Below are 72,089 nucleotides of genomic sequence, written 5' to 3' on the forward strand. Positions count from 1 at the left end.
TTCATCTTGATTCGTTATCTAAATTAGTAGATTCGTCATAATTTTCAAGTGATTCGCTAGTCAGTTCGTGTCATTTGATTCGTTAATTGGATTAACTGATTCGTGTGACACGCGCCCACTTTGGGATTTGTGTCATAACAACCTTTTCCACGTGGCATAAGGTGTCGGAGTTTGTTACAAACGGTTGTAACAACCTGATTCGTTATAGTTGATTCGCTAATCAACTGTAGCTGGTTCGGTATCTATTTCGCTAAGTCTTTCTTAGTGATTCGCTACTGAAGACTCTCTAATTCGTTAAGTTTTTCTTATCAGTTTGATTGCTAATTCGTTAGCCAGTTCGTTAGTCAATTTGTTAGTGTGACTTTCTGATTCGTTAACCTTTTGATTCGTTGGTTGATTCGTTAAACTCAATTGTGATTCGTTGTCTGATCAATCTTAACTACGTTAAGATTTGATTCGTTATTCTACTGTTCACAGTTCGCTACAACTGTTTACAGTTCGTTAACCTTATTCGCTTGTTAATTCGTTACACTTACATCCTTGAAAATTTTGAAACTTGTCAAAAACGGCTGGTATGTATGCATTAGCTTCTCAAAATATGAAATGCAAAAAATGTTGCAACTTGATACCGAGATAGGTTCACATTCGAAATGTCCAAGGTTGATGAAGTTCAGTGACTTTGCCAAGTGGGAACCTAGGTTTCGTGCTCATTTAGGATCAGTTCATCCTGATTGTTCATACTGTTTAGATGAAGTCTATACCATTCCTATGATTGGAGATGAGACTATTGGTTTTACACAAAAAGCTATCTCACAGTATTCTGTTGAAGAAAAGAAAGCATTAGAGATAGAAACAAAAGCTTATTCTACTCTAACCATGGCTTTGCCTGAGAATATCTTTCACCAAGTAGGTAGTATAAAAATATGTGCTTCTTTGTTTCAACATATTCGAATGAGAAGTATGGGTAATACAGCTGAAAGCAAAAAGGTGATGCTTAAGTTTCAATTCAGAAACTTTAATTTATTGAAAGGTGAGACGGTTGAAGAATTGACAACAAGATTCAATCACTTGATTGCTGAGATGGACAGGATGAAATTAGATGTCTCTGAGAGGGATAAAATTGACACTATTAAGAGTGTACTTCCAAGTTCTTATTCCACATTCTTAATGGTTCTCAAGGAAAACAATTATTTCTTGAATGAAGATTTGACTGCAATTGAATTCTTACAGAAGATTGAAGCCAGAGAATATGATCTTAAGTGTCAGAAATCTTCAAAAGAAAGTCAAGATCCTTCTTTCTATGGTGGTAGTATGCCTCTTAGTTCAACCATCTCTCCACTGACTGCTTTTCTTACTCAAGCTGCAAGTGAGAATGCAACTACATTGTATAGTGATCCACGAGCCTGTTTTTATACAGCTGGAAGTACTGGATCTTCTGGTATTTCTGGATCAACTGGAGTTTCGGGAAGTTCACCCAATAAAACTCACTACTCAGCATCTTCAAATGTCAACATGAAAGAAGCTGAACAAAACTTTGCTTTTCTATCTGCTTTCATGACTTCGTATGAAAATCTGGTTAGTAGCAAAATTGCCACTAGTGATTTAACTGATGAAGACTATGATCAGATTGATCCAGATGACTTGGAAATCATGGATTTAAAGTGGAACATGGCAATGATTGTTAGAAAGGTGAAAAGATTCATGCAAAGAACCGGAAAAGATCTCCCCGCTCTAAACAAAAAGTTGGGATTTGACAAGTTGAAAGTGAAATGTTACAATTGTCAAGAATTCGGTCATTTTGCAAAAGAGTGTGACAAACCGAAAAAGGAGTATACTGGTCCTCGTGGTCAAAGTTCAAACTCTTCAACACCACGAGGTAATGATGCTGAAAAGAAACCATCAAGTTCCGGGTCACAAGCAATGTTAGCTAATGGAGATGATTGGTTACAACGACTACTGTGTAATGATACTCAAGCAAATCTTGCAATGATTGGACTTACTGAAAATGTTCAAGAGGATAGTGGAAGTGAGATGTCTTTTGATAATGATTCTGGATCTGAATCTGATGAGTCAATTAAAGATCTTTCAATCAATTTTGCTTGTATGGCGAAAATCAGTGATTCTTCCACATATGCTTGTACGGCCAAGCAAAATGAGGTTAGTAAATCTACTTCTAAGGTGTCATGTGTTGATTGTGATTATAATAAATCTAAAATTGATTCATTAAATCTACAAAATGATAATTTGCTAAAAGAGATTGTGTCCTTAAAAGATACTTATAGGGAATCATTGACTTCTCAAATGAATTCAAGAGAGACAATTGAGGCTTTAACTATAAGTAATCATGATCTTAAAGCTGAGTTATCTGTGAAAATGATAATTAAAGATCAAAAGTTTCAAGAAATTTTGAAACACTGTTCAAAGATAACCGCGCTTGAAAATGAGGTTCTTGAGTTAAAGAACAAATTGGGTAAATTTAGAAATTCATCTTTTCTGTTGAATGAAATTATCGAAGTTTCTGGAAAACAAAAGGATTCAAAGAAGGGTATAGGTTTTGTTGAAATTCCACCACCATTTCACAATGACTATAAAATTAATCCTTTTGCTCCAACTGAAGCAGATTTTATTCTTAAAGAGCCTGTGATTTCAGAAAATTCTAAACCAAGTAAGTCTGAAACTGTTAAAACCCAATATGTTTCTCAGAAACCTCATGTTCAAAGCAACAAAGTTTTTGTTGAAAATGTTGACAAAGTTATCATTGAGGATGTGTTTGAACCTGAAATTATACACAAGAACAAGAACATTCCAAGTTCTAATCACATACTGTGTGAACCTCATGAATTTGAGGAGGCTGTGTATGGTTCGCATACAACTACGATGAAACAAGATGTGTTTGTCAAACCAGTGAAGGCTAAGAGACCAGAAAAACCCAAAATTTCTGATGAGGATTTGTTGCGTTTTATAAATTCTAATGCACTTAAGCCGTCATCTTCTCATGTGTTTAAGTTAAAGGGGATGGACACAATTTTCACTGAAAAAGACATTCCAATAAGTATCATTAATCTTGAACTAATTGAGAGTGTGTTTTACAATGAAACCTCCAAAGTTCGTGAACTCGAACGTCAATATGCTCAAGCGAAAACATCAGTTCCATCTGACACATTGACTAAAGCAAAACAGGTTTTAAAACATGCTAAGAAAATTAATTTTGTGAAGTCAACTGGGACAGATACATTGAAATGTTTTTTGAACTGTTCTAATTTAGATTTTTACTTGAAAAAGAAATCTGAGTTATCTGATGATTTTGCTAAGAGCATGACTAAAAATGTGAGTCATCAGTCATCATCTGTGTCACATGCTCCAATAAATTCTCAACATCATCATGTTGATATGCGAAGTTGTTTTCTTTGCGGTCAACAAGGTCATGTAGTAAGAAACTGTGGCCAGAAGAACTATCAGAATCTTCATCCTTTTATCAAGGACCATTCCAAACCGGTTCCAGTGGTAAAGGAGATTCTGAAACGACCAGTGTCGTGTGCTGATGATACTGATTTTATGTTTTCGAATATACATCCTCGAAAAGTTGTTCATGTGAATGAAACTCATGGTTCAGTTAAACCTAAGTTTATTCCTACTGAACCACTATGCAAAAATGTTAATTCAAATGTGGTTCAAGCTGCGTATCTAAGATGAAAGTCGAAGAAACCTGTAACTTATTCTCAAGTTGCTGAACAACAATTGAATGCAACTAAGGTTAACTTTTCTCAAGAAAACCAAAAGGTGCCCAAGACTGAGGCCTGGGCTGCCTTTGTGAACTAATTATTATCTTTTGTGTGTAGGGTTCATCCAAGACCATTTCTGGTGAAAACTGGATCATGGACAGTGGATGTTCTCGTCATATTACTGGAAATCTCAATCTCTTATCAAACGTGAGAAATATTCAAGGGGGTTACGTGGCGTTTGCTGGGAATTCTGGGGGCATAATTACACAGGAAGGTGATGTTTCGAATGGGAAGATTACATTTGAGAAATTTAACTATTGTGATAAAGTGGATCATAATTTATTGAGTGTATCGCAAATCTGTGATAAGCAATACACTACAGTATTTACAGATAAAGAGTGTCTGATTCTGAAACCGGGTTATGTGATTCCCGAGGACATGGTTGTCATGCGATCACCTTGATCAAATGATATTTATGTCTTGAATATGAATTCTAAAGTATCTACATCGATCGAAACGTGTTTTGTCTCGAAAGCAACCGAGAAAGACTCCGTACTTTGGCATCGAAGAATGGGTCACATACATGTTCAAAAGATGAATTATTTAATGGCAATCGATTTGGTAGAGGGGGTGTCGTTGAAAAATTTTAAGTTATCTGATCACTGTGTTGCTTGCAAAAAAGGCAAACAGAAGAAGAAATCGCACCCATCTAAATTGTTGAATTCCACTGATACTCCACTTGAACGACTTCATATGGATTTGTTTGGTCCAGTGAATCCTGCGAGTATTTCTGGAGACTGGTATTGCCTAGTTGTGACTGATGATTATTCGAGATATTCATGGGTGTTATTTTTGAGTTCTAAAGATCAAACGCCTGTTTTGGTACAAAACCTTATCACTAAACTCGAATCACTGTACAAGCAAAAGGTGAGGAGAATTAGGAGTGATAATGGAACTGAATTCAAAAACACTATATTGGATTTCTTTTGTATTCAAAAGGGAATTCACTGTGAATATAGTGCACCATATGTACCTCAACAAAATGGCGTTGCTGAACGAAAGAATAGAACCTTGATTGAAGCTGCAAGAACTATGCTTGCTGATTCTAAGCTTCCAGTCCAGTTTTGGAATGAGGCGGTGAATACGGCTTGTTATACACTCAATCGTGTTCTATCTGTTAAGCGACTCAAGAAGACCAGTTATGAATTATTGAATAATCGTAAGCCTTACTTAAAGTACCTAGAACCTTTTGGGTGTCCATGTACTATGATGAAAAAGGATGTGGGTAAGTTTGAAGAAAAAGCCATTGAAGAGTATTTCTTGGGGTATGAGTCACCTAAGAAACGTGTTTTTAATTTTACATCTGGTTGTGTTGAAGAGTGGTACCATGTTGATTGTCAAAAGTACACTACTCCTCTCAAGGGAAAGGTCCCGACTGGATGTTTGACTATGATAGCTTGTTTAATTCATTCATTCCATCAACCGATCATCCAGATGAAGATTTAGTTCGTGCTTATTTTGAAGAACATTTGGAAATTCCAAGGTTCGCAAGTTCAAATGATGTTGAAGCTCTAATTGCTGCTCTAATTGAAGAACCTGATAATGAATCTCTTGTTCATGATGATAATGCATCTACTTCATCTGATGATAATACTGTTGTGGATCAAGTTATTGAACTTGATAGTGATGTTTCATCTCCTGAATTGGGTGAACATTACACTAATTTATTTGAAAATGTTGCTGTTTCTAAAAATCCTACTCTCAGGATTCATAATTACCATCCACAAGAAAACATTATTGGAGACCTTGATGTAGGGGTTCAGACACGACATCAAGTTGCCTCTTCAAGTGACAATAATTCTCTATGTGCTCATGCTGACTTACACGCATCTGAAATTGCAATTGTTGCTAAATTTACTTGTTTTCTATCTCAAGTTGAGCCTACAACTTCTCGTGTAGCTCTTCAAGATCCTTCTTGGGTAGAAGCTATGCAAGAAGAATTACAACAATTTGCACGTTTAGGTGTTTGGGATCTTATTGACAAACCTGCTAGAGTCAAGAAGACAATTCCGACTAAGTGGGTATATAAGTGTAAGAAAGATGATCGTGGAGTAATTGTGAGAAACAAAGCACGTCTAGTGGTGCAAGGTTTTCATCAGCAAGAGGGTATTGATTACACTGAGGTGTATGCTCCAGTTGCAAGATTAGAGTCGATTCGAATCTTCCTGGCATATGCTGCTTACAAGTATATCAAAGTGTATCAAATGGATGTTAAGAGTGCTTTTCTCAATGGTGAACTTCACGAGGAAGTGTTTGTTTTACAGCCTCCAGGATTTGATGATCCTGATTATCCTGACCGTGTTTACCGATTAAACAAGGCATTATATGGTCTACATCAAGCCCCGAGAGCTTGGTATGGCACGCTCGCCGACCATTTGACAGATAATGGCTTTAAACGTGGAACTGTTGACTGCACTTTATTTTATAAGAATATTGGTGATGATCTTCTGCTCGTTCAGATTTATGTTGATGACATAATCTTTGGGTCTACGAACGACATGTTATGTAAGGAGTTCGAGAAGTCTATGCAAACCAAGTTCGAGATGAGTTCGATGGGAGAGATGAATTTCTTTTTAGGGTTGCAGGTTCATCAGTTTGCGAAGGAAATCTTCATTCATCAGACAAAATATGTGAACGATGTCTTGGGCCGATTCAAGATTACTGCCGGAAAAATCCCTTCTACTCCTCTTCCCATGGGTCACAATTTATCACCGGATGAATTGGAGGATACCGTTGATCCGACCCTCTATCGTGCCATGCTTGGTTCTTTAATGTATTTAACTGCTTCTCGACCCGACATAATGTTTGTTGTTTGTTTATGTGCTAGGTACCAAGCTAGTCCACGAGTGACTCACCTGGCAGCGGTCAAGCGTATTCTGCAATATCTACGGGGAAATCCTGACATCGGGTTATGGTACCCCAAAGATGATACTTTCGATCTCATCGCTTACTCAGACTCAGATTATGAAGGATGCAAGATCAATTTCAAGTCTACTATAGCGGGATGTCAATTCTTAGGAAGCCGGCTTGTTTCCTGGCAGTGTAAGAAGCAGATAACGGTCTCCACTTCAACCGCCGAAGCTGAGTATGTTACAACCTCGAGTTGCTGTTCCCAGGTTTTGTGGATACAACAACATCTTTGCGAATACGGTTTGAAGTTTCTTACTACTCCCATCTTGATTGATAATTCTGCTGCTATTAGTATCACCAAGAATCCTGTACAACATTCTAAAACGAAACATGTCAAAATTCGATATCATTTTATACAGGATTGTTATGAAAAGAAATTAATTGATCTTTAGAAAGTGCACACTATTTTTAAAAAGGCCGATCTATTTACCAAAGCGTTTGATAAAACACGTTTTAATTTTTTGCTTGGTTTAAATGGATTGAAGACCCTTGCTGAGATCCAAAAATTAGGATAATTATCTTTACTTGTTTTATTGTTCTAGTTTAATTTTCTTCTGTTTTTAGGTTTTAGGGGGTGAATTCTAGAAAATACAAAAAATATTGTGCTTTTTGTTTGTATAGATAAAACCCAAAAACATTAGAAAACATAGAAAAATCAAAAAGATTGTGTTCTTTCTTATTTTTCTCTCTTGTTTTTCTAATATTTGAAAACCCAAAAACATGTTAAAGTTAGAAAATACCAAAAAGATTGTGATTTCTATTTGTACAGAAAAATTCTGAAAAAGTCAAAAAGAATGTGAATTTTTCTTGTTTTGTAAAGAAAAATCCGAAAAGACAAAAAGATTGTGTTTTAGTTTGTAAAGAGAAAAACCAAAAAGAGTTTTGCTTATGCTCGCTGAAAATTATGTCGTTTGCTTCTATTTTGAAGGACATATTCTTGTATATGTTTGGTCCTGATAATTTCTTGTAAATCTTCGGGTTAGCCATTTACCTGACAAATGGATAGTACTTGGGGCGTTTGTTAAGCTTTCTATTTTAGTTTTAGCTGAAAATTTAGTCAGTTATTTAAGTTTGTGAAGCGTGCTTGCATGTTTTGGTCGTGTTCTCTACTTGTAGATGGATAGGATAGCCATTAATTTATAAACTTAAATTAACTGGGGCAATTCAAATTATTTTGTTTTATGCTCCTCAAAATTTTGAGTTTTTGAAGCAAAAAGAGAAAATGATAGTACGTTGATTATTTGACTCCAAATCCAGAAAGAAATAAGCTTAAAAGACTGAGGGCTTAACCATTGGTGCATTGATAGGTCTTAAACAAGCTGATAGAGTAAAGTAAGTGATATAAACTTAAAGAAAAGCCAAATTGAAAGAGGTGTTAATCTCTAGCAAAAGTCTCGGTGAAGATGGCAGAAATGTAATAACCAGTCATACTCAAGCCTTATAGTTGTTGTTCATCCAAAAATATAATAAAGCAAATAACAAACGTTAGGATTCTGGACACTGTGAGTCTTTATGCGGCTTAATCATTTGTGTATTCATAAGCATGAATATTTCACTCGCTTTCTAGAGCAATACCAAAGTCATTAAACTCGATTACTGCTGTACTCCATACAATCTAAATTATTGACTTGATCAAAATCCGCTGTTAGTCATACAATTGTTCCTCCCTTGCGTGCGTCTCAATACCAATAAGAAACGGACCCCAGGGGATACAATGTATGTAAGCCGACAGATGGACTCGTGCATACTCACTCACAGTAAAGGAAACTTGATACATTGCTCAAAATTTCACAATTGGTATCAAAACTTTTGATCAACACTATAATGGTTTAAGTCAAATTGGGGTGATTTGGCAAAAATCAAATTAAGCTTGAACCGCGATTAGGGGCTGATAGTTTCTGATATTATGTGCGCTAATTGAACCATAAATCATATCACATAAATGCTCTAAGGTTTGTTATAAGATTTAAGTGGACAACAATATCAATGACCGACTTAACGCCAGTTGTAATATCGCTAAAATATAAAACTGTGATGGAAGGGCATTTTAGTCAATATGATTCTCTGCTCAAACTCAAAAAATAAATCGTTATGTTTCGTAAAAGTGAAACGTATTTTAAGGTATTCAATTATCGAGATAAAAACAAAGTTCTCGGTAATGCTTTTAAGTTAAAATTTGATTTATTCACTATTTAATTCATTTAATTATTTAATTTAAAATTAAATAAAGTTTTAATTCGTTAAAAAAAACTACTTCGTTAATTATAGATAACGAACTAGGTGATTCGTTAGCTAACTGGTTTCTAGTTCGCTCACCTAATTCTCTTCCGCACTCTGTAACGAATCATCCCTTCTTCGTTATACATATTTAACGAATCAAGACACGAGTCATGTCTTGTTCGCTACTCTAAGGTAACGAACTGTAATAGCGAATTACCTAATTCGTTTTTAATAATTCAAACGAATCGCTTGATTCGTACAAAGAGTACCTTGGGTGGCGTGTTAGGCTATATAAGACAAGAAACACGAACAGTCCTTCACTGTTCGTCTTCTTCCTTCACCCTAAAGTAATCTTTTTCAAATTTTTCTTTGAAATTCGACTTCCAAATTTCAATATTTCAAGGCTATCATTTCTTGTCTAAGGTATAGAGGATCACTGCGATGTGATTTTCGTCAAAAATGACTGAGCTTTGATAGACTATTTATGGATTTTTGTGATTCAAGGGTTTTCCGAGTTTTTAAACCCTAATTTGTTTATGAAACATTGTGTTAATGTAACTTATTTATGATTCAATGTGATCGGAATGCAATTCCGATACCCTGGGTAGACTTTAATTAATGTTTGATTATTGTTTGCCGGGTCGATTGAATGATAATATGTTTGACTGTTTGGACTCTGTTTAATGGACTGATCATTCTTATTTAGGGCACAGTATTAAGCCTTAATCTTAACCTCATGAGTTTAGTTTTGCGATTCCGAGTCAAATAGACCTGCTACTTTGATTGTTCGACGATAAGCATGAGCTAATTATAGCTGGGCTTGTGTTGTTGACTATCTGTGTTCATCGCAATTTTGACTTTGACTTTGAAGGTCAAAGATCAAGTCTAATTTTATTGACCATTCGTTATTCTTAGCGAATTGGAACTACTTCGTGTCCAATTCGTTAAGGAAATACACGAACTAGCTCAGCGAATAATTTATTTCACGAATCAGATGTGGATTCGTTAAAAGTATAATGAACTAGTTCCATAGTTCGTCATTTTGAATAGTAATTCGCTAAGTCTACTTCGTTTGCTTATTTACCTCATAGCGACTCGCTTGATTCGTTACTGAATGGTAATGAATCAGAGTGATATTTAACGAATGACATTCATTTTAATTATTTAATTAAATTTACAATTAACATTTAAATTGATTAACGTATTTCAACCTTCTAAACGCGTATATATATTAATTGCACTTATCATATGACATTGAATACACCAATTTTTTTATATATAATAACTAAACATACATTTGTGCTAAATGCATATTACGTCTTCAAAATCCTTATATCTGTTTCTATTTATTCAGTATAAATGGCTGACCAAGTAAATCAAGATCCACCGATTGCCGATCAAGGGCAACACGAGCAACCACCACCAGAACAACCTCCACAAGATCAACCACCACAACAAGAACAACAAGATGACGTAATTTTACTACCATTTGACAAGAAACATAATATCTGTGCTTACGTGAATCAAGATGTTTCAGATTTGGATGTGTTTGGGGATATGCTAACTTTCTTAAGACGCTCAGTTATACACTATGCTATAACTGCTAGACCTAAAGTGTATCTGAATATTATCAGGCAATTTTGGGACACAGATGAGTATGTTAAGGAAGAAAACCACATTCGTGCTACAATCAATCAAAATCCGATTACAATTGATGTTGAGGTTATTCGCCGGTACTTCACTTTGCTGATAATATTGACAACCCTAGTGAATTCGACAGGACGCTGGTCAAGGGTTTATTCACACGCGTGCGTTATGGTGGCGACATTGATAAATCCATGTTGAATAAGAATGGATTATGTCCACCAAACAAGTATCTTCTACATGTTCTAATTCACTGTATGAGTGGTCGTCGTGGTGGGTTTGATGAATGTAGACTCAGTTTGCAATAAGCCTTTGTAGCTTTGATCCTGAACAAGCCATTTAACTCTCGGAACTAGTCTTTGATCATTTGAAAGAACAAGTTCAGCAAACTGTTCAGTCCAAGAAGTTCTTAATGTATCCTCGCTTCCTACAGCTGATTATTCAAGACTTAATTCCCAATTTAGCCATTGATCCAACTCAGGTGAATGATGTGCTTCCTATGGAACACATGAAAGCTGATACAGTGCATCGAATGTTAACTTATCGTAAAGAGAAGCCTCGGGATAAACGAATGATTGGCCATATAATTAATCCGAATTATGAATGTCCTTCTTATGAACGCTGGATCCATGACGACTCGGATTCCGAGCGTGAAGGGGGAGAAGGTGGGAACAATGATGATGGGAACGATGATGATGGAAATGATGGTGATGGTGGAGCTGGTGATGCTGCCTTTCAAGAGCAGCAAGAGGCAGTAAATGCTGCTTTAGCTGCCACCATTGCAGCTCAACAAGAAAGGTAAAGGAAAGGGAAAGCGGTGGCAACTGGTGAGCCATCAAAGAAAAGACATGTCTCAGCGGGGGCTGGGGTAATTATTGGTGTTCCACCACCACGTCAATCAATGCCTCAACGCTCGGCAGTGCCGCCAACTACTAGCACTCCGATGCTTACATTGACAAGGACGATGGTGTCACATGAAAGGCTTGGTTTAATCCCTCAAATGGCGTTATCTGAGATTCCAAGGCCTGCTGCTACACTATCTACTGTCCCTTCAACACCCTCAATGAGGCCTCCTCCTCCTCCTCGTCCTCCTACTCCACCTCCTCCAAGTGATGTTTCGTTTATGCGAATCACTCGGCCTCAGGGACCGATTCAACCTATTCATCCATCACTATACAACTTGCCACCAAAACATCAGACTGAGATGCTGTTGAATCTTCTCCACCTTTATGAAAACCAAATGGCAGCTGACCGTCAAAATCAAGAACGCCTCATGGAGAATCAAAGACGGATGATGAGCTATATCTCTTTTTGTCAGAAGGAGACTAAAGCGCTGCGGGCGATTGTTGAGTCTCAGGGGGTGAAAATGAAGGAACAAGAAGAATTGATCTTGCAATTGACTTGCAAAGAAGATTCCCTTAAGAAACTCAAAGATGATGACCAAGATCCTGACGAGTCTGGTGCAGGAGGTGAGCCTAAACAATCGCACGGTTCATCTTCTGGTGCTGGCACAAGTGGCGGTGAAGAGTCGGGTAAACAGATTATTATATATCTTGATCCAACTGCTGCTAAGCCTATTGAGATGATTGCAGCTAACACTGTGATATTTGTGGATGGATCGGGGATGGTTAGGAGTGTGGTGAACAGAGATGAGATAGAGGTTGGTGAGTTTGTGGATAGGTCTCTAAAACGGGAGCAGATTTCTATATTGCTTGGGCTGAATGACGATCAGTTGACTGCTTTAGAGACTGAGCCTGATGTCGAGGTGGTGAATGAGGAAGGTATATCGGAGGATCCGTCAATTCAGATGAATAAGGACTTTATTTATGAAGATGAGGATGTTGAGATGGAAGATGTAACTGCTGAGGAGTATCCGGACTTGTTTCAACACACTAATGTTGATCAAGGTGCTCCGGTATTTGATGAACAGACAGTTAAAGTGACAGAAGACGAATTGGAAAAGGTGTTGAAGTGTAAGCGGACAGTTCAGTCACTTTAAGTCATAACTGATGATGATATTGCAAGATGGTTCAAACGTCAGAAAGTGGGCAAGATCATCAGTGCGTATCGATAGGTTGATCAAGAACGTAAAGACACTGCTGCTGCATGGGTTAAAGAAAACAAAGTGACCTCCTTCAAGACTGTTTCCAAGGTACATGGTGATATTGTCTCATGGCTCTATGATTCTGAGCTTAAAGTATGTATAGTTAAGTGGGAGAAGGGGGTCCAATACTACGAGACGATAATAGATGTTCTTACTTTGCCGCGGTGGGATGTTCGGATACCTCGCGAAACGTCCATTTATCAATCGTGGGGATTACCGAACAGCTGAGTGGTTTCACCAACACTTACTGTTCGAGGTCAATCATGGCTTCAAGTTCTTCAAGCCTCAGGTCCCTAGGCGTAAACGCATTGACGAGATTGATCCTAGGACTGGCTGGAGGAAACTTGTCCTAAAAGTGAAGCCGCCAAAGACGATGAAGCAGGTTCCTGTGAAGACGATGCCTCAAAATATGTATCTATCGTTCAACCGCTGGTACTATGACAATCGTACTTGCGAGGCCGTCATTGTTCTTGGTAGAGGTCTGAAGACTGAGCTCATCAAGATAATCGACCCGATGTGGTTGGTTAATTTATCAGAGACAGACAATGACGTGCTCCACAGGACGCAGATTTTGTTCGAGCGCCATGAAGACTACGACCTGGCTATGCAATTCCAACGAGTTGTTCGTGTATGTCATGAGCATGGAATTCATAGTTGCAGAGACTGGCAGTCCAAGCACTTCAAGTAATTTAAAGACAAAGAGCTCAAAACGAGGGGGTGTCTGTTAGTGCACGGTTTTGCGTCTTGAGTCTTTGTAATTATCGTTAATGGTTTTTGTTTTATATTTAATGTAATAATTAGTTTAATTATTGTATAGTTCGTTAAATGTAATGTCTAGTTTGCTAGGGGATATTAGCGAACAAAGACTTAAGCTTATTCCCTCCTGATTCGTTAGGGGATGTTAACGAATCACCGGATGTTTCTTTATTTAAGTGTATGTAACGAAGCGAACTCTAGTTCGTTAGAGGATGTTAACGAACTAGGTTCGTCTTCTATTTATACGTGAACACTGTTCACGCTTAACGTAAGTTTTTGAGAGTTAATTAACGAAACCCTGTCCAAATCCTCTCTCGATCTTCATCCTAACATTATAACATCACTATTATATACATACTGATAATATATACACACATATAACACTGAATCAAAGTTAATTATGAGCTAGATCTATAGTTAATGTATTAATCGGTTAACACAGATCCGAGATCTGTTAATTGTTATTAGATTGATAACTTTCCGGGTTCCAACAAGATGATTTGGGTCCTTACAATGATAGAAAGCACGGGTATTAGGAACATCAGGTTGGGCATGAGGGTTAGGTTATTGCGGAACAACTTGTGCAGTAGGTGGGACACGACAGGTGTTAGTAAGATGGCCATAACGGATACATCGAGTGCAGTGACGACATAGGGATTTAACCGAGTGATGACGGTTACAACTGGATCATGAGGAAAAAGGGCCGAGGTAAGGTTTCTTGTTTGAGGAGGATTGTGTGTGGGTAGGATTTGTTGCAGCAAAGTTCTTACGTTTCTTGTTGTGAGGATGAGTGGAGGTAGCTGGTTTGTAGTCACCAGCAAAGGAATTTGTGGGAAAAGTTGAATTGGTTGCATTGAGGTTCCGAATTTTAGTTACTATCCTAGGGATCGCAGCAATTTACTCTTTGGCGATACAGGCAGCCATACGGTGGTCGTGAGAATCAAACGATTGATGTCGAGGATGACGATGGTTTCTTAGATGAGTCATTCTACGATGATCAAAAATAAAGATTTATAAGATGAAAGATAAGTTGAGGAAAACAAAAATGTCTAAGTATATAGATAACTTATAATAACGTTGCCTTGAGAAGTAAAGGGAATTGCGTCAGAAGGACCAAAAGTAAAAGTTTATAAGATGAGTGGGGCTACATTGCATAAATAGTTGTTAAGTGATGTAGTCAATAAGATTATTGTGTGATGACTACACAAGAAGTTAAGTCAGTTTAAAATTTAGATTATTAAGTTAACAATAAACTAATGAAATATAAATTGTTGTGTTGGCCTCCCATGAGCTTTCCATGGCAATTTGAATGGCCCAACGAACTAACGAAAAACAACTGAGTTGGACAGCCCATGAGCGTTACAAGGCAATTTGATTGTCCCAACTAATTAACGAATTAACAATGCAATGAAGTTTGTCGGCCCAATGAGCGTTACAGGGTGTTTTAACCGACCAAACTAAATAACGAACTATCGAAATAAATATGGGTAGTCGGAGTATCTTGTGAACCACCACGTTTGATTACTCCAACAAAAATACGAAAACAAGTTAAGAAATGGATAGTAGGAGTACTGTGGTCAGGTTATCACCCAGGTAAGGAATAACGTCTTACCTTTGGTTCTTAGAACCGTTTTGCCAGTGCCCAACTCACAGTTTCTCTTCCCCTTTCATTTATCATAGGGACATGCCACATAACCTAGCCTTAAGGTGTACGAGTGAAAACAACAGGTGGGAATTCCTAAGGAATTTCCCAAAAATAAAAGCAATCTACTTTTCGAAAAGTTTTCTTTGAATGTTGAGGCATAGCCTCGGAGTTTGTGTGTGTGTGTGTGTGTGCATAACAATACAACAGATAATAAATGTTAATTATCTAAGAAAGCTGTAAACAATTTAATTTGAACACATAAGGTAAACAGATAGGCACGTATAGAGGTCCTAAACATGTGTCTAAGGCAATTTCTAACTACCTATCTTAAACCATCGGCTCTAATACCAATCTGTCACATCACAACTTACGGCGGAAATTACGCGTGTTGACGATAAGGCCTAGTAAGGAAAAAAATAGAACGTGGATACGCTAAGTTAACGAACTAGATCGGATAAGTGAGTTCGATAATTATAAAGATATTAAGTCATTTTTATTTATAATTAATATTTTATTTCATATAAAGATATTACATGAAAAATTACTAGTTTGTTAAATTATAAACAGAGTACATTATAATACTTTATTATGTATATAAAAATATTATATAAGTAAAACACATCTTTGATAATATAATTTATTCATTAAATTCGTTTAAAAGTGTATTATAATATTTTATTATATGAAAATATTATTTAACTAAAATAAATCTGTAAAAATATTTATTAGTTTGTTAAAACATTTAATATTGTATAACCAAAACATTAGTTTACGTGGTATTATATATACGTATATATACATATGTGTATATCTAAATACACGTATACATACATACACGGACAAAAGACGTGAGAAACAAGTATTATAGGGTTAGTTTTTTTAATGAAATAGTTTTATTTAATCATTAGTATACTAGTAAAAGTGTTAAAATAAATATAAAAAATAATAGAAAAATCGGGGTGGAAGGGGGTCGAACCCGCGACCTGCCCCCCTGAATCCATTAGAACTAACCATCTGGGCTTCACCAGTACGTGCAGCATAAACCAGTTTCTCTTATTTATAAATACAGATTAAACAGTTTTAACCATAAACCCTAGTTAGATTGATTCAATCAATCCGATACTATTGATCAAATCAGTCATAGGGCTTTTGTTAAGCTTCATCTCGCGATTCTAACCATATGATTAATTACCTTAATCGATGAAGATTGATCCTTGAATTGTTAAACAACCTGACGGCTCAAATACGATTACGAACCAGCATAAGCAGACATTGATAACAAAATTAACCAATGGGATATTGACGACGAGGGTTAGAGGATTGTATCTGAGTGATCAATTGATATATTACAACTGTTTTCGTGTTTAACAAGGTTATACGGTGTCGGTTTAGATAATAAGGAAGAACGAATCAGTTTGATCCTATTAACATAATTGGATTGTCGGTTTAGGCCGAATATACCATAACCAAAAGATATGCAAGATCAATTTCTACAAATAAACGAAAATTGTTGACCAAGTATTTGTTAATTGGATTCGGGTTCAAGAAAACCTAATGTGGGTCGGATTTGGTAAACGGATATCTAGTTTATCATATGGGTTATTCTTGTCAAAGTAAGATAGTTATAGTTATATAATTAAACAATATATAAATAATTAATCTTTTCAATAAACACGATATTTTTATAAAATGACCCGAACACCGAAACGGGTTGAGTTTATAGGTTCTGAAAAGTCCGAGTTGTTACAATATGCGTATAAAATAGAAAGGTTTGTCAACAACATATGCAGAGTGAGTAAAACACCAGTTAAGTGAGATATAAATATAATATATAATATATAAAGAAACATGCAAACTGTGTCAAGTGAGATAATTAATTTAACCAATGAGCAAGTAAATAATGATGTCGGTAAGTACGATGTTAGATGAACTGAACGATGGCTAACACGACGGACGTATGATCATACTAGACTGAGAATATGTTGGACCTCTTTGACATGTATTCAAGCAAATCATATAGCATATACAACGTTAGGTATAAATCGTTAAACACACAAGACAGACAATTGCAAATTGAGTATTAAATAAGAGGTAAATAGATAAAGTACACATATGTCCTCAAAACGGTTAAAAATAAGTAAAATGGGGAGTGATTACTCACCTGATTAAATGAATGAAAATACAAATGATGATGTGAGAAAGATAAACCATTCAGAATTTACCATCAAGGATTCATAGTTTAATAATATAATATTAAAGTAATTATAAGGGATTCAACATGATTTGATTAATTAAGATTTCGATGTGATTTGAGTTATGTTGTGATTAGAATGGTTATTGATTGATCGATTGAACTCTACCATTATTGTTATTGTGAAATCATTATTATTAGTTTTGAATATAATACCATTATACAATTATATAAATAATATTTAGTTAAATATAAATCAATTATAAATGTGTGCATATAAAAATATAACTTGTAATACATTAAATAATTCAATACCAACGTTAAAATATATATTTGTTATACAATATGTATCTTGGAATATTTAACGAGATATCTAATTTTATAAATATAATTAATACGTTTAAAATATGATTGTTACAATTTTAAAAGAATAATATATATATATATATATATATATATATATATATATATATATATATATATATATATATATATATAATGGGGAGGGTTATTTTGAGAACCATGGTGAGTTTTAAGAACTTTAAGAACTCAATTTTGAACCACACATTTAATTAAATGATATGAAATATGTGGCTGAGATTAAATTTAATTAAAAAATGAAGTAGGTGAGAGAATAAGTATTTTTGATAATTACACAAGTTTAAACGTTAGTTACACATGTGTAAAAAGTCGATTCGGTGTGTAAAAAAATACCGTAATTTTTTATACATCACTTACACTTACGTATTACACATGTGTAAAAAAAATTCAAAAAAAAAAATTTGTTACATTGAGTTCTTTCGAGTTCTTAAAACTCAAAATGGTTCTCAAACGAAATCAATCCTATATATAATTAATATAAGCAAATTTATAAAGACGATTAACGACGAGAAACGTCAATAATGATATTCGGGTTTTAATAAAATAATGTGCGTTTTATTATTAATATATTTTCATAATACATGCATATATATAATTATATAGATATACTTATATATAATACATATATATACACGAAACTTTAACGAGGTTAATGACAAAAACGTAAACTTTAGTATGTCGGTTTAATAAAAATATAATTTATTTTATATTTAATATTAGTTATTATATATTTGTGAAACTTTGACCATTAACAAAACAACAAAAAATAATAATAAAGGAAAAGCTGGGTTGGGGTGAGGCTCGAACCCGCGCCCTGGCCGGCTTGAACGATTAGAAATCACACACCAGCCATGTGGGCTGGTGTCAGTTGTGTAAAGAATGAAAACACAATGATATATGCAGACGCAGATTTACCCAAATACAATTCAAATGTCACACCTCAACCTACGAACACAAGGAGAAGCAGTTTCGTCATAGAAGTATTCCTTTGGTGAAAGTGATATGGAAGCAACGTAAGGGATCAGATGGTGCTTGGGAAGTTGAATAAGAGATGCTCAAGTTTTACTCGGGATTGTTTAAGTAATAGTTAGGTTTCGGGGACGAAACCTCTTTGGGGAGGGGGGACTTGTAACATCCCATTTTCCGTTCGGTTAATAAAATAATAATATTAAATTGTTATGACTTAAGAGTTGGGCTTGTGTTGGGGTAAGTAATATGGGTAATGGGCTTGGGTTAATAAGGAAAGGAGAAAGACCATGGGCTTAAGCCCATGACCCATGATATATAAATTTTAATTAACCCATAATCCATTCATTTCCACTCATTCCATACACCATCAAAAACACACACTTAAGCTCTCTCTCATATATCTCTTTCTCTAACTGAAACCAAGAAGAAGAATCTATTCCCGGCCCGAGGTAATGATAGTATGATATTGTATGGATCCAAACCCGCTATATCTAGTCGCGAAACGACGAGCCCCACCTTAAACCGTTAAAGTCACGAGATCCGGATGGAATCGGGTATAAATCGATCAAAAGATGAGCTTAGGGATCACCCTAGCTCAGATATGGATCGAACGGGATGAAAAACGGTGGTGAAACAAGCGAGATCTTGCTTTTCCGGCGGGATCCCATTTTTCCGGTAATAGCGGCGCCGGAACAGTAGGGAATGTCAGAGAATGTTCCTGACATTTTGACCTAACCCTAATTCATTAACGGAACAATAACAAATTAACAACAATTCGTTATGCACATTCGTTAAGGAATAATAATGAATTAACAGCAATTCGTTATGCCCATTCGTTAAGAAGAAATAATGAATTAGCAGCAGTTCGTTATGATCATTCGTTAATGCCAGTTCATTAAAAAGGCCAGTTTGTTGTAAAGGACATTTCGTTATAAAGACCAATTCGTTATGAGAGTCCATTCGCTACGAAGGTTCATTCGTTATAATGGTTCATGCGTTATAGAAGTCCATTCGTTAATAGATAACGAATCAGTCCAATCGTTATGAAAGAACACATTCGTTATGAAGTAACAAATGAGTCCATTCGTTATGAGCCCCATTCGTTAAAGAGCAGAATAACGAATTAAACTTTGAAATAATGACAGAAAGGTCTCTGGACTTATAATAAAATGGATGAATTACAAAGAAGCCCTCAAACTTTATGAATTAGCAAATAAAATAATAATTTTTTTTATTTTTAATATAATTTTTAATTCAAATAAAAGGATCCAATTACAATAATTTTTTCCAATCTGACCTGGCAGCTCGACCCCAACCAGGGGCTTTGCCCCTTGGACCCCGCTAGGGGCTGCCGCCCCAAGAACCCTACTGCCAGGGGCGCTGCCCCCGGAACCCCGTTCATTGAGGGTTATAATTAAACTAGAATCACGATATGGATAGTGATAGTTAATTCATACGTGTAGTTGTTATAAAGTTAGTCGCGCACCGCTAAATAAAGGAATAACCATTAACGGTGAACGTAACCGAGTTCAGGTGAGTTTCTAGCCCCATTTCCTTGTTATGTTTTCGGAGCTGTGTGCATACTCAATGAGATTAGTTAATACACTTACCTTAAGTGGTAAGTGTATGCATGGATGATATATGTGATTGATATTATATTGTGAATATGAATGAAAGCTTGTCGGTACGTGAACGAACTTCGGATATTGCATGTATCACCAAGGAAAGCAAGTGTTAGAATATATAACTGAGTATGTATGAATGATAAAGCGGGGTATGTGCGAAATTGTACGAATGTTAGTATGAAAGTATGGTAGAGTGAATGTAGGGAACATACCCTAATAATATGTGCGAATGTAGGGAACAAACCCTAATAATATCTGCGAATGAAGGGAACATACCATAATAATATATGCGAATGTAGGGAACAGACCCTAATAATATATGCGAATGTAGGGGACAGACCCTAATAATATCTGCGAAGGTTATAGGACGAAATGTATGTATATATGTATGTATTAAAGAAAGAATAAAAGTATGAAGAAAGGTAAAAAGCTAAGTATGTGATATGTATATTCGGATGCGTATATAAGTAAGTATATCGATGTATTGTATGTTACATGTACTAACTAGAACTCACTCAATGTAGCTGACTTTTAGTATGCACGCAGGTGAATATATTGAAGCAGTTGACTTCAGAGAAGGACACATGGCAGGATTAAAGGGACTGGCATCCAAAGACGTTTTGTCATGATATTTTAAATAAGCTATTTATGTTCTGTTTTTAAGACAAGTATCAAATAATGTTTGAAGTTTTATTTATTTCACGAAAGTTTTAATTAACTATGATATTTAGAACTGTGTTATGAGTAAATCCAACGCTAATGTAGGGCACCGGGGCCGGGGCCTTACAGTATAACACCAAATTTGAGACACTATAATAATAATAATAAGTAAAAGTGCATACTGTTCCTGTGAGGTATAAAGTTAAGCCATAGCACATAACAATCATACGAACCATAAAGAAAGGGTTCAACCAATTCCATATAAATGTACTTGGTTTCCAAGCAAGGACTAAACCATGCCATAAAAATGGACATCGGTTGCCGAAGTAAGCAAATAGCGTTCAAATAAAGCAAGTAAGAAAATAGCAAGTTTGGAAAACTAATAAACACACAAGGATAGGCAGTTGTGGTTGAATACTATATATAATAAAAAATACTACGAACGCATATGCCCCCAAAACAGTTAAAAATAAGTAAAAGAATGGGAGTGAAATACTCACCTTAGCAATAAGCAAACGAATAAATGCGTTAAGAATGACAAGAGAATAAATGTCACACTCGAGATTATTCAACAGAAAGTCCTAAATAATAATAATTGAAGGAAAACTACAGATAAAAATAATGGACAATATATTAATAATGACTCGAGATTGAGAGTTTTTAATATAATTGTCTTAAAAACTATTTTTATAAAGATTAATAAAGTATATAATCACCTAAAAAATCATTTTTAATTATAAACATTATTTATTTTATTTGTTTTATGGTTGTACTAAACAATATAAAGATATAATTATTTGTTTATAACAATATATTGACCACATAATTATCATGTAAAAAATAATATAATATAAAATTTAATTATGTATTTTATATTTAAAAGAAAACCTTTTAAAATTTTTAAAAGTTCTAATAACTAATATATATATATATATAGGATGAATATCATTACAGAACTCTTAAATTATTTAAGAACTTGAAGGAACTCTTAATAACTAACATTTTTTATAAAACATTTTGTATATTCATGTTATTTGAGTGTAGTTTTATCAGTTTTTATATCTATCTTTACGATTACAATTATAAATATTAGTTTTTACACATATCTAAATTTTTGTTTACACATATGTAAGTTTGTTATTACATAAATTTTACACATATGTAAACTTGTGATTTACATATGTAATAAAAACTTTATTTTAGAAATATGATAAAACTACTCTCTAACAATTGTAATATATAAAAAAATTTAAAAAAATAGTTGGTTGTTATGAGTTCTCAAAGTTCTAAAGTTTTTTGGAGTTCTGTAATGAAACTAACCCTATATATATATATATACGGTTTTAAATCAAGTTTCGGGAATGCCATGAGTTTATATGTCGGTTTTCATGAAAATACATTTTATTTATCATTTGTTGTTATTATTATTAGCTAAAAAAGGATTAAAGTACAAAATAATAAAAAAAATCAAAAATTACGGCCATCGGAACTCGAACCTGCGTCGGTAGCCAGTAAATGCCTTAACACCAACCACCCTAGCCATCTGGGCTAGGGTGTTAGATGGTTATAACCAGAACAAAAACAGTAATAATCTGCACACCCAAAAATTTCCCTAAATCAAGAACAAAACCCTAGAAATCAAATTCGTTAATCTGTTAGATGTTGATTGAATAAATTTTAGGGTTAATGTTAAACAGATGATGACGAACACAATACAATAAACAGTTACCTCAATTAACGATCGAACAGTGGTTAATTATGGCAGAATAGGGCGGCTTTAACGAGTTCCCGAACAACTAGATGCAGATGATTATAATCAAATTAACAAAGGGGGTATCGTTTGCGCTGGTATGATGATACTAACTGCGGGTTTAATTGAATTTATGTAAACAATTACATGTATAACGAGCTCGTGATATGGTCAACTAGAATAATTTGGTAAAACGAATCAAATTGATCTAGTTAACACAAATAAAATTGTCAGTTAGGCCGATAAAGGCATGCATTACATATGGTTTGATTCAATTTCCAACTTAGATACAAAGATTAATATCCAAGTTAAAGGATACATATTACATACGAAGATATGCAATATGTAATTATATATTACATATGTAACTATTTTAAACTTTTAAAAACGGTGTACAAGTAACCGCTATATTTACTGCTTGTTTTAATACAAAATACAACGATTTAAAACAAATCAATGTTTTTTATACTTTAAATAGGAAACACAACGGTAAAATATAAAAAAGCGGTGTAAAATGTTGAACTTAAAGCACAGTTTACATGTAACCGGTATAAATAACACAGCTTAAATAGTCTCGAGGTAAAATACATTTTATAGCATTTAGTTCACTCAAAATAGTTAACCGTCAAAAATCATCCAGGCAATTATAGTATCTATTAAATTTTCAAATCAAAGATTTTTGTAATTAATTTTGGTAACTCAAAAGATTTAAGAGTAGTAGGCTAATCGATTGTCTAACATGAATTAAATAACGCGTCTATATATAAAATATATCTCATGAATAAAATAACGCGTTTATATATAAAATATAACACGTCTACCCACAAAACCATAATATTAGAAAACGGTTTATTTGTAAATATGATCGTTTCATTATGTTGAAACTGTTAACCGCTTTGAAATACTCATTAAAAACCGGTGTATAAATTTTTTTTTTCATTTACAACGCTTATTGTTTTGTAATTTACAACGGGTTTAGAGAATTCTTCATTTTTAATGGTTCTTCACATTTTATTCCAACGGTTAAACTTCTCCCGTTTGAAATAATCGTTAAAAACTTATGTGTAAACTTTTGTTCAACAAACAACACTAGCTTCCTTTTAATTTATAACGGGTTTGGAAAATTCTTCATTTTATAACGGTCTATAATGAGGGGTATGACAGATCTACTAAAGGAAAGTAGCTTGATATTGGTTCGAATCCACTTCGTGAGATGGCCATCTTGGTCATATAGATGTCTTGACACCCTTCTTTTCTTTTCTTTGCTGATTCCTCTCAATGAAATTTTCCATGTTGCACTAAGTTACTTATGGATGTATAACATGTTTTTTAACGGTTGGCCTTCAAACTGTTGTAAGTTTTCTTTTTGACCGATGATAATAGGCGGTTCTATAGTAGTGTTCCATGTTGAACTATTTTCGAGATGTATTTTGGTTGGTTATAATGAAAATTTGTTTAAAGACGTGTTTTGGTTGGTTATAATGAAAATTTGTTTTAAGATATATTTTGGTTGGTTATAATGAAAGTTTGGTCATTTAGTACAGTTATTAAGAGCCCCGACTAAACGAATATATATCAGCATTAGAGGAGTAAAATTGTCTTTTTGCACTATAATTTAGAGGTCTAAACAAAAAACACTTATTTGTTCAGCATCTACTTGCGTATATTCTCTTACACATTCGGATCTTTTATTGGTTCAACACTTAATGTCTCGGTACCGAACAACCCCTAAGAGTGTTAAGTTATTGAATGAAAATGGAAGAATAATGGAAACTAAATGATTAAGAAAGGTTAAAATACTTTTTGAATTGAAAATAAAATTTTGAATAATCATAATGACTAATATGGTATTAACTCATTTAATATTATAAAAAAGGACATAAACTAATGTATGTATATTTACTACACATATAGGCAAAAGGTTTAAAGTGAAACTAGTCTAATAACATTTTATTTATATAACATAACATTTGTATTTTAGAAGTAAAACTTTTATTTTAAAAATTCTAACTATTGTTTAAACAAAAAATAAATAATTTTGTTATGAATGATCCATAATGTGGTGACTTTCCACATACATAACTTACATAATTATTTATGTTGTATTAATGTTCTAGTCCTATAAATAGTGGCTCTTGTATTTGGTATTAGAGATACTCAATGAAAAGACTCCTCCCATCCATCATTCTATATTACCTCTCTCTATATTATGTTCTTATGTTTATCTACTATGAATGTTGGTTGCTAATAGGCTGTTGTTTCACAACACGTTATCAGCACGAATTGCTTTTTGATTTGGATCATATTACAAATAAGTTGGATCATATCCTACAAGTAAGTCTTACTTCGTTGATTTCTTATTTGTTGATCTTGTATTACTATATTGGCATATTGTTATCTGGAATGGCTAGTTTAATCTTCTTTTATTGATATCATCCAACAACCATCTGCGTCACCTTTTCCCTTAAATAAACTTTAGAACTTATCACTAAAAGTTATGGACTATGATTAAGTTTTATCAGATAAGAAAATGTTGGAAAATCAAAATTAGTATGAATTTTAAACATGACATGACTTGATATTTTTATAGAATTATTAATTTGTAATCCATTTTTTAATCATCGCGATTTGCTTTTGAATCGATCATATTCTCATAAGTTTTATATTAATTTGGGTTTTTATTATATCTTTGAATCACTAGTTCAAATCTATATTTATTGTTATCATCCAAAAACACTTTATATATCACCACTAAAGAAATTTCCAGGTAATATACGGTAATTTTTTTTATCAAATATAAAGTTTGGAATTTATAATATTTTAGTTAATCATGCTAATTAATGTAGTTTTCATGGAAGAAACACAATGATGCCTGGAACAGTTTTGGTTGCAACACTAAGAATTGACTTTGAGATAAATATTATTTTGGATTTTATTACAACCTATACTCCAATTAATTTTAAAAAATTAGATTTATCACAACCACAATATATACTAGGTGGGAATGATTCTCACACAACACAGACTATTTATTTATGTTAATAAAGAATTTAGCTTTATACGCTTCAACCAAGAAATTATAGCTAAAAAGAACGATCTTATATGGGGAAAGAAGCTGATGTTATTTGTGTATTAAACAGTTGAACAAATCGTTGGTATAAGTCTCACGCAAAATGATGCATACAATTTGAGATTTTATTTTTAAGGTTTTTTTTAAATCTTTCACATACTAGTTTGGCGTTTTGGCTTGTTAATTAAGTGAAGCCCTTGACTTCTATAATTAAATCACTTAAACTGATGATAAAGATATCATTTAAATTGGTAGTTTCGGTTCATTTTCTTTTAAACATTTTCAACAACTTATTTTTAAATAATTTAGGTTTCTGTTTTAAATGACACATATAACTTAAGTTGGTACTTTATGAAGTAAATGCTTTTGTTTTAATTCAAGTATTAGGTTTAACATAGAGTTGTGAATATATAAATAACATGTATAACTACATACATATTGGTCTATACTTTGAAAAGTTCATATTGCAAATGTAGACGAAGTCATATATAATTGAATCTTAAGCTTTTAAATCTTATTTTTGACATAGTTATTTAAGTTAAAGTGTTAAATATATATTTGTTATTGTTGATTATATATTATATATAAAAAAACACTTTGACAAGATATATTTCATTTGTATAACTGACGAACTTATGAAATCTAATGAAACGTATAAGATGTTAAGTTCACTTATTGAGACTTGGCTGTTTTTTATTTTCCTAATTCAAGTCCAAAAATAAAGAACAAATTACATGCATTATTATCAATACATCACGAACAGTTTCTATATTCACTCACTCACTGATAAAAATTTTGATGCATCAGAAACATATTAAAATTATATGGTTTTTATTGAAACATTCTTATAGTTGTGATTACATTATAGACATCATATGATTCGTTTTGTGATGTACGTTATCATATTTAGAATTAAATGATTTAACTAATTTGTATTAGATGATATAATTTGTCTTTAAAGGGTCTTGAATGCATCCATTAAAAGACCAATTTATACATATCATTATTTTTGTGATTATATATAAGACATTGCTCTTTACAACCCATTATAAACTTATAAACTTACTATTGAAGATTAAAAGACAAATGAGCATCACTTGATCATAATTACCTCTTAATTGAGAGTAGTTGGTGTGAATATCATTTCTAAGAAAAGGTTTAACAATACAATTTTCATTTATTAAACCTCGTATATGCTCATGAAGTAGCATTATTGTCAAATAAGTGAAAAAAAAGGTTTAAAATAACAATAAGATGAATGTTTTATGGTTCTAATACATTCCTGAAAAGGATGTGAACATAAAAATGATCGGTGTAAAGGTCACGATCATATACATAAATATAGAAAGTGTAATGATGCCACCATGAAAATTTGGCTAATAATCCATTCCTTGATGTGAATGTTATGTTATAATCGTGTAAAGTCTATGATCATGATAATTAAAAATTGTTATGATGCTCATGTTAATAATGAGATCAACTATGTTAATAATGTGATGTTTATACAATGATCATTATAAAGGTCACGATTATGGTAAATGAGGAAATCATATTGACCACGCGTTGATAATGAGATCAACCATGTTACTATTGACCACAAGAAATGGCACACTAAGTGAGTGATTATACAAGAATAAAACACAGGAAACGTATTTTAACATGAATGTTTAAAGTGATGATCACTATTCTCTCAATTTTCTGTCGTGTATTAAACAAACACAAGTTAAACTAAAACATATATGATCATAAGCTGGAAAATTATGGATCATGATTTTTCATTATATTGGCTTGACCGGTTTGACCATTCCGAGTCATTGATGATGTGAATTTATGGAGAACCAAAAGCTTCTTCATGGTAATTAAACATAGAATGTTTGTTCTCAAGGGGAAGTTAATTGTTAACCAACGAAGTTGGGTATAAATCTCTAATATACTATGAAAATGATATATGTATATCCCGACATGATACCATTTAGTGTTTTTAAATCGATGCATCATCTAAATGGTTATCAAATTTGCAACCTGAAGTTTGTGTGACGTGTGACTTAGCTAATAGCAAGCACACTATTCTAGCGGTGATCTTAATTCCAATATTACTAATGATTATTGGAATAAGTATTAAACAATATCTGATGAATATTGTTACAAAATAAAATTTTTTTGTCGAAGGTGATGAACAAACGACTTTGATTAAATACAAATCCAATAATTATGAGAGTAAAAGTTCATATTTGTTTATTGGAACATGTGTTTTTTACACAAGGTAATATTAATTCACATAAGGCCAATAAGTCATAATACTTTATCCCCATTACAATTGGTTTTCGATCGGGAACCAAATACTTCCCATTTATAGTTTTTAAAAGTGCAATATACATTGTAATTACTCCTCCATAATGCACAAACACGAGACATCAAGGAAGGTTGGGAATATATGTTGATATGGAAAAGTATTGATAATTATGTATATAGAGTCATCAACGTGACATTCGTTTACGACTTAATATTGATTTTACTTAAACAAAATAATATTTCCAACATAAGGGGGAAATAAGAAGCAGTTTGAAAATTAAAAGGTTGTAATGAATTATCATTATGTTGATCCTCAAGTTGTAAAGTGCAAGCAAGAAGTTAAAACGATCATTCATTTACAACAATTAGCGAATTAACTACCATATGCATTCACTAACCTAAATAGAGTGACTAACAAAGTCACATATACCAACTGCTAGTGCTCCGAGTAAGATTAGTGTCCCTGAAGGACAATAATATATTTTTGATAAGTCTATGGCATACCTGAAGCATGGTAGACGATTCGGTTCACATAATAAAAATCCTCGAAAATGGAGCAGGTAATTAAAATGGTCAAGTCGAGGTATAATAAAAGGGTTTCCTGAAGAGACATTAGACATGATGGTTCCAGAAGAACCTAAGGTACCTGAATAAAGAGATCTCAATATATTATATCATGTCTGAAAATATGTGGAACCGACAGAAAATCGACGTCGTTGATAATTTTGTATAGCGCTTGAAATAATGGAAAAGATGAGGATCAAGAATTAAGTTCCGCAGATAAATGAAATTTGAATGAATAAAAAGAAAAAGACACAAGTGAGGCAAAAATGAAATCTCTCACGAATCTAGATGTTTTGGGCAATTGGTCCCTATAAATAACGGTTGTAAAATACGTTAGATACAAATGAGCCTTTGTGCCGAAGCCTAGAAATGTGACATTATGAAATATAAAGCACAAATGGTGACAAAAAGTATTTTCTGAAAAACTCCTAATTAATTATGAGAAGGACTTATTCTTTAATGGAGGACGCAACAAGTTTAATCGGGTGATACAAGAGAGATTTAATATGTGCATATATATTTAAAATGAAATTTATATGAAATCTCCAAAGGATTTAAGTTGCCAAAATCGTATAAAGTTCTTGAGAACAATATAACTACAATATATAAATTGAATCCGAGCACATTTTTATTCTTGTATGCTATGATGAATAAAATTCAAATGAGACTCCTTGCGAGTTTCTTAAGATGATTCATTGCTTAAAAGTAAACAATTTAATGATGTAATTTTTATGCATCACTAAGCATATGGTGATATTCAATACACTATATATATAAATTCTGCAATATGAAATGAAAATAAGATAATTGTTGATAGTATCTTTGAATATGATATAGAAAATGATGTGGTAAAAAGATGAAGTTTATATGCAAAACTCTTGAAGAGTAAATTTTATACATGATTGGTCAACATGAAAGGAAATCCATGACAAATTATACACGCATGAAGCATTTAAACAAAAGCTAAAGAAATTTGCTATATGAAGTTAACAGATTCTAATGTGAACTAATATAGCCGAGTCAGACATGTTATAATCAACTCGGTGATTATCTCGGGAAAAGAGATACGAATATGATATATTCGATCCATTTTTTGAACATTTTAAAATCATGTTGATGATTACATTGTATCCCATAAAGAGATGATATGCGTGTAAAGCATTTGTATAGTGATATTTTTATAGCAATCAAACTTCATATAGAAGATGTTGAAACATTTAATACATATGAAATTCATCTCATATAGAACAAATTTCTCTTATTCTAAATAGAAATTCTTGGTTAAGAAGTACCATAGTTTATTGCAATTTATGCAATATTTTTGCTAGCTATACATAACTACACATATTATTTATTTATTAATAAGATATAATTTTTTTCAAGTGAAGAGACACCGAAAATCTAAACAAAGATTTTGATACATGCAAGGTATGTAATATTTGATTTATATTTTTCTAACCCGTCAAAAGGTTTGGTTAGTCGTATTAATGCAGGGAATGTAATATAACAAAGTGATGGATGTTGTGGTACTTAATTACAAGAAGACGCATTACAAATTACTTATTACAAGATGAGAAAGTCTTACATGAAGATAGTACATCATTCCACCGAATAAGAAAGTGTACACTACAAGATCAAGTGGTGAATTATCAACTCCAAAATCTTAGATAGACTTTCACAGAAGATCAGACTCCGTCACTTAAAGGATATATAAATGAGGGGGAGCATTATACGCGTTGCACTCTTTTTCCCTTAGCTATGGTTTTATCCCACTGGGTTTACCTAGCAAGGTTTTTAATGAGGCAACATCACTAAGCGTATCACATTATGTGGATAGTCAAGGGGGAGTGTTATGAATGATCCATAATATGGTGACTTTCCACATACATAACTTACATAATTATTTATGTTGTATTAATGTTCTAGTCCTATAAATAGTGCCTCTTGTATTTGGTATTAGAGATACTCAATGAAAAGACTCCTCCCATCCATCATTCTATATTACCTCTCTCTATATTATTTTCTTATGTTTATCTACTATGAATATTGGTTGCTAATAGGTTATTGTTTCACAACAAATTTAAGTTTCTTTTCATTGTTGCATAATTTTACTCTTTTGTAATGAAACTCTATATGACTAAAAATGATCACCACATAAATCGTCAAAATAAGTATCGACGGGTCGAAAGCCCAGTGGACACCCATGAACAACAAGACCACGCTTGACGATAACTTTCTACAATTTGAACTGAATTTATGAAAATCTATGAATCTAGTTAAAAAAACATTAATAAAGGAACGAGTAAATGAAATCTTCCAGTCCCGTATTAAATGTTTCCATGGAACCGTAAACGTATTGCTTTAATTGGGCGGCACCTACTACGCATGTGCCACCCTTAACTATGAGCCTTCACCATAACAAAGTCAATTGTTATCATAAAAAAATCTATTACAACACACTGCTATATATATCTCATGACACTTTTTTATGTTAAGGAGCAACAATTACTTATCAAGCAGAATACTATTTAGCAGCAAAACACGTACACATAGTGAGAAAATATGGAGTTGAAGGTGAATGTAGGATGTGTGGAGGATGCGAAAATGTCAGAGCCGGTGAGCCCAACCGGCCAGTACTTCAATAGCTCGGCGCTTTCGGTTTCGGTCATTAGCATCTTGGAGTTTGAGAACCCCATTGATGACTCTTCAAGCCTTGCACTCATCAACAATGTCTTTCTACCCATAAACCCTCGGTTTTCTTCCATTATGGTACTACTCTCTCTTGATCTTGATGATGCTCATTATTATTCAAAAACTAGAACATTTCGGCTCATTTTTACACTAAAAATGAGCCGAAATGTTCTATTTCAGCGTATGGATGTCTAGTTAATTTCCAGGAGATTTCACATTATTATCTCTTTTCAAGTTTATTCAGTGGTACTGCATGGGTTATGTTTGTTTGGTAGTGACCAACAAAACTGAAAAAAGTAACAAGCAATCAAATTATATATCTGTATACTGTGTACTATTTGTATAAATTCATGTGATAGAGAATGACTTCTTGATTTTGACTCATTATGATCTATTGAACTTCAAATATAGTATTTATTCTGTACTTCTTTATTAATCATTAAAACCCAAGTTGGCATACAACTCATGCTATAGCTGCGCCACCGTTATTTGATTTCTCACCATCAAACGGCCATCCATAAAACTCCAAGACTGACATTTTAAACCAAAAAAGTCAAACTTTGAATTTTTTTTGGTTAAAACAGATGTCTAGCCAATATTTGAACGGAGGTTCTGACAGTAGATTGTCAAAATTTGAAAATTTCTGTCCAAAACGGCCGTCTGACCTCTTTTCGGACCCTATGCAATATCAAATAAATGTTTTGGTCAAAACGGCCATCATTCACTATATGGACAGCCGTTTGAATCGATGTGATGTTCAGACGGTGCGTGCATAGTTGACCAGTTTACATATTCGCCATTGTTGATTGTATTAACAGGTTAAAGATGGAGAAGGAGGCAAGCTTTGGAAGAGAGTTGAAGTGAAGGGGGAAGACCATATCAAAGTCCCACTTTTTCCAGAAGGACTATCACTAGAGTCTTATGATCATATTTTCAACGATTACCTATCAAAAATAGCAATGGATCCACTCCCACAAACAAGGCCATTGTGGGAAGTTCACATCTTCAAGTACCCAACAAGCAATGCATCTGGAAGCCTAGTGTTCAAGCTTCACCATGCACTTGGTGATGGTTTCTCTCTTATGGGTGCTCTTCTTTCATGTCTACAAAGAGCAGATAATCCTTCTCTCCCCTTGACATTTCCCAACTTTCAAAAATCCACTAAACAAGACAATGAAATTAAGAGCCTAATGAGTGTTGTGCCGCATGCATTAAGTGGTGCAATAAACACGGTTTTGGATTTCGGTTGGAGCATTTTGAAAAGTAGTTTCTTGGAAGATAATCAGACCCCGATACGTTCCGGGGAACAAGGGGTGGAGTTTCGCCCGATTAATATAATGTCAATGACATTCTCCTTGGATCAAGTTAAGAAAATTAAGTCCAGCCTTCAAGTGGTATGAATCTATTCCACATGTCTTTTTAACTTATTTATTTGTCAAGTCCTTTTAGTATAAAGGTTAACCCGCATATAGTTTTTTGTGAAAAGCATGCTTACATAGTTAGATAGATATGACATTGGTTTGGGTCGGTGTTTTAAATTAGGGATATTGGATTTAAATACTCTCAGTTTTTACTTGTTGGTTGGGAATGCTCTCAACTAACGAAAAATTTACCACCACTTTCAACTATCACCTTATTTTTTTCTAGCACTTTCAAGCCATTTCAAAAAATTATCAAATTAATTATGTTTCAAGTTAGCTAATAAATTATGAAGGAATGTTTCTGGCCGAAGAGTGAAAGTTGAGAGTAATTAAATGGGGGCAACCCATTTAGAAATTTATGAAAGAATCTCTTGTTCATGGGTGGTCACGCTAACGTTTATTTTCAACAAACAGCTTTCTTATAGTGTCATTATTTAGTATTAACACGGCCATTATTAGCCGGTCTATGGATTTTCTCTATGACAAGAGGTATAGTTAAAGATCTTGCATCATATCAGATCTATATGCACATCACATTATACAAAGATTCAAAATTACACAAACATGCGTGTGTGTGTGATTTTTTCATGCGTGAGTCATGACACATTTATTATACATCTTATTAATTTCTAATAAGTAGACTAGTAATGATATTTTGTGTTACGGTATCAAAATGTTATGCTCTTCTAGTTTATACAACTTTTGATTAATGTTAACAACAATTATCTTAAAGTATGTGTATAACATTTGATGTTTGACACCCCCTTAATTAATATATTGTTGTATTTAACATGTCTAATTCTTTGATTTTATCATGTATATCTTCATCATTTGTTTGACATATTTTTAGGAATCGGCTCCTGAATGATTTTACATTTTATAGATCAATGGCATGTCTTACGTATATAGTTATTACACTGAGTCTAACAAAATAGATTGAGATAGTGACCGGCATTAGATTGAATGATTATATGCTTCGTGATAAGGATTTTGTATGAAAATTGAGGTAGCTTTTGATACAGAAGGTTACACATTAGAACGACAGATGGGTTACATAAACGAAAGACTGTTCATACATTTGATTTAGATGGGTGACACAAATAAGTTATCGAGTATTGTAAGTTTTCTCACATAATTAGTTGACTTATTGTTATTAAATACATGTTAGAGCATTCACGTCCAATCATCTATCTTCAAATCTAAAATTTCACTTAAAATCAATTATATTTTCTCTTTCATTTTAACTAAATTACACTTTTTATTCTTATATCATTACCATTTGTTTTTATTTCACTCACGATCACTTTCAAAATATATTAAAATATTATAGGATGTGAACATTAACTTTTCAAATATACAGAAAAATCACTGCATTTCTCTCTTGTTCACTCAAAACACCCTAAAACCCTAAATTACCACTCTCTACAAGTTTTATTAGTCATTCTCACCTTGATAGGGTGATAAGGAAGTGGTTAACGTGTGAATAGAAGGTCATGAGATAAAAAAAAAGTTTATGTATTATTAAAAAATAAAAATACTTGTTAGAGAAATGATTTTTTTTAATGCAAAGTGTTTTCCGTTTAAAACTTTAAAAAAAAAAATTCTATAGAGGTTTTTTTTTAAATAAAGTATTTTGAATCTTTAAAAAAAACCTGTTGAAATAATATTCCTTTTTGAATTAAGAGATTACAAGTTTTGGGTAGATATTTTAGAAGGTAGGCCGGTTTGGGTGTGACAACTAATAAAGATGATTTTTTAGTTTTATTATACCCATTATTAAATACTTAATAAATCTTCATAAGAAGAAGAAAAAATTGTTAAACACTACGTGGAATATTAAATTCACACAGCGAATTAATTGTTTTTATCAACCGATCAGATAGTGTAATAATGTCACACCACCCAATAGATCGAATTAATAATAATGTGGCAACGGTTGATGGGTCTCATTCGAGCGCTCAAAAAAATATATGGGACCCAATTGCTGTATATACAATAACAAAATTACACCCCCTTATATAAATAAGACATCTAAATATCTAATCATGAAAGTATGAAACTTTATATGTTTATGATAATATTCATATATCGTAAACTTGGATAATATATATGCTTGTGTGTATTTAGGTTTCCTAGTTTTCACATATTGTATCTTATATTTATGTGACTTGCATTTTAATTTTTTATTTATCGTATTTAAAGAATTATATGCTAAGGTGGAAGCTTGTTTAATGGTTTATCAAAACACTTCTTTTTACTAGCGTTTATCAATCATTTATTTCAAAGATATTATATAATTTTGAGGGGGAGTGTTATTAGTAGGGGTGGATCAGGTGGTGGGGCTAGGATGCCCATTAGTTCCCATTTGCTATGATAACATTAACATAAATGTTCACTGGTATGGTATATCTATATGTTCACCAACTAAATTAATAATATATACACACAACACATTTGTTCAGATACCGACTACCTTTAATTTATTTAGGGTCATTTTCATAATAACATAAAAAAATAAAAAACAAAAAACTTCGCATGTTCGATCAGCAGCGGTGAACACAACCATCATGAACACACCGGTGAATACGATGATGCATTGACGAGTGACTAATGCATGCATTATGAAGTTTAGTAACCCGTACATACATGTTTACTTTCTAATAGTGTACACAATATGTAAACAAAAATACTAGTGATTAGATATGTTTTTACCATAATTATGGCATCGCGTAAAATGTATTTGTCCACCATATCCGATGCGTGTGACATTTCTAAGCAATAATTTGTTTCTGAACAGACGATAAACGATGTGATTACCGGAATAATTTTCCTCGGGACAAGACTATACATGGAAGCAGCATGTGAAAAAGAAAAAAATGCAAGGACCACAGCATTAGTGTTGCTAAACACTAGATCTATTGGTGGTTACAGGTCGGTGAATGAGATGGTTCAAAACCAAGAAGCACAAGTTCAGTGGGGAAACCAGTTCGGTTTCTTGCATGTTTCATTGCCGAAACTAAACCAATCTGATCAGTCTTTAGATCCCCTAAAATTCGTTCAAGAGACACAAAATATCATCAAGAGTAAGAGAAACTCGTCTGCGATTTATCTCACTGGAATGTTACTTGAATCTGTGAGAAAATATAGAGGACCAGAGGTATTCGTATCTACTATATTATCACCATATATATATTTGAAATTCAGTTGCACTAAAATATTGTGATGATGCTTATAAAGGCGACAGCTGAATACATTCACAACACGTTGAAGAATTCAAGCATGACGGTATCAAATTTGATCGGGCCAGTCGAAAAGATGACCCTTGCCAATCAACCCGTTAAAGGCTTGTATTTTATGGTTGTCAATGTTCCACAGGTACCATTGTTTATATCTTGCATTTGCTAGATTTTGGTTCTCCATGTTGTGCGCGTTTCTCAAACAAAGAACTAATCTTTCTTTGACGCTAACCGCTTCGCAGAGTCTTACGGTGACTGTAATGAGTTACATGGATCAGTTAAGGGTTGCGGTTGGAACCGAGAAAGGGCTCATCGATCCGGTAAAGTTCAAGAAATGCACTGAGAAGGCTTTTAGTATAATGTACAATGCTGCGGTTTTGGCTAAATGACTAGCTTGGAAGTTCATATAAATATCCTAAGCCTTCCATCGTAGAATCCAATCCAAACAAGACAACATAAACCATAATGAATTTAGCCAATAATATCGACAAAGCTTATGGAATCTTATTTACAACTTATCTCTATGATGATACGATTATACCATATTTACTAGGCGATCATGTCTAAATTATTTATTGTATCATACATACAAGGCATGTATTTCAACTATTGATTGTAACACCTTCATTTGTAATGATTTTGCTTATTTTGTTTGTAACAACCTATATTCTTTGAAATAAAATTTCCTTTTTTTTTTTACTATAAAATTGTTTTGAATTACAAATAATATTTTTTTAATTGGATATTAGTTTTTAGTATATCTTTATTTTGGATTTTTTTATCTAATATTAATGATTTTTAAATTTACGGGATGTTATAACCTGCTTAAGTGCAATTTAGGTTTGGTGAGACCCATAACCATGAATTCGGGTAAAATACATGAGAAACCTTTATTTACAAATAAAGTAATATAGTGTCTTGAGCGAGTATAAAGAGATTTTGTTTATATATTTATTTAAGATAAAATGTATAAGTTAACAAATGCAAGAATAGGATTGCAAAAGCTCACTTGTTTTTTCAACTACATTTTCTTTTCCAATTAACAAAATGTTAGATTTGTTTTAACCACATATCAGTTATAGATCAAGAACAAACTTTTAGTATCAACATCCAAAAGTTTTTTTTTAATGTACATTATGTAGCACATGGGTTATTTTTTATTAAAAATAAAATATGTATAAAGATACTCTCGTTATACAAGATAAATAAAGTAGTACTATACCGTTTATAAAACTGAATAAAAACAAAATTTTATATTTAAAATTGATATGATCCAAAGTCTTTAGTGGGTAGTTTAACAAGTCTTCATATAGTATCATTGTCTTGTGTGTTCATCACATTTGGTCTTCGACTAAACACCTTGACTACAAAAAAAAACAAGCAAAATGTTGATGGTTCTGGTTGAGGATTCGTGTTAAGCATGGGTCCCTTAAAACAGAGATAAGGTCTCCCATAGTACGACGACCGAAGCAGTATGCACTGCCAAAGAAGGCCACGCACCCGAGGTTACAGCAGGTAGATTAGTGTATTAGAACTTGGATAGATGAATTTGAAGTTTAGAGAGTACTCCCTCTAATTATTCGTGGAAGAAAAAAATATGCTATGTTTCTTTGGTTGGTGTAATTAATAGTAAATTAGACTCCTTTATAATTTAGGAGGATACACATATTAGCTATACATCAAATTATGCATAAGTTATGCCCCTAAAGTGACCACCCTTTAGATATATTATTAGGTTATCCTATTGAACTTAGATCGTATGATCTCCGGTCAACCAACTTAGGTTTTCCTTTGTATACCATTTTTCATGGGCTTTAATCTTAGTCTAAAACTTGATCTCTTGTTGATGCGATGTGGATATGGTAGAAAAGGTGTTAAGTTTTTCAAAAGATTTATTTCACAAAATTTCTTGTTTTAAATTTATAAAAATGATTTTTATCTTAACTAAACCACACACAAATAGGCAAGTTTGCATATCGTATATGTAGAATAGTACAAGTAAGAACCAAGTATCGATCCACGGATACACTTGTTGTAACACCCCGACCAAAGGCGGATTATACATCGGGGCGCCACATATTGTTTCATTACTCGTGACACTATTGGGTGTCAATATTTAATAAATACATTCATTCGCGCACGCGCAAGGTACATAAGATAACATAAATAATCATAAATCAATATATTATAAATCATAATATTCGAACAGCAATAACTTGTCTTGATACATTTTAATCTAGGTCCAAAATAAAGAAAACTTCCTACGTGTCATCGAGCTCCAAAACAGCTACTGCAAACCTGAACATGTGTTAAAATAAACGTCAAACACTTGCGTGCTGGTGAGAAATCAAGTTTAGTACAATACATAGATAACAATAAATCTGCGCGCAACATGTGTATGTCTGGTTTTCAACAAGAGTGTAATCCGATCGGGACCAACTCTAAGATTCATACTCATAGACTGCCAGTGCTCACAATTGAGCTCACAAACAAGAAAGACTGTGCAAGTGTAAACAAAAGAGAAAATCATAAACGATAGTTCTCCCGTGTTCATCTAATGGTACCATGAGAACTGCGGAATAGACCGACAAGACGGTTAATGATCCACACATACAAATAAACAGCCAAGTCTACGTCCTCAACACATGGGATACTGCGCGACAAAAGTTCATAAACAGTTTAAGACTCTAAGTTTGTATGAACACATGAACATCCCAAAACATTAAAAGCAAAAAGGGATTAGGTACGAGATTACTCACATGATAAACGATGCGGTGTAAGATAAAGCAAGAACCAACTTTAAACAAGCACAAGTTAACCTATAAATAAGATTATTGTTTTAATGATTTGTTTTAAGTCTTGATTATAAGTTAGCATAATTAATAAGTAAATTATTATATATAATATATATATTACCGGAAAAGCAGGGCAGAACAGGATAGAAGACGAAGGCAAAGAGAGAGGAGACGGCAGAGGAAGAACAACGGCAAGGAGCAAGAGAGAACAGGAGAGTTTAAGTGCTTTGTGTGTGTAGTGTTAGGAAATTAACATTATTATTTATAGGGAAACCCTAGGGAACACAATCCCTAGAAAAGGGGAAAAGATCTCCAAAAAGTAAAAGATTCCAAAAGCAAAAGATATCAAAAGATATGGCAGCTGCAGGGGGCAAAGGAAAAGCTGACAGGGAACAGTAAACAGGCATGGGCGGGTCAGATAAAGGTACTGGTCAAGCATGGAAAAAGCAGATCTCAAAAGATAATGTCAGTCACTTTTTCTGTCAACCAATGGGGTTGGTGCGCATGCTGCGCCAAAAGTGGCTTTTCAGACATAAGATAGGTCAGGTCAACAGCACAGAAGATAAGACAACACAAAAGGTAAACGGCTGGATTAAACAGAAGAAAAGACTCAAGACATAGCGCGAGAAAGCTTGAGCGCGAAGGCAGACACAGAAGGTCAAGAGTGCGCGAGCGCGAAAGCAGACAGAACCAACCTTAACGCGTCGCGGGAAGAACTACATTTCTAAGCGCGCCGCGGGAAGAACTTCAATTCTAAGCGCGTCGCGAGAAGAACTATATTCCTTAGCGCATCGCGGGAAGAACGGTATCCATAGCGCGCCGCGGGAAGAACTAAAATCCTTAGCGCGCTGCGGGGACAGTTCGTCTCGCGTATCGCAGTAACAGGTGGTCTTCACGCAGGCTTCCTTGTAAGGAGTCTGGCGCGTGGAGCTGCGCAGACAACCTTAGGCGGGAAGGAACAAAGGACAGTTAGGGGTTCAAGGCTTAAGGGCGGGACGGCGACAAGAGGGAAAAGAAGGCGGAAAGAGAGAAGAAGAGGGACGGGACGGCGGAAAGAAAGAGAGAGAAAGAGGCGGAAAGGAAAATATATTATTATTATTAAAAGTAAAATATAAGTATAAATAAATATTAAATCATAAAAGAAAGAGATCGGATCAGAGAAACGGGTACCTGGGTCAGGTCGGATCGGGGCAGATGTCACAGTCTCCCCTACTTTAAGAAATTTCGTCCCGAAATTTATCTCGAAGTAGGTTGCGCAGAGAACAGGTGCGGGTACTTGATTTTCATTTGATCTTCCCTTTCCCATGTAAACTCGGCTCCACGCTTGGACTCCCAGCGAACTTTCACGATAGGGATGCGACTGCGCTTGGTTTGCTTAACCTCGCGATCCATAATCTCAACAGGCTTCTCAACGAAATGCATGGATTCATCAACTTGAACTTCATCAAGTGGAATGTGAAGGTTCTCGTCGGCTAAACACTTCTTGAGATTGGATACATGGAACGTTGGATGCACATTACTGAGCGCGGGCGGCAGGTCAAGTCTGTAGGCAACTTTTCCTACACGCGCGAGAATCTTAAATGGTCCAACATATCGAGGAGCAAGCTTACCTTTCTTCCCAAAGCGGACAACACCCTTCCAGGGAGACACTTTGAGGAGAACAAGATCACCAACTTGAAATTCGAGAGGCTTTCGCCTGCGATCTGCGTAACTCTTCTGTCGGCTTCTGGCAGTCAGCAGATGATCACGGATCTTGGCGATTTTATCGGTTGTCTCTTGAACAAGTTCGGGTCCTGTGATTTGAGCTTCTCCCACTTCGCTCCAACAAATCGGGGAGCGGCACTTACGACCGTAAAGTGCTTCAAATGGGGCCATACCGATACTGGAATGATAGCTGTTATTATAAGAGAACTCGATCAAAGGCAGGTGCGAATCCCAATTACCTCCAAAATCAAGAACACTAGATCGGAGCATATCCTCAAGAGTTTGAATAGTTCGCTCAGACTGACCGTCAGTCTGAGGATGATATGCCGTACTCATGTCCAAGCGAGTTCCTAGCGCAGATTGGAGAGATTTCCAAAAGCGAGATATAAAACGGCCATCGCGATCGGATATGATGCTCAAAGGAGTGCCATGGCGGCAGACAATTTCCTTGACATAAAGCTGCGCGAGTTGCTCAACACGGTAGTTTTCACGAATGGGCAGAAAGTGAGCAGACTTAGTCAAACGATCCACTATTACCCAAATGCTATCATGTTTGCTTGCTGTCAAAGGTAACTTGGTAATAAAGTCCATCGCTATACCTTCCCATTTCCACGTAGGAATTTCTGGTTGTTCGAGCAAACCAGATGGGCGTTGGTGTTCAGCTTTTACCTTAGAACAAGTAAGGCATTTAGCTACGAACACAGCAATATCCTTTTTCATACCGGGCCACCAATAAGTAATGCGCAAATCCCTGTACATCTTATCAGCGCCAGGATGAACGGAATACCGAGATTTGTGCGCTTCACTCAGGATATCAGCGCGAAGAGATTCTCATCATAGGGAATCCAGATGCGATTAAGATAGCAGAGAATCCCACTCAGATTGGGCACAAAATGTGCTTCCGCGCCACACGCTAACTCGGCGCGAAGGTTACCATTACTGATGGATGCGCGCTGCGCGTCACGAATGCGCGATTCAAGGTTGCTTTGGATCGGCGCGAAGTGAAGCTGCGTGCGCGGCAAGATACAGTTAAGCTGGCAGGGTTTTCGGCTGAGCGCATCGGCTACCACATTAGCCTTACCAGGATGATACCGGATCTCACAATCGTAATCGCTGATGAGTTCGTTCCATCGGCGTTGCCTCATGTTAAGTTCCTTCTGATCAAAAATATGCTGAAGGCTTTTATGGTCGGTGTAAAGGATACACTTAGTACCATAAAGGTAGTGTCTCCAGATCTTCAAGGCAAAAACAACTGCGCCTAGTTCGAGGTCGTGAGTTGTATAATTCTTCTCGTGAACCTTGAGTTGCCTTGATGCGTAAGCGATAACCTTGCCTCGTTGCATAAGAACACAACCGAGACCTTGGTTGGATGCATCGCAATACACGACAAAATCATCATTACCCTCAGGTAGCGCAAGGACAGGAGCTTCACACAACAAACGCTTGAGCGTTAGAAAGGCTTCTTCTTGCTTCGAGCCCCAAATGTACGGTTTACCTTTGTGCGTTAGAGCTGTTAGAGGCAAAGCGATCTTCCAGAAGTTCGAAATGAAGCGCCGGTAATAACCAGCTAAGCCTAGAAAGGAACGGATCTCGGTAGGAGTGGTCGGCGTAATCCAGTTCTTGATTGCTTCAATTTTGGATGGGTCGACATGAATACCCATCTTGTTCACAACATGGCCAAGAAACTGTACTTCATCAGACCAGAATTCACACTTGGAAAGCTTAGCATAGAGTTGCTCAGTTCGAAGCTTTTGCAACACCAACCGAAGATGTTGCTCATGCTCGGCCTTGGTCTTAGAATACACCAGAACATCATCGATAAACACAATCACGAATTTATCCAAGAAAGGCCTACACACCCGATTCATTAGATCCATGAAAACGGCGGGTGCGTTGGTTAAACCGAAGGACATGACCAAGAATTCAAAATGGCCATAACGAGTTCGAAAAGCAGTCTTCGGAACATCTTCATCGCGGATGCGCAACTGGTGATAACCAGAACGGAGATCGATCTTGGAAAAACAAGAGGCACCTTGGAGTTGATCAAAGAGGTCGTCAATGCGCGGTAAGGGATACCGGTTTTTAATGGTGAGTTTGTTTAACTCGCGGTAATCAATACACATGCGAAACGATCCATCTTTCTTTTTAACGAACAACACCGGAGCACCCCAGGGCGAAGAGCTAGGGCGGATGAATCCTTTAGCAGTCAACTCTTGAAGTTGGCTTGCCAATTCTTGCATTTCAGCGGGCGCAAGACGGTAATGAGATTTAGCTACGGGGGAAGCACCAGGGACAAGATCAACACGAAACTCGACTTCACGAGCGGGAGGGATACCAGGAAGATCATCAGGAAAAACTTCAGGGAAATCACGCACAACAGGGATATCGCGAAGCTTCTTTTCTTCAGCAGGTTTAACCACATGGGCTAAGAATGCAATACACCTTTTCCGCATGAGCCTTCGGGCTTCGGCGCAAGACATAAGTTTAAGACCGCGGGAGGGTTTCTCGCCGTAGATATGAAGATCACCATTTTCTCGAGGTATGCGAATCATCTTCTTGGCGCAAATAACTTCGGCGCGATTATGCGTAAGCCAGTCCATACCAATGATAACATCAAAGCTTCCAAGAGGCATGGGGATGAGGTCGATCAGAAAATCGTTTTCGTTAAGGTTAAGCGTGCAATCTTTAATCACTGAGTTAATTAAAACAGTTTCGCCATTAGCCAATTCAACTGAAAAATTTTCTTTTAAATCGTTGCGCGGGTCGCGCAAGCTTCTGCTCAAAAGCGCGAGAGATAAAACTTCGATCGGCGCCAGTATCAAAAAGTACAGAAGCATAAAATCCGTTAAGCAAAAATGTACCATTAACTACGTCATTATTCGCTTGCGCTTGGTGCGCGGTTATGTTAAAAGCTCGTCCGCGTGTCACTTGGTTCGAAATCTGGTTCACCGGATTCGCTTGCGTAATCTGAACTTGTAGCCTCGGGCATGCGTTCCGGAAATGACTGGGATCACCGCAGTTGAAGCACGATCTGGGTCGTGGGTTTTGGTAGGTTGGTTGTGGGTTCTGCGGGTAGACTGGTGGTGTTGGCGCAATTGGATTGGCGGGAAGGACTCTACAGTTTTCTGCAAGGTGACCAGCGCGGCCACATCGGTTACAAAGTCGACATGGGACTTGAGGTGGGTGGTGAAGTCTACAGGTTGGGCAAAAGGGGTGGTTTCCTGTGTAGGGTTTCTTAGTTGGCGGGGCAGGGAGTGCGGGATTGGTTAGGGCATAGTTATGGACTATAGGTGTTGGGTAGGTTGACAGTGGGTTAGGCGCGTAAACTGGAGGTTGGTAGGTGGGTTGCTGGACAATGGGCGGGCTGGTAAGCGTGTAAGCTTGTCTGCGCCTACGTTTCTGGTTATGGTTTGAGGGTTCTGGTTTGGTTTCTGTTGGTTCAGGGGCAGTTTTGGTGGGTTTGGTCTTCTCAGTTCCCCGCAGGAACAGGGTTCCTGCTCTGACATGGTTGTCGCTGAGCACAGCGGCCAATTCGATGGCGTCAGAGAGGGTAACTGGGTTTCTGGCCCATACAGAATCTTGAATTTCCATGGGGAGACCCCCAAGGAATTTCTCTATGGCTCGGCGGGAAGGGGTAACAAGGTGAGGGACAAGCAAACTTAGTTCATGGAAGCGCGTCGCGTACTCGCGCGCTTCGCCACTGTATTGCTTCAAGTTCCAAAATTCTTCCTCCAGGCGCTTAACTTCGTTGGGAGGGCAGAATTCTCGCGTCAGAATTTCCTTGAATTCCTCCCATGTCATGCTAGAAGCAGCTTCTGCGCCACGCACATGACCTAATCCATTCCACCATGTAAGCGCCCTTGCTTCCAGGACACTGGAGGCATATAGGGTTCGTCTGTCTGAGGGGTATTGGGTGTAGAGGAAAGTGTTTTCTATTTTCTCAAGCCACTGGAGCATCACGGTGGCTCCTTCAAGACCTGTGAACTTTGGAGGGTTACCCGCGTTAAAGGACTTAATGCTGTAACCAGAGGTGTTAGCATTGTTTTGGTTTAAGGCTTGGGCTATTGCGGCGGCCATTTCCTGGGAACGTTGCTGCGATCGTCTGCGCGCGGTGTGACACCCGGTAAATTCCCAACCCCTTAAACTAAGTAATCAACCTAATAATTAGGTGATTGTAAATATTATGCGCGCCATGTTAGTCAGCGCGTGCATTTGTTATGTGCGCCCTGCGCGAGCGCGCTATGTTAAGAATCAGCGCGGGCACATTAGGTGCGCCCGGCGCGAGAATATGTTAGAATCAGCGCGGACATTTATGTTTGCCCTGCGCGAGCGCGCCATGTTAGTCAGCGCGTGCATGTGTTATGTGCGCCCTGCGCGAGCGCACCATGTTAAGAACCAGCGTGAGCATATGTTATATGCGCCATGCGTGAACGTTTTGGCCTTATGTTTTCATGTAACTTAAACGTTATGTTGTCTATGGGTTGACCATCCCGCATGATGCTAAGGCGGGTGCATCCTACATCGTTTATGCGCGTGCGGAAGGGAACTAACCTACCCGCATGGCGGGAACGTGGAGAGCTAGTTTGTCTGAAGCTCCAGGATGGAATTGACTTCAACATGACTGATCACTATGTTGAAATACCAAAACCACCTGGAGAATCTACAAATGAAACTCAAATGTCCCTAGCTGCGAGAAGGTTACGCACCTACCCGCAGCAAAGAAATGTTCTACACGCAGGAAGCTATGCGCACCAAGTTATACGCGCAGAACACTTAGTCAAAATGATCAGATTTAAGGAAATTGTCCCCGCCCAATAGAGGGCGGTTGCGTGTTTCAGAAAACTTCTACTTTTTACTGTACACTGTCTAAAGCACTGAAAAAGCAAACTGTAAAAGTCAACTGCCAGCCACCCACTCTCACCAACCACAGCCCTGCATGTCCTGTCCATATCAAATCAGAATCTTTAATCTACTTTTCTACTCTTTTTAATAAATAATAATAATTTCCATACCTTATCATCATTTCAAAAGATTACAATTCCCTAAAGCAAGGGATTATGTTCCCTTGAGTTTGCCTATAAATTTGTAGCCTAAACTATCACCCAAAACACACTTCAAAGAACTACAAACTTGCACTAATCCTTTCCCAAGCATCCGTTGTTTCCAGCTCCGATCCTGTTACTAGGTAAGCCAAGATTATAACCTTGAGATCTACTTTCCAACCCTTATATCTTGATCTTAATATATATATTTGTTATTTAATCGTATTCTAGACCTTCGATTCCGAGGCCAACACCAAGAAAACCCGAATCTCGATTAATCCCTTAACAAGAACCACAGGTGAGTCTCACAGCCCCATTTTCACTGTTTTCACTATTTTAAACTGTTTTCGGGGGCGAGGGACACGTACTTAAATAATGTTTTATCATGGTATACTTACAAGCTAAGCAAACGATTACGTGTTTAAGTTATGTTTCATGATGAGCAATGCGAACAGTTATCTATGGTTTTTTCGATAATAGTGCACCAGATTCGAGTAAGTGATCACTTTACCATTGGAACTCTAAGGGTAGGGACTGCTGGTTTGATCCGCCCACTCGTAGGGGTCGCACCTCTTACACAGACGAGTGCCTAGCATGTCACGGGGCAGTACTATGGGATTAAGCCCGCTCGTAGAGGTCGCTCCTCTTACGCAGACGAGCGCCTTGTTTTCCGGCACAACGTCCGCGCGTAACCCGCGGGACGGTATTACAGCATATATTCGCTCGTAGTGGCAGCGCCACTTACACAGACGAGCACAGTTTTCCAGAAGTGTCCGCGCGTAACCCGCGGGACGGTATTACGTTATTTTAGCTCGTAGTGGCAGCGCCACTTACACAGACGAGCACAGTTCCCAGAAATGTTCGCGCGTAACCCGCGGAACGATTTTATCAGAATATGTTGATAGAACTATGTTTTACCAAGCATGTGTTTTAATGATGCTAACAGAATTATGTTTCAGAATGATTATGATGCAATACGATTTATCAAGTTACTAAAACTTGTGAACTCACTCAGTTTATACTGATTCAAATGTTTTTACGTGTCTTTCAGGAGATAACTAGGTAGCGCATGGAGTCACACTTAGAGCACCACACGCTGAACATCTAAAACAAGCTTTTTGGAAGATTTTGGTTTTATCCCCTCGATGCGCACGGTTACCCGCCGCGCAAGGGGATATGGCGAGGAAATCTTCAGTTTTATACTTGGATGTTTTTTTTTGTAATCTTAATCAATGTAATGTATTTGTATTAAACATTTCATGCGCAATGAAAATCTTTGAATGTTTTGCAATGGCCCGTGCTTAAGTATCAATCCCCACTCGTGCGCGCCCGGCTGTTTCCGCCGCTCAGGGCCGGGTGTGACAGATTGGTATCAGAGCACTGGTTATAGCGAACTAGGAAAAGAAGTTTTTAACCTAGACTATAACCTTTGGGGAATCGCATGAAATATTTTTCAAAGAATATTTTCAAAAGAAAAATCACACACGCACTTAGGAACACGGGTCACAGTGTCTAGAGATAAGAACATTATGTGCTCTGAGTACATGCGCTAAGTTTGTTGTATTTTCTTTTTTTATGAAAAGAATGCCTCCAACCAGAGCCAAGGGAATTACCATGACACCCGAGGAGCTCGCAGAAATAATCGCGCAGGCGATTGCAACGCATGAGGCCAGCAAGGCCGAATCTAGTCAGGGTCGCCAAGAGAACGAGACCCCAGAACCCGAATCAGGAGCCTTGGACAAAGGTTGCTCCTATAAAACATTCATGGCCTGTAGGCCTTGGCCGTTCAAAGGCACCGAAGGAGCCATTGGGCTCTACAATTGGATTGACAAGATGGAGACAGTTCTCTCCATCAGCGGATGTAGTGAAAACCAGAAGGTCCTTTACGCGACCTGCATGTTCCAAGAAGCAGCTTCATCTTGGTGGAAGCTCCAAGTAAAGACTTTGGGGCGAGAAGTTGCTCTTCACAAGACCTGGGAAGAATTGAAAGAAATGATGATGAGAAAGTTCTGCTCTCGCGCAGAAATTCAGAGCTTGCAACAAGAATTCTGGAACCACACCATGGTAGGAACGGATATCGATGCCTACACCAATCGTTTCAACGAGCTTTGCCAGCTGGTGCCAGACATGGCAAACACAGAAGAAAAGAAAATCGAGAGGTACATCTTTGGGTTACCTCCTGTCGTTAGAGTCCCGCTCAACGCCGCCGCACCTCCGACCTTTGACGAGGCGGTTGAGCGAGCCATCACCCTTACAAGGGATACGGTTCGTGCGGGTATGTTGACTGCTCGCTTGAACGAGCAGCGAACCTCTGACTCCAAGAGGAAATGGAACTCCCACCGAGGATCAGACTTCAAGCAGCCACCGCCCAAGAAGCAGGAAAGCACAAGGGTTTACGCGATTCAAGCCGCGGAACCATCAAGGAAAGGATACAGCGGGCCTTACCCATGGTGCAACAAATGCAAGTATCACCACGAAGGCGAATGCGCGAACGTCACGTGCGCCAAATGTGGCAGACCAGGACACAAGACGGTGAATTGCCGTGCTAAAGAAGCTGGAGCCAATGACAACTGCTACGCATGCGGGAAGCCTGGACACTTCAGTCGGGATTGCCCACAGAAAGGAAACCAAGCTCGCGGGAGAGCTTTTGTGATCGGCGCGGGTGAGGCAAAGGAAGAGCCGAATGTGGTAACCGGTACGTTTTTGCTTAACGGTCATTATGCATCTGTCTTATTTGATACTGGCGCTGACCTAAGTTTTATATCCCATGAGTTTAAAAACTCCCTGGGCTTAGCGACCAGTAGGCTAGACAAACCTTATACTATAGAACTAGCCAATGGTAGGCAGTTATGCGCGAATGAAAGGACTGAGCAATGTGTGTTAGTCATGGGAGGTCATGAGTTCAATATAAACTTATTGTCAATAGATTTGGGAAGTTTCGATATTGTCGTAGGTATGGATTGGTTGGTCGAAAATCTCGCGGAGATTGTTTGTCATGAGAAGCAGGTTCGGATTCCACTGTTGAACGGAGAAACTTTGATGATTCAAGGGGAAAGAAGGGGAGTTGCGACAAAACTGATTTCATGCCTAAAGGCGCGTAAGTGCCTAAGGAAAGGGTGCTACGCCTTCCTGGCGCATGTAGTAGAGAAAGGAGATGAGCGAAGAATTGAAGACTTACCAGTAGTGCGCGAATTTCCAGAAGTTTTTCCTGAAGATCTGCCCGGATTGCCGCCGCCGCGACAAGTCGAGTTTCGTATTGATTTGGTCCCAGGAGCTGCGCCAGTAGCTCGAGCGCCTTATCGCTTAGCTCCATCTGAGATGCAAGAGCTATCCAATCAGTTACAGGAACTATTGGATAAGGGTTTCATACGCCCAAGCTTTTCACCTTGGGGAGCTCCAGTACTGTTTGTAAAGAAGAAGGATGGTTCGTTCCGGATGTGTATTGACTACAGGGAGCTGAACAAGCTGACAGTCAAAAATCGGTACCCCTTACCGAGGATTGACGACTTATTTGACCAGTTGCAGGGATCCAGTTATTATTCGAAGATAGATCTACGGTCAGGATACCACCAACTTAGGGTCCATGAGGAAGACGCACCAAAGACAGCCTTCCGAACCAGATATGGCCATTATGAGTTCTTAGTGATGCCTTTCGGGCTAACTAATGCGCCAGCTATATTCATGGATCTGATGAACCGTGTGTGCAAACCATACTTGGACAAGTTTGTGATTGTGTTTATAGATGATATTTTGATTTACTCTCGAACCAAGGCCGAGCATGAGCAACACCTGAGAATGATTTTAGAATTGTTAAGGAAAGAAAAGTTGTATGCAAAGTTTTCCAAGTGCGAGTTTTGGCTTAGAGAAGTTCACTTTCTCGGTCACGTTGTAAACGAGAAAGGAATACACGTCGATCCTTCTAAGGTTAAAGCCATCGAAAACTGGGAAGCGCCAAAAACCCCAACTGAGGTGAGGCAATTCCTTGGACTAGCTGCCTACTATCGACGCTTCATTGAGAACTTCTCCAAGATAGCTCTACCTCTGACCGCGCTAACTCAGAAAGACAAGGCGTTTATTTGGGGCAAGAATCAGGAAGCGGCATTTCAAATGTTGAAACAGAAGTTATGTAGTGCGCCAATCTTATCCCTGCCCGAGGGGACAGATGACATCGTTGTTTACTGCGACGCTTCACACCAGGGACTCGGATGTGTCCTTATGCAGCGAGACAAAGTTATAGCGTATGCCTCGCGCCAACTTAAGACCAATGAGAAGAACTACACAACGCATGATTTAGAACTTGGAGCTGTTGTCTTCGCGCTAAAGATTTGGCGCCATTACCTCTACGGTACGAAATGTGTAATCTTTACGGATCATAAGAGCCTCCAACATATATTCGATCAGAAGGAATTAAACATGAGGCAACGAAGATGGGTTGAATTGTTGAATGATTATGATTGCGAGATCAAGTATCATCCGGGGAAAGCGAATGTGGTAGCAGACGCGCTAAGCAGAAAGGAGCGAATAAAAACGCTACGAGTCAAGGCTCTAAGGTTGACCATTCACGCAGATCTCTCTACCCGCATCCGAGACGCTCAGCAAGAAGCCTTGAAACCAGAGCTTGTTAAAAACGAATGCCTTGGGGGTATGATTAAGAATTTGGAACTAAAAGGGAACAACACTCGATATTTTGCCAACCGCATATGGGTCCCTCTCAAGGGAGGATTGCGCGAGCAAGTTTTAAACGAAGCTCACAAGACGCGGTATTCCGTACATCCTGGCGCAGACAAGATGTACCAAGATGTTAAAACGCTGTATTGGTGGCCCAATCTTAAAGGCGCCATCGCGATGTATGTCAGTAAGTGCCTGACGTGTTCAAAAGTAAAGGCTGAATACCAGAAACCATCGGGGTTGCTTCAGCAGCCAGAAATTCCCATGTGGAAGTGGGAACAAATCTCTATGGACTTCATCACCAAACTGCCAAGGACACCTGGGGGTTATGACACAATATGGGTTATTGTGGATCGGTTAACTAAGTCAGCACACTTCCTGCCGATTAAAGAAACTGATAAAATGGAAAAGCTAGCCCGACTATATATTCGAGAAGTAGTTTCAAAACATGGAGTCCCAGTGTCCATCATTTCTGATAGAGATAGTCGGTTCACCTTAAGGTTTTGGAGATCATTACAAGAGGGGTTAGGTACTCGACTGGACATGAGTACGGCTTATCACCCCCAAACGGATGGACAAAGCGAACGAACGATCCAGACATTGGAAGATATGCTGCGCGCGTGCGCGATCGATTTTGGAGGTAGTTGGGATACCCACCTCCCGTTGGTTGAATTTTCTTACAATAACAGTTATCACACAAGCATTAAGGCTGCGCCGTTCGAAGCTTTATTTGGGCGCAAGTGTAGATCCCCACTGTGTTGGGCTGAAGTGGGCGACAAGCAAATGACTGGTCCAGAAGTGATCCAAGAAACAACAGACAAGATTTTTCAGATAAGGGATCGCCTTAAGGCAGCACGCGACAGACAGAAAAGTTATGCTGATATGAGAAGGAAACCGTTGGAGTTTCAAGTAGGGGATAAAGTACTTTTGAAAGTCTCTCCATGGAAGGGAGTCCCCCGTTTCGGTAAGCGAGGAAAGCTAAATCCGCGCTACATTGGACCATTTGAGATCCTGGAGAGGATCGGTCCAGTTGCTTATAAACTCCGTCTACCCGCCGAACTCAGTGGAGTTCATGATACGTTTCATGTATCCAACCTCAAGAAATGTTTATCTGACGAAACGTTGATTTTACCGGTGGAAGAAATTCATATTGACAAACAGCTGCACTTCGTAGAAGAGCCTATAGCAGTAACCGATTGGAAAGAACAAAGGTTGCGCAGAAGCAGAATCAAGTTGGTAAAAGTTCAATGGAACTCAAGGCGTGGGCCTGAATTCACTTGGGAAAGAGAAGATCAGATGCGCATAAAATACCCACACCTCTTTCAGAATATGGCTTCTGCCAGCAACGTCTCCTAAATTTCGGGACGAAATTCGTTTAACGAGGGGAGGATGTGACACCCGGTAAATTCCCAACCCCTTAAACTAAGTAATCAACCTAATAATTAGGTGATTGTAAATATTATGCGCGCCATGTTAGTCAGCGCGTGCATTTGTTATGTGCGCCCTGCGCGAGCGCGCTATGTTAAGAATCAGCGCGGGCACATTAGGTGCGCCCGGCGCGAGAATATGTTAGAATCAGCGCGGACATTTATGTTTGCCCTGCGCGAGCGCGCCATGTTAGTCAGCGCGTGCATGTGTTATGTGCGCCCTGCGCGAGCGCACCATGTTAAGAACCAGCGTGAGCATATGTTATATGCGCCATGCGTGAACGTTTTGGCCTTATGTTTTCATGTAACTTAAACGTTATGTTGTCTATGGGTTGACCATCCCGCATGATGCTAAGGCGGGTGCATCCTACATCGTTTATGCGCGTGCGGAAGGGAACTAACCTACCCGCATGGCGGGAACGTGGAGAGCTAGTTTGTCTGAAGCTCCAGGATGGAATTGACTTCAACATGACTGATCACTATGTTGAAATACCAAAACCACCTGGAGAATCTACAAATGAAACTCAAATGTCCCTAGCTGCGAGAAGGTTACGCACCTACCCGCAGCAAAGAAATGTTCTACACGCAGGAAGCTATGCGCACCAAGTTATACGCGCAGAACACTTAGTCAAAATGATCAGATTTAAGGAAATTGTCCCCGCCCAATAGAGGGCGGTTGCGTGTTTCAGAAAACTTCTACTTTTTACTGTACACTGTCTAAAGCACTGAAAAAGCAAACTGTAAAAGTCAACTGCCAGCCACCCACTCTCACCAACCACAGCCCTGCATGTCCTGTCCATATCAAATCAGAATCTTTAATCTACTTTTCTACTCTTTTTAATAAATAATAATAATTTCCATACCTTATCATCATTTCAAAAGATTACAATTCCCTAAAGCAAGGGATTATGTTCCCTTGAGTTTGCCTATAAATTTGTAGCCTAAACTATCACCCAAAACACACTTCAAAGAACTACAAACTTGCACTAATCCTTTCCCAAGCATCCGTTGTTTCCAGCTCCGATCCTGTTACTAGGTAAGCCAAGATTATAACCTTGAGATCTACTTTCCAACCCTTATATCTTGATCTTAATATATATATTTGTTATTTAATCGTATTCTAGACCTTCGATTCCGAGGCCAACACCAAGAAAACCCGAATCTCGATTAATCCCTTAACAAGAACCACAGGTGAGTCTCACAGCCCCATTTTCACTGTTTTCACTATTTTAAACTGTTTTCGGGGCGAGGGACACGTACTTAAATAATGTTTTATCATGGTATACTTACAAGCTAAGCAAACGATTACGTGTTTAAGTTATGTTTCATGATGAGCAATGCGAACAGTTATCTATGGTTTTTTCGATAATAGTGCACCAGATTCGAGTAAGTGATCACTTTACCATTGGAACTCTAAGGGTAGGGACTGCTGGTTTGATCCGCCCACTCGTAGGGGTCGCACCTCTTACACAGACGAGTGCCTAGCATGTCACGGGGCAGTACTATGGGATTAAGCCCGCTCGTAGAGGTCGCTCCTCTTACGCAGACGAGCGCCTTGTTTTCCGGCACAACGTCCGCGCGTAACCCGCGGGACGGTATTACAGCATATATTCGCTCGTAGTGGCAGCGCCACTTACACAGACGAGCACAGTTTTCCAGAAGTGTCCGCGCGTAACCCGCGGGACGGTATTACGTTATTTTAGCTCGTAGTGGCAGCGCCACTTACACAGACGAGCACAGTTCCCAGAAATGTTCGCGCGTAACCCGCGGAACGATTTTATCAGAATATGTTGATAGAACTATGTTTTACCAAGCATGTGTTTTAATGATGCTAACAGAATTATGTTTCAGAATGATTATGATGCAATACGATTTATCAAGTTACTAAAACTTGTGAACTCACTCAGTTTATACTGATTCAAATGTTTTTACGTGTCTTTCAGGAGATAACTAGGTAGCGCATGGAGTCACACTTAGAGCACCACACGCTGAACATCTAAAACAAGCTTTTTGGAAGATTTTGGTTTTATCCCCTCGATGCGCACGGTTACCCGCCGCGCAAGGGGATATGGCGAGGAAATCTTCAGTTTTATACTTGGATGTTTTTTTTTGTAATCTTAATCAATGTAATGTATTTGTATTAAACATTTCATGCGCAATGAAAATCTTTGAATGTTTTGCAATGGCCCGTGCTTAAGTATCAATCCCCACTCGTGCGCGCCCGGCTGTTTCCGCCGCTCAGGGCCGGGTGTGACACGCGGCTTCCTTCTTCCTAAGATGGCGAGCTGATGGCGGAGGCATTCTATAAAAGTTTTAATTTTAGTTAATATCTTGGTTTTAGCGCAAAGTATAACCTCGAAAAGCTTGGTTTCGCGGAGTCAGTTACTGTCAAAAGTTAAAGTAAAATAAATGACCCTAAATGCAGACTTAATAAAGGTAACAAATTCGAATCAAGAATCGACAATTCATGTATCACCATGACTTTCCGAATTCCCAATTTAAAATATACGAGCAAACGAGTATTGGAGATTGACGATTCATGTATCACCATGACTTTTCAATCTTTAATGTAAAATATACAAGAAAATGAGTATTGGAGGTTGACAATTCATGTATCACCATGACTTTTCAAGTCTCCAACCTCAGAACATAATCGTAAATGGAAATTGAAAATCAACTATTCATGTATCACCATGACTTTTCGGATTTTCAAATCCAACAAACGAATATGTAAGTAAAATCAATAAAAATCGAAATTCAACAAAAATCGAAATATCGCGGAATAAAACATAAAATCATATACTGCGCAGGCGCGAGCATATTCATAAATAACGAGTAATTAACAATAAGCGCGCAAACATGAGATTTCTCTCATGCGCGAGAAGGGACTCTTAGGTATTCTAGGCCGTTACGTCTAACCACCTATCCTAAAGTCAACGAGCTCTGATACCAATCTGTAACACCCCGACCAAAGGCGGATTATACATCGGGGCGCCACATATTGTTTCATTACTCGTGACACTATTGGGTGTCAATATTTAGTAAATACATTCATTCGCGCACGCGCAAAGTAGACATAAGATAACATAAATCATCATAAATCAATATATTATAAATCATAATATTCGAACAGCAATAACTTGTCTTGATACATTTTAATCTAGGTCCAAAATAAAGAAAACTTCCTACGTGTCATCGAGCTCCAAAACAGCTCTTGCAAACCTGAACATGTGTTAAAATAAACGTCAAACACTTGCGTGCTGGTGAGAAATCAAGTTTAATACAATACATAGATAACAATAAATCTGCGCGCAACATGTGTATGTCTGGTTTTCAACAAGGGTGTAATCCGATCGGGACCAACTCTAAGATTCATACTCATAGACTGCTAGTGCTCACTATTGAGCTCACAAACAAGAAAGACTGTGCAAGTGTAAACAAAAGAGAAAATCATAAACGATAGTTCTCCCGTGTTCATCTAATGGTACCATGAGAACTGCGGAATAGACCGACAAGACGGTTAATGATCCACACATACAAATAAACAGCCAAGTCTACGTCCTCAACACATGGGATACTGCGCGACTAAAGTTTATAAACAGTTTAAGACTCTAAGTTTGTATGAACACATGAACATCCCAAAACATTAAAAGCAAAAAGGGATTAGGTACGAGATTACTCACATGATAAACGATGCGGTGTAAGATAAAGCAAGAACCAACTTTAAACAAGCACAAGTTAACCTATAAATAAGATTATTGTTTTAATGATTTGTTTTAAGTCTTGATTATAAGTTAGCATAATTAATAAGTAAATTATTATATATAATATATATATTACCGGAAAAGCAGGGCAGAACAGGATAGAAGACGAAGGCAAAGAGAGAGGAGACGGCAGAGGAAGAACAACGGCAAGGAGCAAGAGAGAACAGGAGAGTTTAAGTGCTTTGTGTGAGTAGTGTTAGGAAATTAACATTATTATTTATAGGGAAACCCTAGGGAACACAATCCCTAGAAAAGGGGAAAAGATCTCCAAAAAGTAAAAGATTCCAAAAGCAAAAGATATCAAAAGATATGGCAGCTGTAGGGGGCAAAGGAAAAGCTGACAGGGAACAGTAAACAGGCATGGGCGGGTCAGATAAAGTTACTGGTCAAGCATGGAAAAAGCAGATCTCAAAAGATAATGTCAGTCACTTTTTCTGTCAACCAATGGGGTTGGTGCGCATGCTGCGCCAAAAGTGGCTTTTCAGACATAAGATAGGTCAGGTCAACAGCACAGAAGATAAGACAACACAAAAGGTAAACGGCTGGATTAAACAGAAGAAAAGACTCAAGACATAGCGCGAGAAAGCTTGAGCGCGAAGGCAGACACAGAAGGTCAAGAGTGCGCGAGCACGAAAGCAGACAGAACCAACCTTAACGCGTCGCGGGAAGAACTACATTTCTAAGCGCGCCGCGGGAAGAACTTCAATTCTAAGCGCGTCGCGAGAAGAACTATATTCCTTAGCGCGTCGCGGGAAGAACGGTATCCATAGCGCGCCGCGGGAAGAACTAAAATCCTTAGCGCGCTGCGGGGACAGTTCGTCTCGTGTATCGCAGTAACAGGTGGTCTTCACGCAGGCTTCCTTGTAAGGAGTCTGGCGCGTGGAGCTGCGCAGACAACCTTAGGCGGGAAGGAACAAAGGACAGTTAGGGGTTCAAGGCTTAAGGGCGGGACGGCGACAAGAGGGAAAAGAAGGCGGAAAGAGAGAAGAAGAGGGACGGGACGGCGGAAAGAAAGAGAGAGAAAGAGGCGGAAAGGAAAATATATTATTATTATTAAAAGTAAAATATAAGTATAAATAAATATTAAATCATAAAAGAAAGAGATCGGATCAGAGAAACGGGTACCTGGGTCGGGTCGGATCGGGGCAGATGTCACACTTGTTTGGTTTTACTACTAAATCGTTGTATTTATTTTAACTAGAAGTAAACATCATAGTGGTTTTGGTTTGACAAGTAATTTAAAAAAAATAAAAACATAAGTTAAAAAAACCATATTTTTTGGTTTTTATATTTTTCTAGGGATGATCAACGATATAAGTGTATCATCCTAGTTAAAACTTCTCTTAACTTGGTTTAATAATTAATTGGTAAACATATGATATAAGCTTGCTATGATGATTAAATATGGGAATAACACCTTATTTATAAGTCCTGTTATTCCATAATAATTAAAGAAAGAGTATGTATAATGTCATGACCTCCACTAAAACATCATTTTATGTAAGCAAGTGGTTTATATTAAGTATACATACGGTAAATTACTTTAAATATGAGACAATACCTTAAATTACTAAGCGGATTATCCTTGATATTTTAATAAAAATAACCTTTGTATTATGCTCAACATACCAATTAAAATTAGTTAAGATGTAAAGGATCAACCTTGAATTACCAAGTACTAAACCACATAACTCTTGGATAATTATAGAACTCATATAATAACATCCAAATGTTGTTAGAAAAAAGTTATGTTGTACACTCACATAACAAGTGATTTACCGATTTTAGTGGATGAATGTCGACAATCCGTTTTCACAACATTGCAATCATTCCCATTTTAAGATGATCAATTACTACTAATAAGTTATTTGGTCCATGTTCATATTAGGATTTATATTTTTTTCACAACCAAGCCCTTACAAGAATGACAGTTCCCCGACTTATCATCAAGCTCGATACTTGGTGTCTCTTTTAAACTTTATTATCCAAGGCCTCACAACAGAGGCAGTTCCCCGGCTTATCGTCAAGCTCGACACTTGGGGTATCTCTTTAGAGTATTTTAGCATTCCTCATCAAGTGATAATTACAACATAACCTTTACTTTTTATAATCCGATCACATGTTTAACCAACATTATCAAACTTCAATTAAGATTCATTATAAACCAATATGATACTATGAAAGTTTAGCCAATAGTAAGCATAATGTTATACATCAAAGTAAGTAATAGATACAGCCATGATCAAAATAGAACAATCTAACCAATTTAGATAACTAATCTTTGATGCTAATGACTTCTTCCAAGAGCTTAATCTCCTTGATCTTTAAAGGGTGGATGGATGAGAATAATTCCCCTATTAATGGTGGTGAAAAGAGGTGGGTGAAATTATTTTATGTTGTTGAAGGTGTATTGAATATGGAAAATGAGCATTCAATTTATAGGCTGAGCTGGGGGTTCAACACGACCCGTGTTGAGTTGGGCACTAAAATGTGTTAAGCAATTTGTCCTATTATATTTAATGCTCGTTGTCAGATGGTGCATCAGGAAAGAAAACACGACCGTGTTAACCTCTGAACATGGCCGTGGTAACTCCGGAAGTGTCCAAATTTGTCTTTTCTCTTGTACTTTCAACACATGCGTGTTTAGGTTAGACATGGGCCAGGTTGAGCTTCAGAATTTTCTATTTTATCTTTTCCTTTTGTACTCCTAACATGGGGTGTGTTGATATCAACATGACAATGTTGTGTCTTCTTAAGTTTTGTCTTTTTTCTTCGTATGTTCTTTACATGGCCTTGCCTTGATTCACCATGGAGTTTGTTGAGTTTGTTTTCATCGTTTTTCTCTGTTTTTTTTGTATATCATCTTGTTTTATTTTTAGGGCTATATTTACGTATAGATAGAAATTATAAACATTAGTTGTTATATTCTAATATTATTACCGAAGTTATGATTATTTGGAGATATTTTGGTGTTAAAGATGTATAAATAATTATGCATCACTTGTCAACCCTTAAATCGTTGGATCCAAACCATTATCTTTGACTTTATCAAGCCGATTAAGATAATTTGCTATTGAGGTTGGTTGTTGTGATGTGTTATGAACTCACACATTTGTCTTACCTATTTTGTCAAACCTCAACACTCTTCACCAATTTCAAATGCATGATACCACCACATTTAAATGTTATTGGATAGCCTCATCCAACTTTCGGATAGGGTAAAGAAAGGTTCTTCCTTTCTACCCATGTATGAGAAATCATCTCAATTAACATTTTTATATAGGTCGACCAAGACGGCGGAACATGCTAGGGCGTAACGTATTGATTGGACAGTAGCTTAAAATACATTAATAAAAGCAACAATAACTATTTAATTTGATTAACATTAAACCAAGTACACAAATTTAATAACCAGAATAAATATATCATAATTTGTTTTTTGAAGTAAATATTCTAAGGTAAAACAAATGTCTTCGATATTGAACAATATCAACTACTTGTACCTGTAGCATGTATAAAAATAGGGTTTGTCAACACAAATGCTTGTGAGAATACATAAGTTTATCTATATATAGATATATATATATACATATATGTAGTTGATATTGTTCAATGTCGAAGACATTAGTTTTACCTCAGGATATTTACTTCAAAATACAAAATTTTGATGTATTTATTCTTATTATTAAATTTGTGTAATTGTTTTAATGTTAATCAAATTAAATAGTTATTGTAGCTTTAATTAGTGTCTTTTAAGCTATGTCCAATCAATACGTTATGCCTTATCATGTTTCGTCGTCTTGGTCGGGGTGTATAGAAATGGTAATTGAGATTATGTCTCAGACCTGGGTAGAAAGGGTGAACCTTTCTTTACCCTATCCGGACGTTGGATGAGGTTATCCAATAACACTTAAATGTGGCGGTATCTTGCCTTTGAAATTGGAAGATTAAGCAATACGGATTATGGTAATTTAGTTTGATATATCAACCACATGACTAAGTTAAAGACACAAAGGTCATAGTAAATATGTGTATGCCTTGAAGTGAGTCTTCATGTCATTCCAAAACCAAGACATGGAACTAGAACCAAAATTTTGGTGTACATGCTACCCCCAAAATGTGTAAAAGATAAAAAGGGGTATGTAAACTCACATTGAATTTGGTGGGTCGAAAGATTAAGATATTGGTTATGCGTATGAATGTCCTAAAATGTAAGCCCTGAATAAAAGTAATCAGGTTAGTTTTAGTTTGTATTTGACGAATAATTAACTAAGGATTTTAATGTTAATATGATATGATAACTTGTACTAGAAATAGAAAAATAAAAATGAAAACAAAATTTCGACAGCTTACTATCATAACATAGATAAATTATAACAAAATATTAAACAATTTCCATAAAATTTAAAAAAAACACCATCAACTAAATCAATGGATTAAGAACAACTTTCATTTAGAAAGGTTGGTCAAGCTCGAACTTAAGACTGGCTAAAACAACCATTCTTCTAAAAAGAGTATAGATCTGCGCACTAATTTTAATTTGACAACTGTGGAGTCAAACAATTCTATTAAAATGCAGATAAAGAGTCATTAGAACCAAAACTCAATGAATAGTCGTAGATTTTGGTCTTGCACCATTTCAATTTGTTATAACAAAGTTATAGATCAACCTTTGTTGGTCAAAAGTTCTGTCAAATTCTGAATCATTACAATTAGTAATGTCCTTTACATTTTGAAATGGTTATTGATGGAAATAAATTATAAGCCATTGATGAGATGATGAATACATCATATAAAGAATATGTATAGTCAAACAGTTATGGTTATTGTATCAAAGAAAATCAAATTAAAACATAAAGTTACAAGGAATGAAAGAACTTTATTAAGGTGTGATCATTGAAGATCATCTCCCAACCTATAATTCTTTGTCTCCAAAATACAAACCACGGTGTATAGAGTATGTGGGATCCTTGACATGAATATAAGATGGCGTTGCATCCATGTAAATGAGGAAGATGAACAAGAATAAAAGAAACTTTAAAGATAGTACAACTAGTGCTACACAACAACTTGATTACCTTAATTATTGACAAAATAGTAACAATAAGAAAATATTCAACTAATTACAGAAGGAAATTGTACTTACCAAGAATCGTTGGTAGCCAAAGTCCTCATAGCCTGAATGAAGTCACTTGAGTGGTTTCTACTGCGTCGGAGGTGCGATAAATTGAAATCAAATCACCTAGAAGCAAGGGAAAGCTAAAGACAATGGAGAATGAAGAGGCGGTGCTAGGGTTTTTTTGGAGAGTATAGGGGAGTTTAGTAAATGACGGAAGAAGATTTTGAATTTTGAACACATTGGCAATTGGCGGGGATAGTCTTAATGGGAAAGTATGCTTTAATGGTTGTACACGACGCATAAAAACTAATGCAGAGTCTCATTACAACGTTAAGAAACCAAGAGAAACCAACCAAGATCAATTTTATGAATTGATAATTAAAAAAACCGAAAACCTAAGACTTCCACCAAACATACGAATCCAATTATATGGAGAAAAGAACAAAGAAAGTCTCCAAAATAAGAAAATAAAAATCAACAAAAAAAAATAAAAGCAATAAATCAAGAGCAAATTCAAAGCAATAAATCAAGAGCAAATATTGGCTGGCTGGTTATCGGCTGGACTTTAGCCAGCTGGGTCTCCGCCATCATTCCCCCTTCTTCGAAAGGACTCGTCCTCCAGTCAACGGGGTCATATACTTCGGGAAAGTATGGGGACAAATCAGCAACATTGAATGTGGTTGAGATATTGTAGTGTCCGGGTAGATCAACCATGTAGGAATTATCATTAATACGTCCATCAGCACAGGGTTGAAGTATACCATACCGCCCTTCAAGAAAACGCGCTTTACTTAAATGAATCCACACAAGATCACCTTGCTAAAAAACCACCCGTTTATTGTGTATATTTGCACGTCTCTGGTAAACAATATTATTGTTCACAATTTGTTCCCGCACATGTTTATGCATTCTTTTAATCTACGCTGCCTTTTCTTCTCCATCAACATTAAAGTGTTCGGTAACGGGTAAGGGAGAAATATCCAAAGGTGTGAAAGGGTTCCGTCCATACACAATTAGGAATGGACTCATTCCTGTCGATCAATGAGTGGAACGGTTGAATGAGAATTCGGCCTGGGGAAGTACCTCGTCCCACTGCCGAGGGTTCTTTCCAACGAGGCTACAAAGAAGATTTCCCAATGTACGGTTGGTGGCTTCTGTATGTCTATCACTTTGGGGGTGATGTGCACTACTAAAGCTAAGTCTCAAGCCAAGTTTCTTCCACAAAGTGCGCCACAAGTGGCCAACAAATTTAACATCCCGATCTGAAGTTAATGACTTTGGTACCCCATGTAACCTTACAATTTCAACAAAGTAAAGGTAAGCAATTTGGCTCGCATCATATGTTTTGGCACAAGGACAAAATGAGCCATCTTTGAAAGCCGGTCGACGAAAACCATGATGAAGTCGTTTTGGCGTTGAGTTCCGGGAAGTCCCACTACAAAATTAAGACTAATATCTTCCCATGGACCATCGGGCACGGGTAAGGGGGTATACAAGCCCGCGTTTGAGTGATGTATTTTTGCCATGTGACAGATGCGCGACATCTATTCACAATTCGACCAACATCATAGTCATCTTTGGCAAAAAAAAAACATTCTTTGACCAGCTTGAATGTCTTGTCTCTACCGAAATGGCCAGCTAAGGCTCCCTGGTGGCACTCAAAAATAAAAGCATCACGTAAAGAACAATGCGGAACACACAATCGCCCCCCCCCCCCCCCCCCGAAAAAAAGATAATCACTATGGATGGCATAACCCTTTGTTGGCGTTGTATGGCATTCATCCCAAAAGACGAGAAATCATGATAATTAGCATATAAGCCCTTGAAAACTTCAAAACCTTCGACATGGATTTGCAATAAAGTGAGAAGGGTGTGTCGGCGACTCAAGGCATCAGCAATCTTATTATGGACATCGGTCTTGTGTTTGATGACAAATGAGAACTATTGCAAATATTCCACCCACTTAGCATGACGTGGGTTCAGCTTATGTTGCCCATTGATGAACTATAGTGATTGATGATCGGAGTACAACACAAATTATGCCGGTAACAGATAATGGCGCCAATACTCAAGGCTTCAGATAATCGCATAGAACTCTTTATCATAAGTGTTGTATTTTTGTTTTGCTTCATTCAACTTTTCACTATAAAAGGCAATAGGTCGGTTCTTTTGACTAAGGACCCCACCAATTCCAAGTCCTGATGCATCACACTCAACTTGGAAGGCTGTTTGAAAATTAGGTTGGGCCAAAACGGGGGCTTGTGTAATCCGTCTTTTAAGTTCTTCAAATGCATGTGTTGCATGGGGGTCCACATAAATGCATTTCCTTTCAAGCACTCGGTTATAGGTGCTACAATGGAGCTAAAATTACGAATGAAACGTCTATAAAAAGAGGCCAAACCATGGAAGCTTCGAACTTTGTGAATTGACGTGGGGATGGGCCACATTGTGATTTTTTCAACTTTTGAACTATCCATGCGAATACCCGCTTTTGAGATAAGAAACCCCAAAAAAGTACCTCAGGTGCCAGGAAGTGACATTTAGTCTGGTTCGCATAAAGCTTTTGTTCCCATAAGACGGTGATAACCCCTCGAAGATGGCCTAGGTGTTGTGTTATGTCAGAACTGAACACCAAAATGTCATCAAAGTAAACAACAACACATTTACCAATGAGGGGCTTAAATAGATGATTCATCAACCGCATAAACGTACTTGGGGCATTCGAGAGACCAAACGACATCACCATCCACTCATAGAGCCCATACCGTGTTTTGAAAGTGGTTTCCCACTCGTCGCCTGGTCGTAATCTAATCTGATGATGCCCGCTGCGTAGATCAATTTTTAAGAAAACTGATGAGCCATGTAATTGGTCCAATAAATCTTCCAACCTGGTATGGGAAACCGGTACTTAATAGTTATTTTAATAACCGACCTACTGGTCAATGCACATAAGATAAGTTCCCCTAGGCTTTGGGACTACTAATGCGGGTACAACACAAGGACTCATACTTTCGAGGATCAGTCCTTTTTCAAGAAGCCAAGTAACCTGTCGGTGTAGTTCTTCAAATTCCCCCGGGTTCATGCAATAGGCCGGGCTTGTCAGGAATAACCTACCCGGGCATAAAATCGATACAATGTTGCACTTCCCATATGAGTGGCAGCCCAACAGGATTTTCTTCAGTGAATATATCGTTGAACTCTTTCAAGACTGGGCCTACTTATGTTGGTGTTTTACTGGTTATCGGATTTTCTTCCAAGATAAAAAGTGAATACACTAATGGTGGAGACGTGTATCGAGTAAAGTCAACAAAGGTTGTCTTTGTAAGTATACAGGCCTTTGTTTCGGATCCCCGAGTATCCAAAGGGACAAGAGTAATGTTGATACCGTCTTTCATGAACGCACACGTATTTTTGAACCCATCATGTTTCGTTCGCCTATCGTACTTCTATGGTCGTCCCAAAAGGACGTGACAAGCGTCCATCGGGATAAATTCACACCACACTTCATCCAAATATCGATTACCAATCAAACATTTAACAAGACATCGTTATGTGACTTTAACCGTGTTCCCCCTTTTTAACCATGTCAATTGATATGGTTCCAGGTGGGGCTCCATTTGTAATCCCAATTTTTCACCCATCTGTACCGCCACCATGTTTTCACAACATCAATAATTATGGTGCAAACCTCCCTTTTGTTGTTCCTTTTGTACAAAAAATATTGTTTCTTAGCCACCTTGTATCATCAACAATCTCGCTGGGTGTGGAGTGATGTTGTCTGTGCGTGCGGTTAAAAATGTAACGGATTGGAGATTTAGCTTTTGCACAATATCGTGTTTTAAATTTATAAAAGTGATTTCTACTAAGACTAGACACACACAAAATAGGCAAGTGTACCTATCGTATATGTAGAATAGTATTGATAATAACAAAGGTATCGATCCGTGGACACAAATGTTTCTAATAATGAATCTTCATTTTACTTTAATCGGAGAGTTTAATCATTTTGGGGTTGATTTTCAAACTTTTTATAAAATAGAAATACTTATATAATATATAGGTGTCAATAAGATAAATTCTAAATGAGTAATTTAATTAAATGAAGGTTACCATCTAAGATCAAGAATTCACTCCATTTTCCTTGACGATTATTAAGTAAACATGTGATAAACTTGCCCTATTAATATATGATAGAATAGTCCCTCATTTCTAATTAAACATATTCTATGACATAAAAGTAAGTAGTATGTGTATCTTCAAGTCCTTTCATTTCTTAATATCATACTACCACGAGAATGTCAATTTAAGTAGACAAGTAGTTTGGTAAAGTAGAACGATTAGGATTGACTTCGATTTCTCAAATACCAATCCTAACAACTTCGGGTGATTTTAGTTAACTCACACAACCTCCCCTTGTTTGATTTAATTAGGTTATAGTTACACATTCTATTAACATATGATTTCTTTAACTAGCATGATAACCTAAGCAATCGTGTTAACAATGTTATTTTAGAATTGACAAGACTAGAGAATAGATTATAATATATATCTCATCATTTCTAAGTACAATATAAGGATCCATATTTTATCTTGAATAAGTTACCTGGGTATTATTTGTAACAATTCTAGTTTCCAAGAACATGAGTGATCATGAATGATTTTTAGTCATCAACATTGATGTATTAAGTTAAAGTGATTAAACATTTCTTCATCAAATGGTAATTACAAAATAACCATGTACTTTACCAAACAAAATCACATGTTCAACATAATCATCAAGTAAAACAAAGCTTTTTCATAGATTTTAGATGGTAAATGGAGTTTAGCTCATAATGAGCATGGTTATGAACATCAAAAGAGATGAGGATGACAAACACATTATCAAACTAGAACAATATAACCAAATGTTGGATGAATCTTCTTCAATGGTGATGGATGATGATGATGGGTGATTGTAACCTCCAAGCCTTCAAACTCGTCACAATATCTTCAATATGAGTGTAATGTGAGTGTTTTTATAAGAGAAACCCGTATGGAACTTTTCTTCAAGCACATTTGATCAATTCAACATGCTCCTCTATTTATAGGCAGTCTGGAGAGGCAGGAACGGCCCCATGCTCCATTAGGCACGCCCCCGTGTCCAGCTGCCCTCTCGCATTTAATGCCCCGTGCTCCATGAGGCATGCTGACTCACCACGGGGGCATGCTTCCTAAGGCACGGCCCCGTGCTTTTGGTGATCTGGTATATTTCTTTTGTCTTTTCTATAAGGTGACCACATCCCCATGCTTCATGAGGCACGGCCCCATGCCGGAGTTTCCAGTTATTTGTCTTTTCTTGTAGATTTTTGTCTTTTTTTGCATCTAGTGGCATGGGGGCGTGTTCAGGTGGTTTCTTGGGTTTTCTTTCGATTTTCTTTGGCTTTTCGCTTGTTTCTTAGTTTAAGGCTTTGGGTTACATGAAAATACATTTTAATATGATAAGTAACAATTTTAGCTATATTATTTGATAAAAGTTGCAGTTTTTAGAGATTATTTTATGCTAAAAGGATGTATAAATTTATATACATCACGGAGCTTAATACACGTCGGGTGGCCATAGTGACCAAAGACTCCCCCTTTGTCGGGGTATACTATTTCTTCTTGGGTCTTCTTTTCATTGGTCTCCGTATCATATTCGTGGGACGTTTCATCTGTGAGTGAAACTAGAATTTTGTTTGGGCATTCTCGGGCAAAATGACCCAACCCAAGCATTTGTAGCATTAAAATACCTTAGAGGATGATGGGGCTGTTGAGTTTCAGACAGAAGGTGACCTGTTGGCTCCGGTATTGTTGTTTGTGTTGTTTAGTGTTCGAGTTCCTGATGGGGCTATAGCTTGACTTCGGGATTGATCGACTTTTACTGGTGTGAATCGAGCGGTATTTTGGTTTCTATTTTTGAGTTGCTTTTCAACCTTCAAGGCTAACTTGCAAACATCATTAAAACTCCAATATGGTTGTAGTTGTACCATGTCAAAAATCTCGGGTCGTAAAACCCCAAAATCACGAGCAATCAGTTGTTCATCTGGTTCTTCCGATCCGCACCGCATACAGAGCCAATCAAACTCAGAGATTGCTTCTTCAACGGTGGAGGTTCGCTGTGTTAGACTGTGATATTCCAAAAATGCGTCTCGGTGGTAATTGAGCGGTAAGTACTTTTCTTGTAACAACATTTTCATCTTTTTCCTCGTAGCCACTTTAGATTTTCTTTCCTAGAGCCTTTTTTGTTTCACATGATCCCACCACAATGATGCATATTTTCATAATTTAATAGCAACCAATTTTACCTTGTATTGATTGGGGACATCTCATAGATCAAATATCATTTCCACGGTGCTAAGCCAATCAATGAAATCGTCTGGTTGCGCCCGACCATCGAACTCTGGAATCTCAACTTTAATTCCCAGATTTCTTAAGGGATCCTCCGGCCGATGATATGATGTCTCGGGTATCGTCTGAAGGGATATTCATCCTCCCCTTCTGGCACTTCTTGGCGCCTATATTGCTGCTTGTTGAATACTACGTTGCTTCTCCACGACCGAACCAGTTGACCGTCTCAATCTCCTCGTCCGTCATGTTATGCTGCAACTTCAGGTATCGGACTAGTTGCTCCAGCCTCGCAATCTCCGGGATATCTCTTGGATCCCTTCCTTTATCTCCATCTCGTCGATGTCGGTTAGGTTGTCTTTGATCCACCATTGAATCGTTGTTTGCTTTGGTACCAGCTGTTGCAAAGTCACTACAACTTTAAGAAACCAAGAGAAACCACCCAACATCAATTTTATAAATTGATAATAAAAAAACCCCAAAAACTAAGTCTTTCACCAAACATACGAATACAATTATATGGAGAAAAAGAACAAAGGAAAGTCTCCAAAATAAGGAAATGAAAAAAAAAAGTAAAAGAAATAAATCAGGAGCAGATTCAAATCAATAAATCAAGAGCAAATCTTGGCTGGGCTGGTTATCGGCTGGACTTTTGCCAGTTGGGTCTCCGCCATAAAAAACTATATCTATATCTATACTATATTATAATACATATAGGAAGGACAAGACAATAGTTTCAAAAAAACTCTTAAAATTAAGAGTTTACCTGAGTGTAAACGTAGAGATAAACAAGCACTGCTGCCAAAGGTATGTTAATATCTGATAATTAAAATTAAGAAATAGATAATAAGTCAGGCCTAAAGTTATGAAAAGTTGTTAAATATCTACTTAGATTTATAGATGAAACAACTGTTTAAAGAGTTTGTTTGTTTGACATGATGCAGTGCGTAGATGCAGATGGCGTAACCCTTGAGAAAACTTTGAAATTTTTGGCGATTAAAGATGCATTGCAAATTAGGATGCCAAAAAAGGATACATAAGCAGTTGAGGTATTGTAGTTTTTGGCGTGTAAATTTGTCTTAGAATGACTCTTATACAATTTAGGGCAATTATTTGAAAAGCCTTAACTGAATGTATTTACATATTCATGATAAATATGAATTATGAATTAGTTTTATGAACTTAGAAGTCTTGCTAACCTAAACACCCTTAAAATTAATGATATCATTTATTCAGTTTTGTGTGTTTTTTTTGTCGGCAAGTGTGAATAGTAAATTGTAGAAGAATTTATTTGTAGACATTGTGAGATTTAGAAATAATCATATATTATAAGAGCATTTTATAATTTTGATAATTAACGGTCAAACATAAAATATGGTTTTTTATTGCAAATCAACCATAAAATAGTCAAAAATACACAATAGATAACATAACAGAATCCAATTATATGACAGGCAATCACCAAAGACTCTTTAAAACAATGAAACTCGTCAAACAATCCTAAGCACATATATTCATCAAGGGAATAACAATAAACCTCTTACTTAATCATAAACCATAAATAAACGCATAATCCAAACAAAAATTAAACTTCAAAAGAAGTTCATTATGGGGCGTGACTCTTCAAAAAACCTCCAATAAGGCAACGTATAATGGGGCGAGGAATTGGGCGAGAATGGGCGAGAAAAAGGGGGAACACCCCCCCCCCCCACCCCTACCCGGCGATATATGGGTGAAAAGGGGGGGGGGGGGCAAGGTGTTATTGTCGCCGGCGTGGTTTAAAAATAATATTATTTTATTATTATAAACCGTTTTCAAATGATCAAATATAAAAAAAAATAATTAAAACAATATATATATATATATATATATATATATATATAGGATGAGTATTATTACAAAACTGTTAAATTATTTAAAAACTTGAAGGAACCCTTGAAAACTAACGTTTTTTATAAAAAATTTTGTATGTTAACGTTCTTTGAGATTAGTTTTATCATTTTCTATATCTATATCTATGATTACAATTTTGAAAATAAGTTTTTATACATATCTATGTTTTGTTTTACACCTAAGTAAATTTGTTTGTACCTAAATTTTACATATATGTAAACTTGTGATTAATATATGTAATCAAATTTTTTTGTATTAATTATGATAAAACTACTCTTAAATAATGTTAATATATATAAAAAATTAAAAAATTGTTTTGTTTTCAAGGGTTCTTAAGAGTTCTTAACTTTTTTAGAGTTCTTAAATGATATCAACCATATATATATATATATATATATATATATATATATATAAACATACACATTCTTCTCCATTTCATACATAATTCATACCCAAATTCTTCAAAAAATCTAGCAAAATGAATCCTACAAACAACCCGAACCAACCGAAACCCGTGGAACTCACCGCTATCATGATAGAAATCATCAAAAAACACGAAAAGTTTGCCGAGGAACTCAACGATACCATGAGAGAAACCAACAAACATCACGAAAAGATTGCCGCTATGATGGAATTGTGGGAAATGAGTAAAGAATACGAATCCCTAAAAGCTGTCGGGTCACACGAAGAGGCCGCATTGTTGCAACGACGACGAGTCGAAAAAATGCGCGGATATTATGGATATTAGTATTTTTTTTAGTTATGTATTTTTTTAGTTATGTATTTTTTTGTATTTCTTTTTAATTTTAATGCATTTTTATTTAATTATTTAAATAAATTGGTTTTTATTTGATTAGTTTAATTATAAAAAGAAAATAATAAAAAAAGATATTGTGGGCCTAGTTTGTAGCCCCTACACTGTTACTCACTAAAAATAAATTCCCACCCTTACTGCTTTGACACCACGTATCGCAAGCCTCTATCTCGTTAGTAGGGTTCTCTTATAATTGTTGATGCCGCGCTATGTCCTGTTCTTCAATTTCCTTGGGCCATTTAATTGGCAGATGATCCATCTAGTTTCGGTTTAAGCCCAACTATAATCTCAATCGTCAAAAAATTGTTGACCCAATAGCATAACCGAAGTATTACAGCTGCTGCTTCCGCTAAAACTCCGACTAAACAAGAAACAATTTGTAACAATTTATTAACTTTGCAATAGCCTTTTTGCTTTTATTTGTTTTTATTTCTTTTTCTTGCTCGTGACTTAACTCTTTAAGTATTTCTAAATAATTATTGAATTATTGTAAACGTGATTATTATTATTATTATTATTATTATTATTATTATTATGGTAAAATAACTCCATTTTAGTACATTGTCTTTTAAACCCTTTAAAATCCACATATAAACCAACTATGAGTAATATTAAATAAAAACTAATTCAAAGTGTAGGATATTAATATAAAAAGTATGTCTAATTCAGCTCATATTATAACTCACAAGTGTATTTCTTTCATTTTAAAACACAATAAATTGTTACATAGACCTTTATACATGTAACTAGGGTTGTCACTTTTACCTGAAACTCGAAACCCAACCCGAGAAAACACGTATCCGAACCCGAACAAACCCGACCCAAAAAACAGAAAAGACCAACCCGAACACGAACCGAAGTAATTCGGGTTAGTTCTCGGGTTTGATTTATAAGTTTCGGGTCAACCCGAATAAACTTTTTGTATTGAAATTAAATATATTTTTAGGTATAATAGGCTTAGTGTTAGCCACTAAGGTTATCATAATCTGGTTCTAATCGATTGTTGTCATTACAACTATTATAGATCGATTGTTTATTGTTAATTTATGTTTTTCTTTTATTACTAATAGTAGACATAATCGAACAACCAAATCACGCCCGATTGAAGACGATTATGGTTCGATTTAGTTTTACACTTCTTTTGCATTGTTTTATTAAATTATTTTGGTTTATTATCTAATTTTTTTTTGTTTTTTGTTTTGTTTTATAGGATACTCGAAACCCGATTAACCCTACCCGAAAAACTCGAACCCGAACTACCTGAACCTGAAAAACCAGTGAGATATTCGGGGTGCGTTTCAGGTCAAGATTTAAAACTTTGAAACCCGAAGAACCCGACCTTGAAAAACACAAAAGCCGAAAAACGAACCCGAAGAACACCCCTATATGTAACTAGCCTAAGTACTATGTAACTAATTAATTATTTAGCAAATGTTCCTTCTCATATCTTAAAAATGCAATATAATACAACCCAAAACTCCCCCAAAACCGTTCAACTCGCCCCCTTTCCTCCAAGTTGTACAACTTTTTACAAAAACAAACTTTTCTAAGTTAGCCCCTCAAAATTTTGTTATTTATATGAGATTATCGTCCCCTCTTTTTCTTGTGTATCATTATTATTATAGTTTGAAATTCAATGAAAAAATTATCTTCTCCTCCCTCTCCCTCTCTCTCTCTATCTTCTTCATTTTTCTTATTTTTAAAAAAATTAAGGTAATTAAGTTGTTGTGTAACACTAGTTGTACCATCTTTAAGGTTTCTTTTATTCTTGTTCATCTTCTTCATTTACGTGGTTTCAAATCCATAATATATTCATGTCAAGGATCTCACATAATCTATACACCATGGTGTGTGTTGTGGAGGAAACAATGAACTAAAAGTTGGAAGATGATCTTCAATGATCACGCCTTAACAAAGTAATTACATTCCATGTAACTTTATGTTTTAATTTGATTTTCTTTGATACAATAACCATAAGGGTTTGATGATACATATTCTTTATATGATGCATTAATCATCCCATCAAGGGCTTATAATTTATTTCCATCAAAAACTATTTTAAAATGTAAAGGACATTACTGATTGTAATAATTCAGAATTGTCAGAATTCTTGGACAACAAAGGTTGAGCCATAACTTTGTCATACCAAATTCAAATGGTGCAAAACCAAAGCCTATGACTAAATTCATTGGGTTTTGTTTCTAATGAAGTTTTATTTGCATTTTAATTCATTTTTAGGACTTCAAAGTGTACAAATTATAATTAGTGCGCAGATTTGTACGCTTTTAGAAGAACGACTGTTTTAGCCAATATCGGGTCCGAATCTGACCAAATTTCTATATGAAAGTTTTTTCTAACACATTGATTTAGTAGGGTGGAGTTTTTTGTTAATAATTTATGGGAATTATTTCATATTCGTTTTATAATTTATCTATACTATGACAGCAACCTGTCCAAATTCTGTTTTCATCATTCTTTTTCTTTTTCAAGTACCAGTTATCATATTATCCTCATCTGTCTATATGCTTAAATGTTTATTTTATTGTTTGGTGGTTAGGTATCTCATCTTCATCTATTCTCATCAAATAT

General features: G+C 36.5%; 1 protein-coding gene across 1 annotated transcript; it reads left to right on the plus strand.

The window, feature by feature from the left end:
* The first annotated feature begins 30,704 nt into the window (after positions 1 to 30,704).
* Positions 30,705 to 36,549, plus strand: LOC143610541 (wax ester synthase/diacylglycerol acyltransferase 4-like). Its single transcript, XM_077084997.1, has 6 exons — positions 30,705 to 31,332; positions 32,073 to 32,648; positions 35,473 to 35,832; positions 35,913 to 36,050; positions 36,154 to 36,335; positions 36,372 to 36,549. Exons 1-5 carry the CDS (start codon positions 31,126 to 31,128, stop codon positions 36,298 to 36,300), a joined length of 1,428 nt encoding a protein of 475 aa, XP_076941112.1. The 5' UTR covers positions 30,705 to 31,125; the 3' UTR covers positions 36,301 to 36,335; positions 36,372 to 36,549.
* The last annotated feature ends 35,540 nt before the right edge of the window (positions 36,550 to 72,089 follow it).

Source organism: Bidens hawaiensis, unplaced genomic scaffold (assembly GCF_021521415.1).
Source record: "Bidens hawaiensis isolate Kalapana, Puna unplaced genomic scaffold, B.hawaiensis_p1.1 tig00026829_1, whole genome shotgun sequence".
Classification (NCBI taxonomy): Eukaryota; Viridiplantae; Streptophyta; class Magnoliopsida; order Asterales; family Asteraceae; genus Bidens; species Bidens hawaiensis.

Excerpts from the sequence above, each read along its gene's own strand:
- LOC143610541 (XM_077084997.1), top strand. The coding sequence starts at position 31,126 with ATGGAGTTGAAGGTGAATGTAGGATGTGTGGAGGATGCGAAAATGTCA. Across the intron at positions 31,333-32,072 it reads CTCGGTTTTCTTCCATTATG|GTTAAAGATGGAGAAGGAGG; the intron begins GTACTACTCTCT and ends TTGTATTAACAG. Across the intron at positions 35,833-35,912 it reads GAAAATATAGAGGACCAGAG|GCGACAGCTGAATACATTCA; the intron begins GTATTCGTATCT and ends ATGCTTATAAAG.